Raw genomic sequence first — 72,089 nt, 5'->3', positions numbered from 1 at the left:
CACACCTCCTCCTGTCCAAATTAACCCAACTCTCTGTGCCCACCTCCATCTGTCGGTGGATCACCAACTTCCTGACAGACAGGCAGCAGATAGTGAGGCTGGGAAAATTCTCATCCAAAACTCGCACAATCAGTACTGGAGCCCCCCAGGGATGTGTGCTCTTCTCCCTGTACACCAACAACTGCACCGCTAAAGACCCCTTTGTCAAACTCCTTAAGTTTGCAGATGACACCACACTCATCCAGGATGGTGATGAGTCTGCTTACAGACAGGAAGTCCAAGAGCTGGCTGTCTGGTGCAGTCATAACAACCTGGAGCTGAACACGCTCAAAACAGTGGAGATGATTCTGGACTTCAGGAGAAACACCTCAGCATTATCCCCACTCACCATCATGAACAGCACTGTGACAACAGTGGAGTCATTCAGGTTCCTGGGCGCTACCATCTCACAGGACCTGAAGTGGGAGTTCCACATAGACTCCATTGTGAAGAAGGCCCAGCAGAGGTTGTACTTCCTTCGCCAGCTGAGGAAGTTCAACCTGCCACAGGAGCTACTGATGCAATTCTACTCCGCAGTCATCGAGTCCGTCCTCTGCACCTCTATAACTGTCTGGTTCGGCTCAGCTACAAAATCAGATATCAGAAGACTGCAGCGGATAGTTCGGACTGCTGGAAGAATCATAGGCACATCCCCCCCAGCTCTCCAAGAACTGCACTCGTCCAGAGTCAGTAAAAGGGCTAGCAAAATCATTCTAGACCCCTCACATCCAAGCCACTTCCTCTTCAAACCCTTGCCATCTGGCCGGCGCTACAGAGCACTGAGCACCAGGACAGACAGGCATAAGAAAAGTTTCTTTCCTCAGGCCATCTACCTCATGAACACCTAAATCTCTCCCCTAGAGAGTAAACCGTGCAATACATAATGCTATTTATATTTATATTTATAACTATTTATCACATCATATCTCTTACTCACACTCCCTTGCATTTGTATAGAACATACCTGTACATACATATAATGTCTAGTGACTATTTTTGTATATTGGGTACTTTATATTTTTCTATATTTTTTATCGGGGGGGGGGGGGGCGCAGGGGAGCGGTGGCGCGGTGGCGCAGTGGGTTAGACCAGGTCCTGCTCTCCAGTGAGTCTGGGGTTTGAGTCCCGCTTGGGGTGCCTTGCGACGGACTGGTGTCCCGTCCTGGGTGTGTCCCCCCCGGCCTTACGCCCTGTGTTGCTGGGTAAGCTCTGGTTCCCCGCAACCCCGTATGGGACAAGCGGTTCAGAAACTGTGTGTGTAAGGCCGGAGCACCCGAAGCGGGACTTGAACCCCAGACCCACCAGAGAGCAGGACCCAGTCCGCGCCACCAGAAATTCAAAATAATCACTGAAAAAGGTCCTTTATTGCCAGATAAATTTTACAAAATGAGTGTTCTGCACACATGCTGAATTTAATAACTTATACAATGTTTAGTAACAGTGTTAACCTTTGAGATAGTTCCAAGCAACTAATCTGCAAAAATATCTTTGATTACAGAAAGGTATTAGGTGTCTATTAAACAACATTATGCTCATCTATGAAATTGTTAAGGAATATACTTTGAAAAGTCTGAAAACTATGTCAAGATGTTTTCATTCAAAAACACACACACACACACACACATTTTCAGAACCGCTTGTCCCATACGGGGTCACGGGGAACCGGAGCCTACCCGGTAACACAGGGCGTAAGGCCGGAGGGGGAGGGGACACAAAACAAACAAAATTAAAAATCTTTCTTTTACAGAAGGGATTACCAAAATATTAAAAGTGTCTGGTATCACGGGCTGTTCAACTGTAACATAATTTGCTAATGTGAAGAATGAGCGCGAAATATAGGTTCTTGGGAAAAGTTAGCTTCTCCAAGTGTAGGCTTTCATTGGGTACTCAGTAGTGTCTCTTCAAGCATACTGCTGGTTCAATAAATGTTTGTCATAAGCAGCTTTCATATGCCATTTTTTTGTCCAAACCCACAAACCCCCGTGGCTACAGCATGTTTGGACTTAATGTCATTCCTTTGAATGATATTTTAACTGATGTGGAGACTCACATGTGAGTTTTTAATAACTGTGTTATATATATATACACTAGAGGGGAAAATTTCTTAAGATCCACCGCCTTACTGAATGGAAGTTCATTTTTTGTCACTCTCAAGTAAAAATCAAATAAAAACTTTGTAATTAAGCCTATTATATTAAAAATTTGAGTTACTTTACATGCAACGGTTCCTAATAACAAACGGGTGCTACTTTGCAACGCGCATCAAAACATTGCGCATCTACAGCAGTTCATCGGCTCGTGGGCGTGTGAGCCTGAGGTAGGACTAAGACTTCGTTCGTTTTAGTTGGACTGTTATGCCCACAACCTTACCCTGAATGTCTGCACTTTCCCGAAAGCAGAGCAGCAGGGTATAAAGAAGCTGCATCTGCACACCCTGGTTGCGAAATCTCAACTGAGAAACCTGTTTCTCCAGCATGCTCAAGTGAACCCACACCAAAGTACCCGTCCTTCCAAGTCACTCGTTTTCCTCAATCCCTTGTTTCCTCTCCTGACATCCATGGCTCACGACACTTGTATTGTTTCCTTGACTACGACATTGGATTCTCTCCAACACCAACGTTTGTGCATTGATTGACCCACACCTGCCCCCGACTATGAATCTCACCTGCTCTCTTGTGTACCACCAATAAATATCCCACTACTGGGTCCACACCTACCACAGTCTCCTGCCCGCTAAGTATGACACGGACAACATTGCTGTTAACAGTGGCTCATGTGTTACTGTATTTGGCTTTAATTTTTTGTTTTTACCCTTGCAACCACCCTTTGTGCCACCGGGGTGGCACAGCGAGTAGTGCTGCTGTCTCACAGTACTCAGGTGATCCAAGAGAACATGGGTTCAATCCCTGCTCAGTCTGTGTGGTGTTCACATGTTCTCCCTGTGTCTGGCTGGGTTTCCTCCAAGTGCTCTGGTTTCCTCCTACAGTCCAAAGACATGCTGTTCAGGTTCACCCATAGTGTGTGAGTGACAGAGAGAGTGTGCTCCACTGACATATGGTTGAGTGACATATTGTAAATAAAGTATTTAGCTGTGTAAGTCACCTTTGTGACTAAGCTGTGAAGTTGGTAAGACTACATAGAGTTCATTGGAAGTTGCTTTGGAGAAAAGCATCTGCTAAATGAAGAAATGACACCAAAGCATAAATGTGATAGTGATGCATAAAAGAAAAATGATTGCAGCTAAAACTAAAGTGGAAATAATAAATCAACCAGAAAAAAGTGACATGCCAACAAACATCAGAAAAGTGATCATTAAAGTTTCTTTAATGTTTTGATAGCCATGCACACACACACACACACACACACACACACACTCTCTCTCTCTCTTTCTCCTCCATCTCTCTCCATTATAAATACTGTAGATAGATTTATTATTATTATTATATTGTCAAAGATGTTTTAGTGTATCCGGAAGTGTTTCTTCAATGTTTTTTATGCATAGAAAGGTACACAGTATACAACAGTGAAACCCCATTATAATGCGACCGTTAGGGCCCATAAAATGTCATCGCAAAAAAAAAAAAACAGGGTCGTGCCGAATTGGGGTTCAAGAAAATCATAGTTCAAACTGACCAAATGTTGACCAAACATCCTATTTTCACTGTATTTCACTTGTTTTTTGCACCTTTACTTTCTGGAAAGTATATTAACATTGAATTAAAGAATTCAACAAATTAATGGTTGTTGTTACAGTAGAGGCGGAGCAGGTTTGGCTGAGGCCTACCCTCTGGTGCATTTGGGGTTCAAGCCCTGCTTGGGGTGCCTTGTGACAGACTGACGTCCCATCCTGGGTGTGTCGCATCCCCCTCCAGCTTTGTGCCCTGTGTAGCTCTGTTAGGCTCCAGTTCGCCACAACCCTGCTTGGGACAAGAGGTTTTGGACAGCGTGTGCGTGTGTTGCAGTAGAAATTGTGTGTGTGTGTGTTGCAGTTGGCTGTGCCTGGTATACCCCCAAAGGGAGGTGCCTGGGGGCATCCTTACCAGATGTCTGAACCACCTCAACAGGCTCCTCTCAATGTGGAGAAGTGGCAGCTCTACTCTGAGTTCCTCCTGGATGGCCAAACTCCTCACCCCGTCCTCATACCAAGCGCTTCACACTCGGCCACAAACCGTTCCAATGCATACTGCGTGATGGTACCAAAAAGACAACATAAACTGCAAAAAGCAGAGACATCCTCTTAAGGCCCCCACACAGAATACCCTCCTGGCCTCAGCTGCGCCTTGATATCCTGTCCATTAAAACCACAAACAGGAGTGCAGACAAAGCACAACCTTGGCGGAGTCACCCACACTGAACGAGCTTGACTTAATGCCGAACATGTAGACACAGCTCTCGCTCCGTGTGTACAGAGACCGAATGGCCCGCAGTAGTGGCCCCGGCACCCCATACTCCCGAAGCACCTCCCATAGAATTTCTCGGGGATCCCGGTCATAGGCCTTTTCCAAGTCAACAAAACAGATTTAGACTGGATTAGTGAACTCCCATTCCTCCTCAATTATCTGTGAGAGGGTAAAAAACTGGTCCATTGTTCCACGGCCAGAACAGAATCCTCATTGTTCCTCAATCTTCAGTCTGAGGTTCAACTATCGGCCGGAACCTCCTTTCCAGCACCTGGCATAGACTTTCCCAAGGATGCTGAGAAGTGTGATACCCTGATAGTTGGCACACACACTTCAGTCTCCTTTCTTGAAGATAGGGACCACCACCCCAGTTTGCCAATCCAAAGGCATTGTTCCCGAGGTCCATGCAACATTGCAGAGGAGTGTCAGCCATGACAGCCCCACAACATCAAGGGCCTTACAACATCAAGGGCCTTAAGTAGTTCCGGGCAAATCTTATCCATCCCAGGTGCTTTACCACTGTGGAGCTTTCCAGCTACCTCAGTGACTGTGACAAAGGAAAAGGACTGTCATACCCAGGAACCCTCTGGCCCTGACTCCTGTAAGGGAGGCATATCTCTCAAGTTTAAGAGTTCCTCAAAGTGCCTCTTTCACCTCCCAACAAAATCCGCATTTGAGGTCAGAGATTTTTTGCTGAGCACACCTTGGGCGAAGCTCCTCCGGCCCCTTCCTGAGTTTGACAGGAGATTTCAAATTTTAAAGACTGGAACCGTTATCTCTGTTCAGAGTAGTAGATAACAAGAATGCTGCATGACACACACACTGGCTGAAACTGCTTGTCGTGAGCAGAGTCACAGCGAGCTTTAGCCTAACTCAGCAACACAGGGTGCAAGGCTAGATGGGGAGGGGCACACCCAGGACAGAATGCCAGGCCATCACAAGGCACCCCAAGCAAGACTCAAACATCAGGCTTGCCAAAGAGCAGGACCCGACCAAGCCCGCTGCGCCACCACACCCTCCATGCAATGTAACATAATGAACAAGCTCAGGTTGAGAATGGGTGATATAACTCCATTTTGAACAACACAAACAGGCACAAACGCAGCAAATTTAATCAAATACAGTGCAAAGTCACTAACCTTTCCAGTCTGCGACTGAAATTTTTAAAAAGTTTTTTCTGGAAAGTGTTTATTTGTGCTTTGTCAGTCTTCAGGCTGTGGAGTAATACACAGTTTCGTTTCATTTCATTTCATTTTTATTCTCAATTCCTCCAAATGCTACCTGTTACAAGATGCAAAATCACTAATCTTTCTCATGTTGTAATTGTTTTTAAATGCTTTTTGTTGTGTTATTGGGCTGGGGGCGCAGGGGCGCGGGGGCACAGTGGGTTGGACCGGGTAGTGCTCTCCAGTGGGTCTGGGGTTCGAGTCTCGCTTGGGGTGCCTTGCAATGGACTGGTGTCCTGTCCTGGGTGTGTCCCCTCTGGCCTTATGCCCTGTGTTGCCGGGTAGGCTCCGGTTCCCTGCGACCCTGTATGGGACAAGCGGATCTGAAAGTGTGTGTGTTATTGTAAAATGCTTATGTATTTGTGCTTTTTTCCACCATTTAGGCTTCATAACAATACAGAGTTTTGTTTTATTACGCTTTTTTTTTTCTCATCTTGAACGTTATAAGATGTAAAGTTATGAACCATTCTCATGGTGTAAGATCAAGATCAGGGAGAGCTTAGTCCAAAAGAAGATCCAAGTTTTATGGTAGTATCACATGCCTCTTCAAACATGTATTCAAGTGTGTGTACATAGATGTCAGGTATCATCCTAGCTGGTTCTTCATCAGGTCAATGCATAACAGGGTGACCAGCTATACTGAAAAACTGTGTTGAGGGTCTGGGGTTCAAGTCCTGCCTAGGGTGCCCTGTGACAAACTGGCGTCCTGTCCTGGGTGTGTCCCCTCCCCCTTCGGCCTTGCGCCCCGTGTTACCAGATAGGCTCTGGCTCGCCATGACCCTGCTCAGGGCAAGCGATTGTTGATATTGGTTGCTCAGTTGGCTTTGATGGTTTCTTCTTTGACGCTTCATTCCATGTGGAGGGACAAATCCTCAGTTGAGGTAAAATCTGACAGCAGTGTGCTGTCTCTTGCAGGCATAACTTTGGTAATTATCCATACAATTAACCTTGATATCATGACCCACATTGGCTGTGGTCTACTACGTGTCCTGGTTCCCATTATCTGGTATTTTATATGTGTAATTGCTATAATACATCTCTGCAGACTACTACCTGTCTTTGAAATGGTTTTGAGCTTAATTTGTCTACCGTGAGATGAAAGACATATTTAGCGAATGCTTTTCTCCAAAGCAACTTAAAATTATTTACCCTTTTAAACAGGTAATTTCTCTGGAGTAGATTTAGGATAAGAACTATGCCATAGGAATTAAAAAAAATATGTGAAATAAACACAGCTGTACATTATTCTTCATCTTAAAGACTGACAAAAGACAAACACCAAAACATTTTCCAGCAAACCTATTTTAAAATACTTAAAACTTACACAAAGAGAAAGGTTAGTGACTGTGCATCTTTTACCATGCATTTTATAAGATGATGCTCACATTTAAAACCATACACATGGTTTTAAAACAATATTTAAAACATTGTATACCATCACAAAATTTCTGAAAGCTAAAAGAAAAAAAAAACAGTTACACATTTGTTTTTACAAGAAAGTAAAGCATTTCTCTTTAAGGAAAATATGTGTGGAAACTGATACAACAAAGCTCTTCTAATAGTGAGGAGTAAGCACTCCTACCTGAACATGGCTTCAACTACAATGTAAATTTGACTTATTTAATTAGCTCTGTTTTTTCTGAAACACGGGCAGGAGTGACAGATTACCCAAGTTACAATGTTTGTACTGTTACCCCACTCTCAGACAAGGGTGTCTGAGTAGGAGTGAACTGAAAAGTGATAAGGAGACCAGACGCGAGTTAGCATGTAACCGGTTCTGGTGGTGACTTTTATTTCTTTAACTTTTGACCCTTTGCCAGAACCAGAGGTTCCTTATCACTGCCAGCACCCTCTACAGGATCTGTTATTGAACAGCATCCACACTGGACAATTATGAAGTGTTCTGCAGCTGTTCGCTCAACACAAAAGAAAGAAAGAAAAAAAAATTGTTTTTGGGGGCCATCTCTTCCCTTTTTTTCCATTCCATTTTGAACCCACTACGCCCTCCCCTATTTTTTTTTATGTTCCATGTTATCTACTCCATTATTTCTTCAGTAAGCATGGTCATGACAGTAGGAACAGCATGGATGACTGAGCATAGGGCAGTGGTAAGGGGTGTGAAGTGTGCACCAAGCTGGAATATACCACAGTGACTTCACTTTCTGCTCTCCACGGTCTGTCTTCTTCTTCTTCTTGGTCCTTAGCTGGCGATTTGGGGGGCAGGTCGCCCTCCCAACCAATACGCTGCTAGGTGCTGCTGGATTCCGTATGTCATTCACGATACGCTTCCACTTCTGGCGATCGGTGGTGATAATTCTAGCCTCATTGATGGTCAGTCGCTGGTTCTTCAGGTCTTCTTCAACATGTTTAAGCCATGTTTTCTTTGGCGCTGCTCGTTGAACCCTCCGGTGGACAGGTCGCTCTCGCCAGAGGAGCTTGTGTGGCAGCTGATTGGTGTTCATTCTGCATACATGGCCAAACCATTGCAGTCTGCATGCTTGGATTTGCTCTTCGATAGAGGGTTGATTGTTGCTTTTTTTTCTGAATTATCTCATTACAATGGCGATCATGAAGAGAGAGACCCAGGATCTGTCTCAGGCATCACATTTGGAAGACTTTGAGCTTGTTGATGTCTGATTTGAGCAGAGTCCATGTTTCCGATCCGTATAGGAGGATTGGCAAGATCAGTGTTCGGAAGAGGCGAATTTTGGTCTTGGTGGAGATGTTAGCCTTCTTCCATAGGCACCATTTGAGCGAGGCGAACGCTGCTGTTGCCTGACCAATCCTGCTGTGGACTTCGGTGGTGGACTTTCTTCTTCTGCACCAATGATCCCAGGAATTTGAATTCTTGGACCTGCTCGATTTGGATTCCATCGAGGTGGACGTTGGCTTGTGATCCATCGGTGGTCATAACTTTGGTCTTGTCTGCATTGATTCTTAGACCGTAGGATTGGGCGATGCGGCCGATTTGGCACAGAATGTCGATGACCTGGGGCGTGGTGGCGCAGTGGGTTGGATCGGGTCCTGCTCTTCAATGGGTCTGCGGTCGGAGTCCCGCTTGGGGTGCCTTGCGATGGACTGGCGTCCCGTCCTGGGTGTGTCCCCTCCCCCTCCGGCCTTACGCCCTGTGTTACCGGGTAGGCTCCGGTTCCCCGTGACCCCGTATGGGACAAGCGGTTCTGAAAATGTGTGTGTGTGTGTGTGTGTGTCGATGACCTCTGCACCTGTGTCGACGAATATGGCACTGTCGTCCGCGAACATCAAGTCGGTCAGGAAGTTGTTTACGTCGTATTGAACTCCGCATCTGCCCTCGAATGCCTTCCTCATAATGGCATCAATCACGATATTGAAAAGCAGGGGAGAAGCGGCATCTCCCTGGCGGACTCCAGTCTGAATAGGAAATTCCTCGGATAGTTTGTTTCGGACCCGCACGCTACTGGTTGAGCCATTGTATGATGCTTGGAGAAGTTGGATGATCTTCAGTGGTACGTGCTTGTTCTCCAGCACCCTCCACAGGGCGGGCCAGTGAACACAGTCAAATGTGGATTTAAGGGCGATGAAGATGATGACAGTTCGCTTTCCACACCTGATCCTCTCCTCCACCATTTGACGAATAGCGAATACTTGATCGGTGCAGCCCCATTGTGGTCTGAATCCTCCTTGCTCTTCTCGACTGGTCTGTTCACGATGTTTCTGCAGCCTTGATTGTATGATCTTCATGAATACCTTGCCGATGATTGAAAGGAGGCTGATACCGTGGTAGTTCTTGCATTCCCGGCTATCTCCTTTCTTCAGGATTGGCACGATGATGGCTTTCTTCCATGCTGATGGGACACGTTCCGAGTGTCAGGAGAACGTGGAGCCATTGCAGTAGGCCGTCTCCCCGGCTTTGATCATTTCGGCAGTAACTTGGTCCATTCCAGGAGCTTTTCCATTCTTCAATGATCTTATCGCACTCTTCACTTCATTGACTGATGGCTCATCATCAAGGAATAGATTTTCCAGATGGTCGATGGGCGGTGGCTCTGGTGGTGGTCCCTGAGGCGGATCGTGGTTATACAGTTGTTGGAAGAACTCTTTCCACCGCTGCAGGCGTTCACCAGGGGATCTCACGAAGGATCTCACTGTTCCCTCTGATGATCTCTTTGATTACATTGAAACCCAGCAGTGGGCAGTCCGCACAACTTGGACTCACTAGCATGGGTACATGTATCGCTATTTTTCCATGTTTGCTGCTAATGATTTCCAGCAGGCTTTCAATCCAGCCTTCAAATGGTATAGTGGTCCCGTTGGCTGCGGTGACATGGAGCTGACTGCCAGCTAACAAGCTCTCAAGAGATTGGATTCTGACCTCTGGCAAAGCTTGCTCAACCCATGACCTTCCTACAATGCTAACCTGAGCCCCACTGTCTAACAGCATCTGAACTTTGACTCCATTTAAGTGACATGTTATCATACACTTACTGCTAATTAACTGGGTAACAAATTTCTCTTTGGTTCCAGGGCCTTGTCTTTGTGGTCTTTCTGCTGCTAGCATTTCCTTCTGGAGACAGTTTACCACAGCATGGGACACAGCAGTCACTGGTGCTCCCTCCCTAGTGACCTTCCCAAGTTTAACGCTTGACTTTTCTTCAGAAGGCAACCAACTGCCCTGTGACTCTCTTGGCCGCATCTTAAACAGTGAGTGCAACTGCTCTGATTCTGAGATATACACTGCTTGCCTTTCCCTTGGTTTCAGGTCCGACCAACTGTGCCTGATGAAGCTGCCAGGATGTGTTCTGGTGCTCTACTTACCAATGGAGTGACGACAGTCTCTAGACTCTTAGCGAAAGTAGACACATGTGAAGTCAGTTCCTGTATGGCAGCACAATTGGCTTTAACTTCTGCTCCAGTCTGGAGATCATCTTCCCCATTTCCATCATCCTGTTGTGCTGAACTAGCATTAGCTACTTCAAGCTTATTGGTCAGGCCAACCCGTTTTTGTCTCTCAGCCTCCTCACTAACTGACTATGTTATTTGCTCAAGAATGAAGTCATCTGTCACCTTTGGATTTGATAAAACAGATTTAAGGTCTCTCCTAACATAAGCACATTTTTCATTCAAGCCCTTGGAAAGGGAACAACAAAAAAACGCCTTGAACTAGCTTGCTGTCATATTGACACTCAGATCCACTTTGTTGTGAAGCGAACAACACTTTCTGCTTTACTCCCACCAGCCTATACATAAACTGCTGAGAGATTCCCTGTCTTGCTGTTTTGCATTGCTCAACTTCTGGAGCAGTTCAGTGCTACGTTTGTCTTTGAGATGAGCTCGTAAGAATCTCAGCTACAGTAAGGCCATCCTTGGTGCTAAGCATTTCTTTGAATGTGCCAGGTTTAATTATCTTAAGCACCATTCTAATGACCTCTGTCTCAGTGAATTTCTCCTCTAACCCCCCATCAATCTGTCTGCAAAGGTTGTTGTAACTCAAATCAGGATCAACATCAGAAATTTGACCACCATGTATCTTGAATTCTCTGCGGGGAAACCATGATACAACATCAGACAGTTTAATCACACCCGGTATCTTTTCAGTTACCTCTGCCAGTGGTGTCATTGGACCAGTCCCAGAGGGTGCTGCAATTCCTGATATTGATTGTACCTGTGAGCTTGTTGCAGGGGGCGAGCTCATTGGCCCTATGAATTCCATTTACTCAGTGTTCTCATTTCCATAGGACACCGAGTCTGTAGTTGGTGCTTGCAGTGCATCAATGAGGTCACGAAAGGCAAGCAAGCGGGCCATCCCTTGGTCCATCAGACTCCGCAGTTGTTCAGAGTTCCATCTCTGTTGCCTCCACTGTTGGCAAATCCTCTCCTACCTCGTCTTGACATGTGATTGCAAGTCTATACAGCACATTGGTGTTTGCCACACTGACCAGATGATGAAGTTGTCTCTGGATGTCCCGCCGTAGCTCAGGTAGTGCAGCCATGACTGAACACATGAAGTCCGTCGCTCAGCTCGCTGATCTCCGGAACTTGCTTTCAGATTCCAGCAGTTCTGTGATTATTGGCAGCCACTCACTAGGTGGCGCTGATCCCGGACGAGCCCGCAAATTATTACCCCACTCTCAGACAAGGGTGCCTGAGTGGGAGTGAACTGAAAAGTGATAAGGAGACCAGACGCTAGTTAGCATGTAACTGGTTCTGGTGGTGACTTTTATTTCTTTAACTTTTTACAGTTTCAACAAAGACAAGGCAAATCCAACAAACCAGTCATTAATTCGATAATCAACACCACACTTTTATTCAAGACAACTGACCTTTACCATTTTAACACTCCTCTTCACTGTGTGCAGTAGTTGCGCTGCTAAAATTGTTTTAAAAGTTGACACAAACCAACACATTGACCCACTAGGGCATTTACACTAACACCGAAATAATTTCTAGTTTTTTTTAACAAACTGAGACAAAGCAGCCCACTTATGTGACTGATAATCACATCACATATTAGCCTGCCGTAGCATTCCAATTGAGCAACATTAGCTTAAACTAATTTATAAAACAAATATACTGGACAACTGTTTATTTCCCAAAACTTAAAATATAATGTACAACATTCAATAAGTCACCTCATATGCATTTCACAAAATTTATGAGGTTTTAAACCGTTTTACTAACGTGAAAAGTGATAAGGAGACCAGACGCAAGTTAGTATGTAACTGGTTCTGGCGGTGACTTTTATTTCTTTAACTTTTGACCCTTTGCCAGAGGTTCCTTATCACTGCCAGCACCCTCTACAGGATCTATTATTGAACAGCATCCACACACAGTGGTCAATTATGAACTGTTCTGCAACAACTGAGCTCAACGCGAAAGAAAGAAAGAAAAAATTTTTTTTTCCATTCCATTTTGAACCCATTACAGTAACTAGTTCCAGAAACCGTAAATGGGCTGGTTCCCAGCAGCATGGTTCTGTAAAGGAGAAAGAGATGAGCACTGTTAAAAACCATGTTGGCCTTGCATCTACAGAAGAATGGTGCAATGCTATCTCTTTTTGCCTAATTCTGTTTGAGAGGAGGGGCTGGCAGCTCAGCAGGCTTGTCTGGGTGATACCTTTGCAGGCGATAGCTATACAGACTTTTTCTCCTCCTTTGGTACTTTGGTAGCACTACGGCCACTAAATATCACCACAGAGCTGAGGATGGGGTGTGTTACGAAGGAATATGAATGAACAGATAGGAGACTGATTCACCATTGTGTGTCCTGTGGATCACCTCAGCCAGAAACATAGAGATTTCTGTTATCTGTGTGGAAGAAAAGTGAGTCACACGGACAGAGTTGCATAGAATATCCATCCATCCATCCATCTTCCTCCGCTTATCCGGGACCGGGTCGCAGGGGCAGTAGTCTAAGCAGAGCCCCCCAGACTTCCCTCTCCCCGCAAACCTCCTCCAGCTCCTCTGGGGGAACCCCAAGGCGTTCCCAGGCCAGCTGGGAGACGTAGTCTCTCCAACGTGTCCTGGGTCTGCCCCGAGGCCTCCTCCCAGTGCATAGAATATATTCTCTTTAATGCGCAATACATGTTAATATGGGAAAGTCTCTGTACAGAGAATCTCTGTACAGAGGGTCTCTCTCAACAAAGCATACAGCAGTTACTTATACACCTGTTGCGCTGAGTCAATACACCCCCTTCGGTAACTTTCTCTTTCTCAAGCTCATTCTTTTCTGGGGATTTTCCAAGCATGTGAACCTTATTCTGTTTTCTGCACTTGACACAAACGCCTTATCTGTTTTGTCTTCAGCCTTATGTCACTGTGCCCTGTTTCAGTCTGTACTTACATATAAGAGCATCAACATAGCAGTTCTCTCACCCAGTTTATCTTTGTTAGTTCCGGCACCTTGATACAGCTTGCAACATTACATCTTTCAGTTATTTTCCATAAGCACCTACCCTACTGGACACTACATAGTTATATTTGCTTTTAGCACTAATGTCTAATATTAAATTTTCTCTCACACATGTGTTTTAGAAGTGTTTAGTTTTGTCCTCCTACAATGATGAGCACGACTTTTAAACTGGCATAGTTAATGCAAAAAATGGCTGGACCAGAGAATGTTGTTCATGCATCATAACTCCAGAAGCATCCCCATATACAACCTTTATTCAGCCATTACTCTGGTATTGTACTGCTCATTTGTGTATCTTATAATACACACACACACACATTTTCAGAACCGCTTGTCCCATACGGGGTCGCGGGGAACCGGAGCCTACCCGGCAACACAGGGCGTAAGGCCGGAGGGGGAGGGGACACACCCAGGACGGGATGCCAGTCCGTCGCAAGGCACCCCAAGCGGGACTCGAACCCCAGACCCACTGGAGAGCAGGACTGTGGTCCAACCCACTGCGCCACTGCACCCCCCTATCTTATAATATATTTAATTAAAAATTTTTTTGAAAAATTTAAAAAAAAATTGGTGTGGGTATCGGGATCTGTCTATCCTGTGCCTTATGCATCTACTTGAACGATGAACCTCGGTGCAGCAAGTGGTGGGGAACAAACTAGGTTTGCTTGAGACTTTCATGTTTGCAGCTATGTCTCCTTCTCTCATGTAATGCAATGTAATGTAATGCATAAATTGTACTTCTGCTGAGATGTACGTCGCTTTGGACAAAAGCATCTGCTAAATGAATAAATGTAGATGTAAATTTAAATATTCCATGTGTCAGAATAACAAAGTTTTGTGGCTCCAGCAAACAGCAGCTTGTTAGCTGCATGGCAGATGATACCACAGGTGTCTGTCATATCATCCCCCAGAATGGCCATTCTGTTCTTCACTTCGCCAATGAGGAAGGAACATTCAGCCTTCTTTCTATCTTTGTGGATAAGTGTAAAATCCACATTTAATCGGTGTGCAATGGAGGTGGCAATCTTGGCTCCACCAGCATCTGGAAAGACAATAAAGCAGTTCTTCCACTTGTTGATATTCTCCTTGATCCACTTTGGTATAAAATACAAATTGTCCACAAGGATGTCGAAAAAACCCTGTATCTGTGAGGTATGGAGGTCCATAGTCATGATGTAGTTAGAGCCAGATACTGAGAGCATGTTAGTCAACAACTTGGCTGAGATGAGGGCATGACTACCTACCGTTTCCTTTTTGTTTTGGCACATGTAGGGGAACCAAAGCATCACAGTGGTGGGACGAAATGTGGACGAAATGTGGACGAAATCTTGCAGGCATGGAACATGGCAAACAGCTCTGTCAGGTTGTCATTCTCTCTCTTTAGCCACTCTGCACAATGTACAGATCCTCTCCCCTTGCTACGGGCCTAGGAGACTGTGTACTGTGTGATGGCTCTCAGCCTTGGTGTGTGATAATGTGAATCTTGACCTTAGGTTTGAATTTTGCCTGGTGCAAGGCAGGCTCTTCGTGAGGTCAAGATCACTACAAAATGCATATACAGTAGATACTGAAATTCATTCCACCACATTGGAGCCAGGACAAGTTTCAGTCCTAGCTCCAATGTGGTGGAATGACTTACCCCTCTCATGCTCTCTCTGCATTTAAGAAGGGTGTCAAAACTCATCTCTCCCTCATCTCATAAGTGGACGGTAAACATGAAAGTATTAATGTTTAATAATTTTTTACAAACAATTTAGTTAACAATGGAAAAGCATTTATGCAGCTATTCACATAATGGCTGCTGGTTCATATGGCGGAATGTGACAAATTGACTGTACTCTAGAATGTGAAGGAAATTTTCTTTCTCCCTCTGGAATCAATCAGCTGCAGGATATTCGTAAAAAAAACACTCAGACACATAGACACTTTACAACATCAGCCAATGGGAGAGCTCCGGACAGCTGGATGTCTCCCCGACTGGTTTGCATTGCCTTCTTTTATTTGCAAGCTCATTTGTAGGAATATTATCAGAATTTATCTATCCTGCATTTTATGCACCTACTTGAGCAATGAACATTGGTGCACCAAGTGGAAAGCAACAAACTAGGTTTACTTAAGAATCACGTCTGCAGCTATGTCTCTTTCTCTAATATAATGCACAAATTGTATTTTCACTGAGATGTACCGTACGTCGATTTGGGGAAAAGCATCTGCTAAATGAATATATGTAAATGTAAATGTAGATCATCAAGAAGGCATGGCAACACTTTTGAAACTTCCCTTACGTCCAACGCAAAGTGATCTACTTTGAATTTGTTACCCTGTTTAAAGAAGTGTGTCTGGACACATCCTACAGGTCAACAAATTTTCTTTGCATCTCATTTACACATTGCCTTTTCTCCAAATCGACATACATCTCATAGAGAACAATCCACACTAGAAGAATCATGCACCTGCATCCAATCTTCTTCTGTTGATATAATACAGTCTTTGTATTGTTCTGTCAGACCGTTGCTGTTTAGAAAAGCGTCAAATAAATAAATACTGTCATGCCCACAGCAGCGCGATCAATCCTCCGCAGCTGCAGGGCATCAGGGCATGTGGGTATAAAGAGGCGTGACCAGACCAGAGCAGATTGTGGAACCTCCTTTGAGCAACTTTAACCAGCATCTTCCGCTCTGCCCTACTTTCACCTGCGGGTCCCTTACTTCATCCTGCTGTCCTCTTCTGATGACTCCCTTTGACTCCCTTACTGGTGCTCCAGTTCTCAACCCTGATTCTCCCCTACCCCTTTTTGAATGATGTTTGCAAAGTGCTTTGACCTTGCCCGTTCCTGACCACTCTCTTGGAAAGCCCTAGGCTTGCAATAAAGCACCAGATCTATGAAGGATCATAGTCACCCCGCACGGGCACTTTTCTCTTCTCTGCCATCTGCAAAGTGGCTCAGATCTATTCGAACCCACACTGCTAGGTATAGGAACAGCTATTACTCCACTGCTATAAGAGTATACAACACTAACCAATGTACCACCTTTAGTAAGTAGAGTTGGACTGTTCCTCCCAAGCACATTGATAAATTACACTGCCACTTTAAGCATTCTCGTTCTCTGGCTGTCAACTGGTATTATTGTTATTACTGTTACCATTATTTATTGCTATTGCTGTTGCACTACTCACTGTCATTGTGTCACTGTGTTTCCCCAGGGTGGGAGCGTCGAACCCAAGCGCGGAGCAGGGTAAGCTGGTTCAGGGGGCTATCCAGAAGACATGGTCAAGGAGGCAGGCAGGGGGTAACCGATGTGCGCATGTAGTCCAAAGGGAGAATACAAGAGGCGTAATTCAAAGACAGGCAAGGAGTCGAGGCAGACCAGGGAGTCAATCATGAGGAGCAGGATGAGTAGCAGGACGAGGAGCAATTACTAGGAGCGCGAGTGAGTCACAAGGGTGAAGCAAGGTTCCGCAGTTTCCTAAGGTCCGGGCTGCCCTTTTATGTGCCCAGAGTCTCATTAGCCGCCAGTGTTGCTTGTCACTGAGGTTGTGGGCGTGACACATTGTCATTGTTTTGTTTGTGCAGTATTTCTATTGTCTCTGTCTTTGTCCATAGTCTGTGGAGAAACATTCAGGAAGAATTTCATGATACTTGTATGTTGTACTTGTACCTATGACAATAAACTAAACTTAAACTTGAACTTGTACTTGAGTCCACCAAGTCCATCTCCTGGTTTCACAATGACAAATATAAATGTGATGCAAATGAAAACCCTATACTTTTTCAGTACAGCATGGTGACCCACCGCTGAAGGAATCCCAGAGAGGAGCTGGTTTCCGAGGAGAAGACTGATCCTGGGTCAAAGTTAAGGATGGCTCGTTCCACAGCATACAGGTCAAGTGGACAGAGTACACTGTCTAAAAAAACCAAGTCAGCCAGTAGGACAAAGTTTATTTTCCATGGGATAGTTGGTAATGCATATGGTTGTGTATTGTATTTTTTCATGTTCAGGCTGTCAGAGTCATGTGTTGTGTGTTGTATTTGCTGGCTGGAGTTGTAATCTACACAGAATGGTTTGAGACCGCACGTGACAATTTTGTATGAAATAATTAGGCAGTTCTTCTTGAGGTGGTTCCTTCCACCAGCCGCTCACTCGCTCTATGCACTGCCTCACTTCCAGAACAATCACGTGGCCCTGTTCCTAAGGATGAAAATGTAGCCCGTCGCCGCCACATTCAAACTCGCCACTTCCATACACTTCAGTGAAGGGGGGGAGACTTCCCTTTGACAAAGGTGTGTCAGGCATTCGTTCTCACAAACTGCAAAAGGGCCCGTGTCCTCGCGCTCATGTTGACACTTGAACTCTCTATGGGGTTTGCTACTTTTATGTCCTCCAGCCTACACATTCCATATCCTTAAACACCTGTTAAAATGTCTTTTCCACATTCACATTATAACTTCATGCAGCATGAAGGATCTGACCAAACACATTATCCAAAAAACCAAATCACATACTCCTGAATGAAAGTTACAATGTGCCAGTTACTGTGTGCTCATTCAAGCCCAAAAAAATCAAGCTCAAAATATATTATAGCGCAAAATAAAGGTAATAGCCTGTAGAATTAAATTCATTTTGTAGATGTGGGATGCTGCATTTGTGAGATACTGTGCCAAAAACTGGTGGTTTTGTCCATTTCTTGGTAAAAGTGTGTGTGTGAATTGTGCCCTGACACCAATCCCCAAAACTTCTTCAAACCCCCCATATTATACTTTAAAATAAAATAAATGACCTGTAGAATCAAATTTTTTTTTGTTTTTTGTAATTGTGGGATTCTGCATTTGTGAGATATCACACAAAACCTGTTGTGGTTCTGGATCAGTAGATGATTGCAGGGTGGAATGTATTTTACCCTCATTCAATCCCCAAAACTGCTTCAAACCCCACATAATGAGAGGAGACATTATTGTCATTGTATGCAATGCAATACAATGAAATTTTGTGTGACAGCCCATAGAACAACAGCAACAGAACCTGACTCGAACCCGAGGCCCACTGGAGAGCAGGACCCGGTCCAACCCACTGCACCACCGCGCTCCCTGAAAGGAAACCATTTCCCAGCTAAAAATCTAAAGTTTAAATTACAAGCATCACAATGAAAAAATACAACTTTACTAAGTAGTTTCAAAAGTTGAAGTCTAATTTACAAAAAAACAAAGTTATTTATCAATACTTAAACTAATATTGCTGACATGATTCCACTAATAGAAGCTGCTACAGGTGGATATAATTATTTCTATAAATCTGGCTCTGTACGTTCTTTTCAATACTAGATTACAAATAACAAACAGAAATTGTGATAATTTTGCCTCGTTTGAAGTTGTACTGCTAGATTTGAAGTTGAAAGCCAATATAATTTTGTTTCATATCTAGAATTCACCTGCGCGGTACTTCTCTTTTCTCAAGGAAATTAGTAACTTTATAACCGATTTAGTCATTATTCATGACAAAATTATCTTGATGGGTGATTTCAGTATTCATATAGACATGCTGTCTAATACACTCACTAATAGTTTATGTCACTCTTAAATTTTGTTGGTTTAACTAAGGTTGTTAATGGTCCTACTCATTACCATAACCACCATAACCATATGCTCAATCTCATCATAATTTACGACATATTCATAATATACAACAAATCTGATTTTGGATTGAGTGCAAATATTGATCAAATGGTTTTTAAGTACCCCTCCGTGAACAGCCACCTTACCGTGGTGGAGGGGTTTGAGTGCCTGAATGAGTCCAGGAGCTATGTTGCCTGGGGCTATATGCCCCTGGTAGGGTCTCCCATGGCAAACAGGTCCTGGATGACAGACGAGACAAAGTGCGGTTCAAAAGCCCCTTATGAAGAAAATAAAAGCAAGGCTTCCGTTTACCCCGCCCGGTATGGGGTCACCGGGGCCCCACCCTGGAGCCAGGCCTGGGGGGGGGGCTCACATGCGAGCGCCTGGCGGCCAGGTCTATGCCCACGGGGCCTGGCTGGGCTCAGCCCGAAGCCATGATGTGGAGCTGCTCTTCGGTGGACTCACCACCTGCCGGAGAGACCGTAAGGGGCCGGTGCATTGTGATTTGGGCGGTGGTCGGGGCCGAGCGCCCGGCCGACCCAAACCTCGGGCGCCAACTCTGGTTTTTGGGACTTGGAATGTCACCTCACTGGCGGGGAAGGAGCCTGAGCTGGTGCAGGAAGTTGAGAGATACCGTCTAGATATAGTCGGGCTCACTTCCACTCACAGCTGGGGTTCTGGAACCACTCTTCTCGACCAAGGGTGGACTCCCCACTATTCTGGCGTTGCCCAGGGTGAGAGGTGGCGGGCGGGTGTGGGCTTATTAATAGCCCCCCAGTTTAGCCGCCATGTGTTGGAGTCTACCCCGGTGAATGAGAGGGTCGTCTCCCTGCGCCTTCGGGTCAGGGAACGGTCTCTCACTGTCGTTTGTGCATATGCGCCTAGCAGCAGTATAGAGTACCTGGCCTTCCTGGAGTCCCTGGAGGGCGTGCTGGAAAGCGCTCCCACTGGGGACTCTGCCGTTCTACTGGGGGACTTTAATGCCCATGTGGGTAGCGACAGTGACACCCAGAGGGGCGTGATTGGGAGGAACGGCCTCCCTGATCTGAACCCGAGCGGTGAGTTGTTATTGGATTTCTGTGCTAGTCACGGTCTATCCATAATGAACACCATGTTCATGCATAAGGGTGTCCACCAGTGCACTTGGCACCAGGACACCCTAGGTCGGAGGTCGATGATCGACTTTGTCGTCGTTTCTTCTGCTCTTCGGCCATATGTCTTGGACACTCGGGTGAAGAGAGGGGCTGAGCTGTCAACTGATCACCACCTGGTGGTGAGTTGGATTCGATGGCGGGGGAAAAAGCTGGACAGACCTGGCAAGCCCAAACGCATAGTGAGGGTCTATTGGGAACGTTTGGCGGAGGCCCCTGTCAGAGAGGTCTTCAACTCCCACCTCCGACAGAGCATCAACCAGGTCCCGAGGGAGGTGGGGGACATTGAGTCTGAATGGACTATGTTCCACGCCTCCATTGTCGGGGCGGCGGTTCGGAGCTGCGGCCGTAAGGTCTCCTGCGTCTGTCGCGGCGGTAATCCCCGAACACGGTGGTGGACACCGGAGGTAAGGGATGCTGTCAAGCTAAAGAAGGAGTTCTATCAGGCCTGGCTGGCTCATGGGACTCCTGAAGCAGCTGACAGGTACCGATGCGCCAAACGGAGTGCGGCTCTGGCAGTCGTCGCGGCAAAAACTCGGGCTTGGGAGGAGTTTGGTGAGGCCATGGAGGAAGACTTTCGATCGGCCTCAAAGAGATTCTGGCAAACCGTCCGGCGACTCAGAGGGGGGAAGCGGTGTTCCACAAACACTGTTTACAGTGGAAGTGGTGCGCTGCTGACCTCAGCTGAGGATGTCCTCGGGCGGTGGAAGGAGTACTTTGAGGATTTCCTCAATCCCTCCAACACGCCTTCCGTAGAGGAAGCTGAGGCTGGGGACTTGGAGGGGGACTCGTCCATTACCCTGGCTGAAGTTGCTGAGGTAGTTAAAAAACTCCTCGGTGGCAAGGCTCCGGGGGTGGATGAGATCCACCCCGAGTTTCTCAAGTCTCTGAATGTTGTGGGGCTGTCTTGGCTGACACGCCTCTGCAGCATCACGTGGAGTTCGGGAACGGTGCCTCTGGACTGGCAGACTGGGGTGGTGGTCCCTCTTTTTAAGAAGGGGGACCGGAGATTGTGTTCCAACTACAGGGGGATCACACTCCTTAGCCTCCCTGGGAAAGTCTATGCCAGGGTACTGGAAAGGAGAATCCGACCGATAGTCGAACCTCGGATCCAGGAGGAGCAATGCGGTTTTCGCCCTGGCCGTGGAACACTGGACCAGCTCTATACCCTCACTAGGGTGCTGCAGGGTTCGTGGGAGTTTGCCTAACCAGTCCATATGTGTTTTGTGGACCTGGAGAAGGCATTCGACCGTGTCCCTCGTGGAATCCTGTGGGAGGTACTTCGGGATTATGGGGTTCGGGGCTCGCTGCTACGAGCTGTTCGTTCCCTGTATGACCGGAGCAGGAGCTTGGTTCGCATTGCCGGCAGTAAGTCAGACCTGTTCCCGGCGCATGTTGGACTCCGCCAGGGCTGCCCTTTGTCACCGATTCTGTTCATTATCTTTATGGACAGAATTTCTAGGCGCAGCCAGGGAACGGAGGGTGTCTGTTTTGGTGGCCGCGAGATCTCGTCTCTGCTTTTTGCGGACGATGTGGTCCTGTTGGCTTCATCAAGTCAAGACTTGCAGCGTGCACTGGGGAGGTTTGCAGCTGAGTGCGAAGCGGCGGGGATGAGAATCAGCACCTCCAAATCCAAGGCCATGGTTCTCAGTCGGAAAAAGGTGGATTGCCCCCTCTGGGTTAGGGGGGAGTTGCTCCCTCAAGTGGAGGAGTTTAAGTATCTCGGGGTCTTGTTCACGAGTGAGGGAAAAATGGAGCGGCAGGTTGACGGACGGATCGGTGCGGCGTCCGCAGTAATGCGGTCATTGTACCGGTCTGTTGTGGTGAAGAGGGAGCTGAGTCGTAAGGCGAAGCTCTCAATTTACCGGTCGATCTACGTTCCTACCCTCACCTATGGTCATGAACTCTGGATCATGACCGAAAGAATGAGATCGCGGATACAAGCGGCAGAAATGAGTTTCCTCCGCAGAGTGGCTGGGCGCACCCTTAGGGATAGGGTGAGGAGCTCAGTCACCCGGGAGGAGCTCGGAGTAGAGCCGCTGCTCCTCCGCATCGAGAGGAGCCAGTTGAGGTGGCTCGGGCATCTGTTCCGGATGCCTCCTGGACACCTCCTTGGGGAGGTGTTCCGGGCTTGTCCCACTGGGAGAAGGCCTCGGGGAAGACCCAGGACACATTGGAGAGACTATGTCTCCCAGCTGGCCTGGGAACACCTTGGGGTTTCCCCAGAGGAACTGGAGGAGGTGTGCGGAGAGAGGGAAGTCTGGAGGACTCTGCTCGGACTGCTGCCCCCGCGACCCAGCTCCGGATAGTGGAAGAAGATGGATGGATGGTTTTTAAGTATCAAGATTGCTTCTTGGCCTTTTGGCTCAGATCAAAGTGCACTACCGCTGATTTTAGCGTGGGCAGAATGGAACCAAATACAGGGCTGTGTGTTGCATGACCACAGCTTTCCTGGGGCAAAGCTCTACCCATATAGCCCAATGTGCAGGGTTTCGGGTGGCTTGACTGCCGTCCCCACAGGGTGATATGGAGTTTTTATTTGTAGTAGTGTTATTAGTTAGTCCGACTCTCCCACTGGTGTGGACAGCTCCCAGGACTCCACTCTTTCCTTCCAGTGGTGAAACTGGGAGGATTGCTTTCATTCAGGTTGTTGTCTTAGGACTGCTGGTCCTCACCATTGAGGATGTGGTCTGCATCCAACACAATGGACTATCGTTGTTCTTTGACCTCACACTGCTGACCGAGGGAGAGTACTGGAAGATTTTGAAGATGTGTAGACCAGCCAACTGGTCAGGGACTGTGTAGGTCCATGCTGCCATGAGGGGCATCTCCTCCCCAGTTGCCACCAGTGTGTGCCAGCTTGCGCTGGTGAGGTGTCGAACAGTGCAGCATCAGCGCAGCATGGCCTGAAGGCAGTACCATCATCGACGGGTGCTAGGAGTCAGACTGGAACAGTGGCAGAGACTGAGGTAAGGGATGGTTTTGCAGTTGGCAGGTCCTAATTGGCCGTCACTGCTGTAGTGCCTCCGGCCGAAGAGGATTTTCGCTCTCCTGGTGAGGAGGATATGACCTTGAACTTTTCACAGGTAACCAGGAAGAAGAAGAGACAAATCAGGGAGGCTGGACATGTCACCGATACTACACTGAGGGTAACTGTTTTGATGGGCACCCCACAAAAAAGCCAAGAAAATTACCCCCCCCTTCTCACTGGGACCAGATCATCCAGGTGTTTCGGTTATTGTCTCTTTTTTTCCTAATGTAATGCACAAATTGTGTTTACTATAAGATGTATGTTGCTTTGTAGAAAAGCATCTGCTAAATGAATACATATAAATGCAAATGTAATTGTTACTGATTTGTCCCGAGTGAGGTCCGCTCCTGGGTTCAGTTTTTCAGGCTCCAGTGAGGGGTCCCACCTGGGAGCTGGGGAGGAGGGGATTATTGTTTGGAAAGATTTTATTATATGTGATTTTAGTTGGATTTTATAGAATTTTAATATTTTTATGTTTAATCTTTTTAGAGTAATGTTGTTTGTTATTTACTGATAATGTTTTATTGTTGTATTTAATTTTATTTTTCTTTCTGGCCATCGGCGCTGCAAGATGTCAGAGTCTACCGCGGTGCAGATGTCGCATCAGACCATAGTAACTCCACCTAAGCTGGTCCTTTTCCAACCGAAAAGTGAGGAGGGTTGGGTGTTGGGCTAGCAACCTGACCCTGTAAAAACTACCACTGCTAAAGAAACAGCAAGGAAAAATATGAATAACAGAAGCAATCAGCAAGAAAATTAAGACTCACCCCAAGTTATGATGACGGAGCAAAATCAAAGCCGTACGGGAGTTTTGCTCCTGATGAAGAGTCGAATTCTGACGGTCAAAACCACAACAAAAATCGCAACATGGAATGTACAAATGTTGTGCCAAACCAGAAAATTTGCTCAGCTGATGAGATAATTTGCTACTTAGAAGTCAGATATCCTCGGCATTAGTGAAATCAGATGGACTGGGAACAGCGAATCCACCAGTGATGACAAGATCCTTTACTCAGGGCATGAAGAACAACACATATGGGGCGTGGGCTTTATGCTAAGCAAAAAAGCTACAGGTTCACTCATTGGCTGGAAACCAGTCAGCGACCGTGTGATCATAGCTCGCTTCCAGTCAAGCCACGCCACGCCAAGACAGCAATCATACAAATTTATGCACCAGCTGAAGACACAGATGAGGCAGAACGAGATGTGTTTTACAAACAGCTGCAGGATACAGTCAGTCAAACTCCCAAACATGATATCTTCATGGTTATCAGTGACTTTAATGAGCAAATCAGCACAGAAAGACAAGGCTGGGAACATGTGATTGGACCTTATGGTATAGGTGAGAGAATGACATTCAAGATACACAGTAAAAGATGTTATACCCCATTCATATTCTTCAACAGCTGCACACAAGGACCCAGTCCACCCACCACCGTAAAACCACAGAAAACAACACCCAGCATAGCCAACACGCATCTTTATGCCCCAAAACCAAGACACTTAACTGACCTAACCCACCCACCAAACCGAAACTAATCCTACCAACAAAATCCAAACCAATAAGCCAGATTTAACGCACCAACAAATAACCAAATTAAGCCTAAGTGACTAATACAAAACACCAAGCCACACCCACAAACAAAACACCTAAAGCAAGCCTAACCCAACAAACCAACCCACTAACAATAACCAACCACCAAACCACACCAAAAAATCCAAGCCTACAGATCATGGCACAACCACCAACAGAAACCAACCAAGCCTACACCCACCAACACAAAAACTAACCAACAAACTACACAGAACAGGTCTAACATGTCAACTCGGAACCATCTACCCACACCACCGGCCGTGGGGGCATGACAGTACCTCACCCGTTCGGATGATTCCAGCCGCCCTAGCCCAAGGATGCCCCTGAGGATGGATTCATTGACCATGGCCCCCAGCACATGATTCAGCAAAGCCTGGAACACTGAGGGCACACTGGACAGGCCAGATGGCATTACCAAATATTCATAATGTCCCTGTGTTGTGCTGAAGGCTGTTTTCCACTCATCCCCCTTCCTGTTATGGACGAGACTGTAAGCACCCTGAAGGTCTAATTTGGTGAAAATAGTCACTCCGTGGACCTGTTCTATGGTGGACGCGATCAAAGGCAGTGGGTGTGGATACTACACCGGGATGGCATTTCAGATCCCGATAATCAAAACATGGTCTCGGCCCTCCATCCTTCTTCCCGATGAAGAAGAAACCCATGGAAGCCAGGGACATTCAAGGTCGTATGATACCGGCAAGCAAGTGCCAGCGCCGTGTGCGTCCTACATGTAGCTGCTGCCCGCGAAAGGCGCACGCAAAGAGCGCTCGAGCATGCAGCACGTGTTTGGGCTTTGGCCACACAAAGCGGAGCGCACTTTTCCTATCTCTATTGAAACAGTCATGAGAGTCCAATGAAAAGTGGTCATGACTTTCAGTATGTACTGCGATCCATGTCACACATTAAAATCACGCACCGAACAGGACAAAAAGAAAGTCAAGAGCAGAATAAACAATTGTGAATAAACTCCTGGAGTCACAAAAGTGTTAAACACAGGGAGAATTAAAATCCAGTGAAATCCTGCTACAGTGTTGGCGCAGCCGTCTCTGCGTTTGAGAAGTGGTAAATTAATCATACTTAACGGAGGTAACAAAGTACACGCTCACACCATCGGTTTTCTTAAACCGGAAGAGAAGAACATTCATTTACAAACGTGCTTCATTAGAACACATCACGTATATGTATAAAGGTCATGTGATCGATACTTCACCAACATGAGAGCACACTGAATAGAACCTCCAACACCCCCACTTCCTCTCATTTTCTACAGGCCTATTTACAATATAACGCACAGTTACATCCCTGTATCAACAACATTCATTTCCCAAATATAAAGCTTTCAAACTTTTCTTTCTTATACTTTGTCATTAGTTCAGTCTTCACTTCTGCAACCATTTCTATTCTTGGACAGTACTCAATTGTTATTTTGCCATCACTGATTGCTGATCGAATAAAGCGGTACCTAACGTCAACGTGTTTACATCTTTGTAGACAAACAGGGTTTTTGGAAAGAGCAATTGCACCTTGGTTATCCTCAAAGATTTTTACCGGTGCATACTGACATCCACTTTCCAGTCCATTCATCAATTGTACAAGGTACAGACTTTCTTGTGTGGTCGCAGCCAGTGCCATATATTCCGCTTTGCATGTTGACAAAGCAACTGTAGGCTGCTTCTTTCACTTCCAGGAAATGAGGGGACCATTTTCAGTTAGACTAAAACAGTATCCAGTCGTACTTCGTCTGTCATTCGGCTCTGATGCCCAGTGAGCATCGCTGTATGCTGTAAGTTTCAGCTTCTCGTTACTCTTCTTGTACGTCAGTTCTTGGGTTTACTGTACCTTTCAAATACCTCATCACATGCTTCACTGTACACCAGTGTTGCTCATTTGGTTTTGACATAGATTGAGACAGTTTACTCACAACCCAACTAAGATCTGGTCTAGTACATGTCATTAGATAAATCAAACTACCTACTGCTTCACGATACTTTGTGTGGTTTACAAAGTTTCCATCACCGTTATACTCTAGCTTTTGTTCACATGGGGTCGACCTGGACTTACAATTTGACATGTTGAACCTTTCCAGTATTTTTAAGATGTACCCTTTTTGATTCATTTTCACAACTCCATCCATTTGCTCAAAATCAATGCCTAGGAAATGTTTCAATTTACCAAGGTCTTTCATCTTGAATTTAGCTGTCAGCATCCTTTTCACATCATTTAGTAACTCGTTGGTACTAGAAGCAATAATCAGATCATCAACCCAGATTATCAGCATCACTCTCTCTTTTTCAGTTTGTTTGCTGTAAACACAAGAGTCTGCAGGATTTTGCATAAAGTCATTTTCACTCAGGTAATCATGCAGTACCTTATTCCAGTTTCTACCTGACTGTTTCAGACCATACAATGACTTGTTCAGTTTACAGACAAGTTTTTCACCAGTATCCGATTTTACCTCAAAACCTTCTGGCTGTTCCACATAGATCTCACAATCAATTGGAGCATGTAAGTAAGCCGTCTTCACATCCATCTGATGTAGAACAAGGTCATACTGTGTTGCCATTTGCATCAAGACACGAACTGATGTGATATTTGCTGTCGGAGAAAAAGTTTCCTTATAGTCTCTTCCCATTACTTGACTATAACCCTTAGCAACATATCTAGCCTTGTACGTTTCATTGTTATCTGCATTGTTCTTAATTGCATAGACCCATCTGCCCCCCACTGCATGTTTGCCTTCGGGTAGAGCCATCAATGTAAAGGTTCCATTTTCTTTTAGAGAATCTTCTTCCATGGTTTTAATCCAGACCTGTGATTTGGTTGAACTCATGGCTTCCTTGAAGGTTTGTGGTACATTGCACATTCTGTAACAGTAGTCAATATTAGTAAGTATCTGATCATCATCTTCAATATCAGTTACATAATCAGATAGGTATTGGGGAGCTTTCCTTTTCCTTTTGGGGTTGCATCTATTCTGAATATTTTCAGTCTGATCATTATTTTGAAGATCTGTTTCGTCTCCAATCTCTTGAGACTTCCCTGAATTCTATTCAGTGATGTTTGTTGTTAGCTTAGATGGCAAACAACTTCCCCCACAAACATCCTCATCTGGTATTTGTGGGTCAGTTTGAGTTTGCTGCTCAACAGCACATTTCTTGAAGAATTTGACAAGCCTCTGTTTAAGGACTTTTCCAGTGTCTGTGTAATACACTAGGTATGAAGGGCTATTCTTGTCATACCCAACAAATATTCCTTTCTCACAACGTGAATCCAGCTTCTTTTTGTTGTGTTTATATGCATAGCACATTGATCAAAAAACTCTCATCTTTGAAAGATCCGATTTTCTTCCTGTCAGCATGTTGTATGTTCACCCTGTTATTAATGCATCTGTTGCGAATTACTACAGCATAAGTCCATAACTCTTTTAGTAATTTACTCTCAATGAGCATGCATCTGGCCATTTCAAACAATGTTCGCCAACTTCTTTCAGCAGTACCGTTTTGGTGGGGTGAATATGGTGCAGAGGTCTCATGTTTAATGCGATTTTTGCTTAGCAATGACCGAAAATCTGTTGCTGTGAATTCAGTGCCATTATCTGACCTAATGCACTTTACAGTATCATAAGGAGCAGTGTCTGCTAAGAATTTTTCAGTGGCCTTTACAGTGTCACTTTTAGCTTTCAGGAAGTAAACAAATATTGTGCCTAAGAAATCATCAACAAATACAAGTGCATACCTGTGACCGTCTTTAGCCTCTGGTTGAATAGGACCAGCCAAGTCTGTGTGTACAAGTTCAAGTGGGACTTTGGCACATGCATCGGGTTTTCTGTTCCTGCTTTGAAGAAATTTGCCTTGTGTGCAGACTTCACAGTTCAGTTTGGACCATTCCTTCCATGATATCTGGCAACTTGGAAACATCATCATAGTTGCAGTGGTCAAGGATTTCGTGCCAAGTTTGAATATCATAACAGCCGTTACAATAATTTTCTCCCTTATCTATAGTATTTAGATAGTACAGTCTATTATACTCTTTTATTTCAAATCTCGTGCCATCCTTGTGAATGAGCTCGTCATGCCCTTATCGAAAATGAACAGAAGTCCCGTTGGCAGTCGCTGCTTTAACAAAGAATATGTCTTGTGGATATGAAGGAATGTACAGTGCTTTCTTTAGCGTTGTGCTCACTTGCTTACCTTCACTGTCAATCAAACATATCTCTGCGTCACCTCTCTTCAGCGCAACGCCATTCGCTCTTCTCCCGTCCACAAGCTCAATGAAATGTTTGCCCGTTTGGAACGTATCGTCAAATTTCTTAAACTTTCCAATGTCAGTAATTATGTGTGATGTTGCTCCCGTGTCAACCATTAGCCCTTTTATGTTTCAGCCCGTCTAGTTGATAAGCACACATTTTCAGAACCGCTTGTCCCATACGGGGTCATGGGGAACCGGAGCCTACCCGGTAACACAGGGCGTAAGGCCGGAGGGGGAGGGGACACACCCAGGACGGGACGCCAGTCCGTCGCAAGGCACCCCAAGCGGGACTCGAACCCCAGACCCACCGAAGAGCAGGACCGTGGTCCAACCCACTGCGCCACCGCACCCCCTATAAGCACACATTTTGAAGACAAATGCATGTTTATCTGCGTCCTCTCATCTGTCGATTTATGTTATCGCTTCTCGGCCTTTTGGCTAAGTTCATTCTTGCCACAAGGTGCTGCTGTGTAGTTTAGAGAGGATAGGGGTGATCCTGGTGCATGTCCAGTAGGTGGCTTGTCCGCCACTGGCATGGGGTGAGCCTCTATCCTCTGGAAGGCTTTTATTTTCTTTTGGGTAGCCCAGCAATCCTAAAGCGTGTCTAGTGGGTGGCATGACCGCTGCTGTCACGGGGTGAGCTGGAGATTTTATTTTCCTCAATTTCTTCTTTTAGCCTTATGTTAGCTTAAATATGACACTTTCGCCAAGGATTTCATCTGCAAGGGAAGAACCTTTGATGGGTATGTCATTGAAGAATGCAGAGGGACCATTGGAGAGAGCAACGAATACTGGCAGAACTTCTTTTCCGCTAAATGGAATGCGGGCAGCAGATGGCGGACCGTTGAAAAACACAGCCCGTTTTTATTGGAGATCCCAGGAGGAAGATAGAGACTTCCATGATAGACTTACCTTTATAAAAGAGGTAATTTTGGGTCTCCTGGGCCTTACTGTGGAGGATGTTATCTGTATTCAACGGAATAACCCACTGCGGTTCTTCGATGTTACTTTGACAACAGAAGCTGGTTTTAAAAGGATGATTGAGAGTTGTAGGACTCTCGTTGATCATCCTGTATTGAAATTTTACGACGTTGAGAACCGTTGGGTTAACAACCAGCGCACAGTGACTGTGCATGTTTTTAACTCTTTTATTACGACGGAGTCTATACAAGAATTTTTACGGAAGTATGTTGAAGTCCTGCCTGGTCATAAAGATATGAGGGATGAGCTTGGCTTTTGGAACGGAAAAAGGCAGTTTCGGGTCCGTTTGCTCCCTGACCCACAAGGTTTTGATGGGTTTTGCCACCCACCCACTGTTTTTAATTTAGGCACAGGCAAGGGCTATTTATTTTATTCTAACCAGCCATCCTTTTGCCGAGTGTGTCAGGGGTTTGGGCACACGGGGGCTGATTGCACCAATATGCGGTGCAATAATTGTTTGGAGAAAGGCCATATGGCTAGAGATTGTAATGGTCCACGCAGGTGTAATGTCTGCGGGGCAGAAGATCATCTTGCCCGCACCTGCCATCTGAGGAAACCCACCTATGCCGACACCGTGTCGGGAAGCCGAGTGTCTGGTGGAAGGGAGGGAGAAATGTTGGCTCAACCTGATGTTGTTGAGGAGCAGGTGCATGCAGAGTTGGCGGTAGAGAAGGAACACGTGACGTTAGCGACCCCAAGGACCACGCCCACTAAAGCCCAGAGTACCCCAAAGGATACAAATAGGAAAAGGAGTAAAGGCCCTACTCCAAAGGAATACAAGAAGAGCAGAAAAGAGGAGGGGGTGAGCAGGAAAGAAGAAAAGCCAGCAGCAAAGATGGAGGAGGACCGAGATCAGTGTTTGCTGGTAGGGGATGGAAACCACATGGATTGGCCGGTTGTGACTGCACCCCCCTACAGTATGATGAGTTCCCCTCTTTATTCGGACCAGAATGAGGATATTAGTGAGCAGCCATATGTTGCTGTAGATTTCCAGAGTATGATAGAAATGTCGGGAGGGGAATGAATTTGTTTTTAATGAATTTTAGTAGGGTTTTACCGTTCTTATGGTTGGTTAATTATTTAATTTGCTCCCTTTTATGGCTGATTTTAGAATTTTAACCTTAAATGTCAGAGGATTGAAGAACGTTTTGAAAAGGGCAGCAATGTTTGATAGGCTTGCATCCTCTGCCTTCCAGCTATATTTTTTACAGGAAGTTCACCTTCGAGATCAGCGGGATGTGGCCATTTTCTCTTCAGGGTGGAGGAAAGGTAGATCATACTGGAGTGTGGGTGGCGTCCACTCAACAGGTGTAGGCATTCTTTTTGGAGAACGGAGTTTTGAGAATGTAAGCACGTTTACAGTTTTACAGGGTAGAGTATTGGGAGTGGACGCCACCTGGAGGGGACAACACATCCGTGCGATGTGTGTCGATGCTCCGGTAGAGGCCGCATCCCGCATATCTCTTTTGGAGGAGTTGACCCCCTTTTATGTCTGTAGAAGGCACTTAATAATCGGGGGAGATTTTAATATATATCTGGAAGGTAAAGAGGATGTCAGCATCAAGCATTTTTAGAATTTTATGCTCAGATTTAGTCTTTCTGATGGTTTTAAAGTATGCAACCCCAGTCATCCAGGCATTACCTGGTCTAATAGTAGAGGAGCACAAAGTCGCCTGGATTATATTTTGGCCTCCGACTCTGTTGTTTTTAAACAGGTCCACCTCTCTCCTCATTGGCCGACGGACCATTTGATGGTAGAGGCTACGGTTTCCATAGAGGCTCCGTTGCACGGTCCTGGGTACTGGAAACTGAATGTAGATGTTTTAAAGGAGAAAGAGTATAGGGACCTTTTTTATGAGCATTTTAAGGTATGGCAGGAGCTCTAATCTTTCTGTGGCTCGGTTTCGGATTGGTGGGAAGACACCAAAACGAAGGTGCGACCCATTACTAGGCAGTACTGTGTTCGTAGGAGAGCTCGATCTTGCAGAGCAATGCAGAAAGTGGAGAAAAAGTTGGAAAAGCTCTATGCCTACCATAACAATGGAAAGGACTTTAAAAGTGACAGAGAAGCGGAATTAAAGGCAAAATTAAGACGACTGTATGACCAGGAGGCTAGTGCACTCCTTACACGAGCCCGAGTAAGAGAATTGGAGGAAGGTGAAAAATTTTCCTCTATCTTCTTTAATAAAATGACAGGCTTTCAACATGATAGAGGTTTTATTTCTCTGCGTACCGGGCAAGGAGAACTAGTTAAGGATATGGCCGGGATGATTGGGGTTGCTACAGAATTTTATGACACTCTTTTTAAGGGAAGGGAAATTGTCACAGGGGATTCCTTTTTACAACATTTCCGGGCGACCCTTCCGGCTGAGTCCCGGGCTTGCCTGGAGGCACCCATCACTCTGGGGGAACTGTCTGACGTGCTCTCCAGAATGAACCGGAGGAAAGTCCCAGGCTTGGACGGACTGCCGGTGGAATTCTATTCCACATTTTGGGATGTCCTGGGTCCTGTCTTCCTTGAGGTTGTCAAAGAAGTGTTGACCCGAGGTAAGCTGACGGACAGCGTGAGGTCGGGGGTTCTATCCTTGTTGCATAAGAAAGGCGATAGAGCCGACCTGGGCAACTGGAGGCCCCTGACCATGCTGTGTGTTGATGTAAAGTTAATTGCTAAAATCCTGACCGAGCGTCTGAGGAAGGTGATGACTCTCCTGGTCCATGAAGACCAGACGTGTGGAGTTCCTGGGCGTTCGGCAATTTGGAATTTACACCTTATCAGAGATACGATCACCTGGGTGGAGGATTGAAATATTCCCCTAGCACTGGTCAGTTTGGACCAGGAGAAGGCGTTTGATCGTGTGGACCATACTTTTATGTTCGATGTTTTGGGCAGATTGGGATTGAGCCCCACCTTTCTCGGGTGGGTCAGAACACTTTATAATGATGTCGGTAGCCAGGTTATGATTAACGGCTCTCTTGGGGAGTGGTTGCCCCAGACGAGTGGGGTTAGACAGGGGTGTCCGCTGTCTCCTCTTCTCTATGTTTTGTATGTGGAGCCGTTGGCGGCGGCAATTCGGGCCCACCCGGGAATAGATGGGTTGCACATTCCAGGAGGTGGTGGCAGGACTGTTAAGTTGGCCCAATATGCAGATGACACAGTCCTGTTTGTGTGCTCTGACCGCTCGCTCGCCCAGGCATTGTGCCTGGACTCAGACGTTCGGTAGGGCCTCCGGTTTGGCACTCAACCTCGGGAAGACAGAGGTAAAGTACTCTGGATTCTGGGGAGCGCGAGAAGACACTTTTGGCGGCCTTTCGCTCTGTAGAGGTCCCCTCAGAGTGCTGGGTGTAAGTTTTCTCTCGAAAGGAGCAGCCCGGGTCAACTGGGAGGAGCGTCTTGCAATAGCTAGACAGAAGATGGGGTTGTGGAAGGCAAGGTCCCTGTCCTTCCTGGGTAAAACATTGATTTTGAAAGTTGATGTCCTCCCGACCTTACTTTACTTGGCTCATGTCTACCCCATGCCTCGCAATTTAAGGAAAGGATTCGTGAAAGATGTGTTCGGCTTGGTATGGGGTGGAAGGCATGAGTTTGTGAGGAGGGAGGTGATGTACCTAGGGAGGGACAGGGGCGGAAGGGGGGTTCCTGATTTCCCCCTAAAATTTGATTGCCTTTTTTTTGCGCAGCACTGTTCCCGTCTGGCAGCTCCCCTGGAGCACCCGCACCAACATTTTATTTGCCTCTGGCTGTCTTTCTCATTGCGCCATTTGGTGAATTCGTGGTCCAATGCTGGACCAAAGGCCGAGTCTCTGCCCGATCACTACAAACAGATGGTGAAATGGAGCAAGATCATTCTGAGAGACACTGACGCAAATACCCTCCTCAAGCACAGGGTGTTATATAATGCCTTGTTGGAGGGGAGGGGAACGCGAGTGATGTTAGGCCTTGGGGAAGATATTTGGGCCCGAATTCAGCCAAAAGGGCTTGACAATAGGCTGCAGGACTTAAACTGGCAGTGTCTTCACGATAGATTACCCGTGATGGAGAAACTTTACAGGTACGGGTTGACCGGACGTCCCAACTGCCCGCAACCCCAGTGTTTGGGTGCGGAAACGATTAAGCACGTTTTTTGGGATTGCGGTTATGCCGGGATGGTCTGGTCTTTGGTTGAGCCCTTGTGCAGAGAGTTAGACGGCGAGATAGCATTGACCTTTGATAATATCATGAAGGGACTGTCCCCCAAGGCAAATAAAGCAACCTCTGGTAGGATCTGGTTGATTGTGAGTTTGACAAAGAAAGAATTGTGGAATGCACGCATTAACCTTGTCCGAAAGGGGTTGAAAATGGGAGCTTATGGTGTCTTTTTGAAGATTCGAGCTGAACTTAAGTTCAGAATAAAGCGGGTGGCGCAGTGGGTTGGACCACGGTCCTGCTGTCCGGTGGGTCTGGGGTTTGAGTCTCGCTTGGGGTGCCTTGCGGCGGACTGGCGTCCCGTCCTGGGTGTGTCCCCTCCCCCTCTGGCCTTACGCCCTGTGTTGCCGGGTAGGCTCCGGTTCCCCGTGACCCCGTATGGGACGAGCGGTTCTGAAAATGTGTGTGTGTGGATTGCCTGGGGCTACCACGAGGCAAAAGACAGATGGAAAGACCTCGTGGATAAATGTGTTTGAAGCCCTGAGGATGGATGTTTGCTTTATGGAACTGCATTCTTTTAAAACATATTGTACTTTCTTGTATCTTACCCCTTTGTATATTTATTTTTGATATCTGTTTGTGTGGTTTTTTTCTTAGTTGTGCAGTATTTATTCACAGATTTTAGTGGTTTGGGTTTGTGCACCTTTAACTAATATTTTTAACTTATATAGGTTATTTGTATAAGTGTTACTCATAGATTTTAATGGCTTTGTTTTACTATGTGGTTTTGTGCACTGAGTTTTATATTGATTATTTATGTGTATGTCTGTTCTGTATTTATTTGTCTGGTTTTAGGGTTATGACCAAGTTTTATGCTGTATTTTATGTGTTTTGAAGGAAGCATGTATTAAGATGATGACTTCAGTTGAGCTGCTACTGGGGGACAGTCCTTCTGGGTGTGTTGGTGTGGGGAAGACATGGGTCAGTTGTATTTTTTGATGTCAGAAAGGGATTGTCATGGGAAAGACTTTGTCTTGATAATGTGTTTTATGTAATGGTTGCTTAGCAACTTTTGCTGACCAACTGTAGGAAAATGGTATTGGGTTTGTTGGATTGTGGATTTTAATGTGTTGTTTGGTTGTGTATTATTGATAACTTTACTAAATAAAGTTTAATTACAAATCTCTTCTTTTGCGTCTGCAAGATGCATCTTTGTGTGTTCAGCTTTTGCAACAGCTACACCACTGTGTTTGACTTTTACAACGTTCATTAGACATCTCCGGGCTTTATGTCCTTTTTTGACCGCAACTATAACACGTAATATCAATCAGGGTCTGCATTTCTCTCTCTCCCTCTAACTCTTATCTCAGAAGCTGCACCACTAGCTTTTATAACATTGTCGTCATTTGACCTAGCATATTTTTCAGTGTTTTCAAAACTTCCAAGCTTTGTCTTAAAATTCTGCAAAAGTCATATTTTCATCACTCCGTGTTACATGAACTGCGAATGGTTTAAACGATTCTGGCAAACCTTTAAGAATCATTGCAATCAACAGTCCATCACTGAGTGTTTCCTGAACATTCCTCAGAGCTGTAATGGCCGTTTCTGCCTGAATAATGTAATCTGTAACACTTTCATTTGCATTTTTTCTGAAGGGATGTTCTGTGTACAGGTTAATAATTCACGGCTTCCTTTTACCTGCATAGTAGCCCCTCCGTATCTGCAGCGCCTTTCTTCCGTCATCTGCGGCTTCTCTCATTACAAAGGAAAGACTTTTATCATCCAAAACCTGAATCAATTCCGCAGGCTTCTTCATTTTTATCAGTGTCGTCAATCTCGTCTTCGTCCGCACTTTCTCTATCGCTCGGTGTGGGGATTTTCAGTATGGTCTCTTTCAGTCCCAGCAAACGCAGGTGCCCAAAAACTTTGTCTCCCAAAGTTCGTAATTCTTTTCATCTCTGTTAAAACACAGTCTACTCAGTCTGTTACCAACTTCTCTCCTGGGTCCATAACCTGTTGGCGCATCCATCTCTGCATTAGCGAAGTGGTAAATTAATTATACTTAACGGAGATAACAAAGTACACGCTCACACCATCGGTTTGCTTAAACCGGAAGGGGAGAACATTTATTTACATATACATATGTGCTTCGTCAGAACATATCACGTAAAAAGGTCATGTGATCGATACTTCACCAACATGAGAGCAGACTGAATAGAACCTCCAACATACAGGAACGAAACACTGAAGAGTGACTGTTTCCAGACAATAATCGCGCTTCAGGTGGGAGCCCCGACTGGAGCCTGAAAAAGTGAGGGGTGGTGGAGAGTGGTTCCTCGCGTGCAAAACAAAACAGAGGTGAAAATAAAATAAAAATAAATACACACACATTTTCAGAACCGCTTGTCCCATACGGGGTCGCGGGGAACCGGAGCCTAACCCGGCAACTCAGGGCGTAAGTCTGGAGGGGGAGGGGACACAGCCAGGACGGGACGCCAGTCCGTCGCAAGGCACCCCAAGCGGGACTCGAACCCCAGACCCACCGGAGAGCAGGACAGCGGTCCAACCCACTACGCCACTGCACCCCCCCAAAAATCAATACATAAAAGTGAATAAATAAGGAAATCAATAATGAATTATAAGTTTAAAAAAAAAATGCTTACAGTACCTGGTATTCCCAGGTGGTCTCTCATCCAAGTACTACTAATCAGGCCCGACCCTGCTTAGCTTCCTAGATCGGACATATAGCAGGGTGGTATGACCGTAAGTGAGCACCAGTGCCGTGTGCGCCCTACTTGTAGCTGCTGCCCGCGAAAGGCTCACGCAAGGAGTTGGGCTTTGGCCGCACGAAGCGGAGCGCGCTGTTGCCTCTCTCGTGAACCACTCACGGGGAGTCCAATGAAAAGTGGTCATGATGACTTTCAGTATCTACTGCGGTCCATGTCACACATTAAAATCACACACCGAACAAGACAAAAAGAAAGTCAAGAGAAGAATAAACAGTTGTAAATAAACTCCTGGAGTCACAAAAGTGTTAAACACGGGGGAGAATTGAAATCCTGCTACAGAAAAGAAACACTGAGTGACTCTTTCCAGACAATTACTCGCGCTTCAGGTGGGAGCCCCGACTGGAGCCTGAAAAAGTTAGGGGTGGCGGAGAGCGGTTCCTCGCGTGCGAAATAAAACAGAGGGGAAAATAAAATAAAAATAAATAAGTAAATCAATAATGAAATTATAATTTAAAAAAAAAAAAGCTTACAGCACCTGGTATTCACAGGCGGTCCCCCATCCAAGTACTAACCATTGTAATGATGACGTATTGTAACGACCCGCGTTACTGATTTAATATAAATAGTTGCATTGTGGGAAATCTGTAAATAATGTCTGTAACCGCTGGGGCCACTTCGCGGGGAAATGGTGGGTTGACTGTGTCTGCCACTGTGGTTAGAGAATTGAGGAGTGCTAAAGCAGGTCGGCTGTAAGCGCAGGTCCTGCAGGAAAAGGGGTTCTCGGACCGAGAACATTATTTCTGTTGTGTTCGTGTTCGAATAAATCGTTCGTTATGAATGCTGCCTCCGCGTCCTTCTTAGCCCCATCCAAACCCACGGCGCTGCGCGCCACAGTATTATTGTGGAGCCTGAGGGGTTGTCCCCCCCCTCCTGAAGCCTTTCCGTCACTGTGTTTGTGGTGCGACTGGATCTGCAGTTGGAGACTGTGTGCAAGGACGCGGGTGTTTGTGCATTCATGATTCGGACTGTGGATGCAAAATGCGCGGTTCAACTTCAGAATAGGAAAGGACGCATAACAGGACTCTAGTACTGACAGCTGTACGGAGTTCTACACAACGTGGAAAAAAAAGTTCACAGGTTAATAATTGTATGTGAGTGTGTAATATATGTTAATAGTTAATAGCAAAATAACAAAAAAGACTGTGCTGAATTCAAGGGGAATACATGCATGCAGTGATATTTGATGATAATTTTCTTATGCATTGTGATATGCTGTCTTACTATGCAAATGTGCTAATGTAACCTACTTTAGCTAGTTCTCTTTCCAGTTATACGTGGTCACATTTCTGTTTTGATTCTCACATTACATTTACAATGGCTAGACGTATTGTTGCACTTGTAGATGAAGATGATGAAGGTGATTGTGTTCCACTTGGGCTGTTGCGGTGATGATTTGGTCACAATTCAGCGTCTTGCTACTCAGGTAAAAAAGTTACAGCAACAAATAGATACGCTGATACCTGCATTTAGTATGTCTATTGACTTACAACACAGCTTGCTACGGCAGTTTCAGATCCAGACCGACCGGCACGGGACCACGCATTGAAGGAGGCAGCAAAGGCACGCCTGGACACACGGGGATTACAATCTCTTCTGGTGGACAAACCGACACGGACCTGCCGAGGGAGAGCCGCCGGTTATAAAAACCTCCGGGCGCTGCAACAGAGACACGGGGGGGATGGGGTGTGGAGGATGGGGGTAAGACTGGGGTCCTTCTGTACCTGCCTGGCGACTTTCTGTATTGTCTCTCACTGTTGATGTGCTCTGTACTGTCTCTCACTGTACATTGCTGTCTGTACCACTCTGAATACTTGGGCCCAACTGTCACGTTCTCCGCATCTGGCACATCTGCGACACCTGCCGTTCCCTGATGGGAACGACTATAAAGAGGGAAGCCGAGGAAGCCCAGATGCGGAATCTTGTTTTGCCTCCTTGTTTCCCTGCGAACCGTATTACTGAGAGACCCATTCCGACTTCGACCCTTTGCCTAGCCCTTTCTACGACGTTTGCTGATCGCCCGACCCTCGCCTGCCCCTCGATTATGATTATGGATTCTGATTCGGCTTCCGTGCACATCGATCCGAACACTCTGCACTTGGGTCCGTCCGCGCTACGCGCAACCGTGACACCAACATTGTTTTACTTACTGACTGATATTTTCTTATTTTTAGTAGTCATTTGCTGTACCATAAGTTAACCGTGGTAACAATAAAGAAAGAAAAAACTGATACCACACAATTACAGAAATTTATCCGCAGCTGTTGTAGATCTATGGAGTTGTGGTTTAAAACATTGTTTTAAACTGAATGACCGCTGAAATACTGCTGCCATCAGTAAGTGTTTGTTAAATGCACTTACCAAAACAATATGGGATCCCCAAAAAGTTCTGTTCCACATTACACCAAGATTAGACATGAAGAGCCTGCAATTGAAATAAACTAAAAATGAACAGGAATTAGCCAAATAGAAAGTGTAACGCGGCATATTTTTTAGGCGTATTTAATTTAGTACCGAATTTATTCCGAGCCGGGGAATTAAGACTGATGTCATTACTTCTTAAAATCACTGCACTTTTCATTGCTTTATTGCACTTTTAGCACTTAACATTTTTGTCTGAACTTGTGTCCCAGGATTTTTATTTTTTAAAAAGCAAAATGCTGTGTTATCTGGAGGTCAAAAGTTAAAGCAGAACACCTAAATCCTGCAAATGGAAGTGCGCGCACACACGCCAGCGCTTGTCCCGAGCGGGGTCGCGGTGAGTCGGAGCCTAGCCCGGCGCAGGGCACCCCAGGCGGCACGCGAACCCCAGACCCGGCCAAATCCGATGCGCCACCGCACCCGCCAAATGGAAGCAGATTATTTGATTTAGGTTCCTTATGTTGCACCTCCATGATGTTTTAATCTATTTAAGCAAGCACATCGGAGAAATCCCAGGCTTCTATGTGTTGAGTGTTTGAAGGACTTGGGTACTACACCCAGCCCTCTAAGGGTCAACTTGTTTCATGAAATCAACCCGTTGTGCAAATTTCTGTTGTGACCATTTGTTATGGAAAGGAAAAATGATCAGATCCCAAATTTAAAAAGCCTGCCATACCTTAATTGCACTATTGAGCGGTAGTGCAAATAAAGCCTTCTTGTTCCCATGAGAACTTATGGTGACACCACTAGCGGACAAAAATGTTTTGTGGTAACGGAGGTGCAGACGCATCTAGTAGAAGCAGCAGTGCTGTTCTGCGGAATTAAGTGAATGTGTCGCACAGCTGCTGAATCTGTATTTAATTGGGAATTGCACGGTCGATATATAAAGTGAAGTTTTTTCCCTCTCCCAAGCTGTAGGAGGTTTCTGAAGTGTTATTTAGTAAAATGACTTTGCTTTCTTTGCAGACGTGAAATACTCACCCAGGAAGCACCATGAGCTGGAGTTTCCTCACCCAGCTGCTGGATGAGATCTCCTACCACTCCACATTTGTGGGGAAGACGTGGTTGACTGTGCTCATTGTGTTCTGCATCGTGCTCACTGCGGTGGGTGGGGAGTCCATCTACGACGATGAGCAGAGCATGTTCACATGCAACACGGGGCAGCCAGGTTGTGAGAATGTGTGCTATGATGCCTTTGCGCCCCTTTCGCATGTCAGGTTCTGGATCTTTCAGGTGATAATGGTCACCACTCCTACGATCATGTACCTTGGATTCACCATGCACAGAATTGCCCGCATGAACGATGACGAGCACCATCCTCGGGGGAAGAATTTAACCATCAACAGGCGTACTAATCGTGCATGTGAAGAGATGGAGGACAACGCTGAGGAAGATCCTATGATTTTGGAGACCAGTGAGGTTGATAAAGAGAAGAATAATCAGTGCTCCGCAAAGAAGCATGATGGCTGCCGTAGGATCCAGAGGGACGGCCTAATGAAGGTGTACGTATTGCAGTTGGTGGCACGTGTGGCGTTTGAGGTGGGCTTCCTGTTTGGCCAGTATATCCTGTATGGGTTTGAAGTGGTCCCCTCCTACATGTGCACGCGCAGTCCATGTCCCCACACTGTGGACTGCTTTGTCTCAAGGCCAACGGAGAAAACCATCTTCCTGCTCATCATGTATGCCGTCAGCGGGCTCTGCCTCCTCCTCACCCTACTGGAGATGCTGCACCTGGGTATAGGTGGAATTCGAGACTCGTTCCGTACTCGCACTGCCCGCAGACGGGCATCCTCCAGGCGACGAGCCTCACTCTGCCGCCCCATGGCCTCAGCCCTTCCTGGCTACAGCCCAGCAGTGAAGAAGGGTCCAGCAGGGAAGATGGCCAGCGACCTTAAGACAGATTTCCATGACAACCTTGTGGGCTCTGGCCATAATAATTTTGGGAACGAGTCATCTTCCCGTGAGCTCAAGCGCATCTGTCACCACCTGAAGTTGGGCCAGCAGCACCTAGGCCTGGCCTATCTGAATGAAGAGAGCAGCCCATCTCACAGCAGCGGCCCAGAGGCAAACCGTACTGCAGTGGAGCAGAACCGACTGAACTTTGCACAGGCAAAGCAAAAAGCAGCCTGTGATAAAGGTTGGCAATTTCTCATAGAAGCTGTTTGTTGTTACCTGATGTTCCTCTGTCACCATTTCATTTCACGTGCTTAGTCTGAATGAATTACTCAAGTCTTTAGAAGGTACATTACTTACACACACACACACACACACACACACACATTTTCAGAACCGCTTGTCCCACACAGGGTCGCGGGGAACCAGAGCCCACCCAGGAACACAGGGCGCAAGGCTGGAGGGGGCACACCCAGGACGGGACGCCAGTCTGTCGCAAGGCACCCCAAGCAGGACTCGAACCCCAAACCCACCGGACAGCAGGACTGTGGTCCAACCCACTGCACCACCACACCCCCTGTCGAAGGTACATTAAGTTGTAGTAATTTATATGCAGTGCATGGGTATAGCATACCTGAATGCGCACTGGTTATGTTAACTCCCCCTCCTCCTAGGAATCAGAGTCTGAATCTCCTGTCATGCTACGCTGTCTGCTGATGCCATCTACCAAACTCGTTCCATGGAAGGAGAAGCACATACTACAGAAGAGCTGCACGGGCATGTCACGGACTAGTTACTGAACCAGTTACGCTCCCCGGGACATTAGTAGTTGCGTTAGTTTTATAAAGGAGGATAATTAGGTTAATCAGAATCAGAATCAGAACGAGCTTTATTGCCAAGTATGTTCGCACATACAAGGAATTTGTCTTGGTGACAGGAACTTCCACAGCACAGACAGAATGACAGTGACAAGACAGGTGAGAAGACAGAGTATGTGAACAAGGGATAAAAATATTTAGAAATATAGAGTACCCAAGTGTTTTACAGTAGTAGTGTGGGCTTGCAGTGCCAGTAATGTTTAGAAAAATAAAGATGTTATTGTATTTTTGGAGGGGGGTGCGGTGGCGCAGTGGGTTGGACCGCAGTCCTACTCTCCGGTGGGTCTGGGGTTCGAGTCCCGCTTGGGGTGCCTTGCGGCGGACTGGCGGACTGGCGTCCTGTCCTGGGTGTGTCCCCTTCCCCCTCCGGCCTTACGCCCTGTGTTGCCGGGTAGGCTCCGGTTCCCCGTGACCCCGTAAGGGACTAGCGGTTCTGAAAATGTGTGTGTGTGTGTGTGTGTGTGTGTGTGTGTGTATTTTTGGAGTTCCTTTTTGATATCTCTGAGATTATGTATCAGACATGAAGCCAAAAAAGACTTGAGTGAAATACATGCCGCCTTAATGCCTTTGTTCGTTGGCCAGATACAATTTGTTTTGAAGAAAAAAGTACTTAAATACTTTTTTTGTCAATGACTTTGATTGTTCAATAAAGACACGAAAATGTAAAATGGAATGTTGTTTGCTAAATGACTAAATGAAAGACCCTTCAAGAGTCCCAGCAGACTTCCTGGCTGGGTATTGGGATTTATGTGTGCTCATGTTTGCACTTTTGTGTGTGTGTGTGTGTGGCGCCACAGGCTTCCAGACTAATTAGACAGACTAATTCACTCAACAGCCCCGGTTCTCAATGGTCCAGCAACTGCAGGACTCCAGCACCCTGGAGTCACAGGTCCTGTCCTCCAGCTACCAGCCACACAACCTCTTACATGTGTCCAGCACCGACGCGGTACACACCAGCAGTCTGAATCAGGTGTACTCTGGTTCACCTGTCTGACAGGCTCTTTATTTACACTGCTCTTTTTATAAGTACTCAGTTTTTAAGCTATTAATAAAAGGTCCAGCACCAGCTGTTCATTTGAGTTTTCACTTGAACTTCTATGGTCACGATAATCATTGCAGCGTTACAAGAGGCAGTGCACTGATCTGAGTCCAGGCAGCGTTGCGTCCATTGTCCCTGTGAAAAAAGAGTTGGGCACCTGCCGATAACGTTGCCTTGTTTTAGCAGCCCAGTTGCCTGCTCCAGGATCCACCTCAGGCCGACCTTCAGTTGCCTTACCACAGCCAGGAGTTCCCAGAGGACAGTGATGAAGGCAGCAGGAGGGCCTACAGATCATTGTTTGACGGCATACTGTCTCGGCACACTTCAGAGCACAGCATGCAACAGTTGTTTCCTTCCAGTTTCATACTTTATACTCTTTCCTTGGGAAGTTTTACTACCAAGGGGAACAGTATCTATGATAATTGTGCCTTTCAATTCCCACTGCAACCAAAAGAGCCAGTTATCATATTGTCATACCCTTTCAAAGTGCACGGATTCTTACTGTATAAATTGAGGATAAGTGCCTTGATCAAGGCAAGCAACCTTTACCTGCTACCCTTAATGTCTGCGAAATATTCTATAACCTGTTTCTCTCATACAGATAGATGTGTGTGGTGTGAATTTGCCGCTGCTTGATTTCTCCAGATGTTCCTACTGCAGCAAGGGCTTTAAGAAGTTGAGCCACCTGAAACAGTGCGTGTTCTTACACACGGGGGAAAAACCCTACAATGATCCAGTGAAAATTGCCTATGCGAACAAATGGGTAAATCCTTGTGAAGAGCCTGATGTTGAAAGTTGGTTTGTAATAAATCCTTTATTTAACAGATTATTTACTTGTTAATTATAATAATAATTATTATTATTATTTTAAAATTATTTAACCTTAATAAGGGTTAATAAAGGGTTAGTCTGCTTTGAGAGCAGAATTTGATGAATGGAGACTGCTGCATAAAGTCTCTCATTAAATGTCTCACCTGGGCAAATAATGATATGGTTTACGAAGTTGAAAGTACAACGGAAACCAGAATTTCAGTGTCACCTTTCCACAGTCAGGAGGTAGTGTTGTGTTTAAGGAGCCAGACTTTTTATCATAAAATTTCCAGTTCAGGACTCAGGTGCAGCACTATTTACAATACCCTTTTAGTACAGGCCTCCCCTTAACCGCTCTGCCTCACCTTCAGCCCTGGAGGAGAATGCGGAGGATGAGGAGGCCACTAGAGGGGTTTCTTCTAATAATTTATCACCAGATAGAATCTAATCCTGTCAAACATTGCTGCTCTTTTCAAGGCATTCTTCAGTCCTCTGACGTTTAAGGTTAAAATTTTAAAATCAGTCATAAAAGGGGCAAATTAAATAATTAACCAACCATAAGAACAATAAAAAACTCTACTAAAATTCATTAAAAATAAATTTAAAACAAAATCATTCCCCTCCCGACATTTCTATCATACTCTGGAAGTCTACAGCAACATATGGCTGCTCACTGATATCATCATTCTGGTCTGAATAAAGAGGGGAACTCATCATACTGTACGGGGGTGCAGCCACAACCGGCCAATCCCTGTGGCTCCCATCCCCTATCAGCAAACATCGGTCTCGGTCCTCCTCCATCTTTGCTGCTGGCTTTTCCTCTTTCCTGCTCACCCCCTCCTCTTTTCTGCTCTTCTTGTATACCTTTGGAGTATGGCCTTTACTCCTTTTCCTATTTGTATCCTTTGGGGCACCCTGGGCTTTGGTGGGCGTAGTCCTTGGGGTCACAAACATCAGGTGTTCCTTCTCTACTGCCAACTCTGCATGCACCTGCTCCTCAGCAACATCAGGTTGAGCCAACACTTCTTCCTCCCTTCCGCTAGACACCCGGCTCCCCGACACGGCGTCAGCATAGGTGGGTTTCCTCTGAGAGCAGGTGCAGGCAAGATGATCTTCTGCCCCGCAGATATTACACCTGTATGGACCATTACAATCTCTAGCCATATGACCTTTCTCCAGACAGTTATTGCACCGCATATTGGTGCACTCAGCCCCCGTATGCCCAAACCCCTGACACACTCGGCAGAAGGGTGGCTGGTTAGAATAAAATAAATAGCCCTTGCTTGTGCCCAAATTAAAAGTAGCGGGTGGGTGGCGAAACCCATCAAAACCTTGTGGATCAGGGAGCAAACGGACCCAAAACTGTCTTTTCCCATTCCAGAAATGAAGTTCATCCCTCATGTCTTTGTGACCCGGCAAAACTTCAACATACCTTTGTAAAAATTCTCGTATCGACTCCGCTGTAATAAAAGGGTGAAAAACATGCACAGTCACTATGCGCTGGTTGTTAACCCAGCGGTTCTCAACATCATAAAATTTCAATGCAGAATGATCGGCGACAGTTCTGCAACTCTTAATCATCCTTTTAAAACAAAGTTCTCTGGTTAAAGTGATATCAAAGAACCTCAGCGGGTTATTCCGTTGAATGCAAATAACATCCTCCACAGTAAGACCAAGGAGACACAAAATGACCTGTTTTATAAAGGTAAGTCGGTCGTGGAAGTCTCTATCTTCCTCCTGGGATCTCCAATAAAAATGGGCTGTGTTTTTCAACGGTCCTCCATCTGCTGCCTGCATTCCATTCGGCGGAAAAGAAGTTCTGCCGATGTCCATTGTTTTCGCCAATGGTCCAGCTGTATTCTTCAGTGGTGTGCCCATTGAAAGTTCCTCCCTTGCAGATAGAGTCCTTCTTGGCGAAAGCTTCACATGTAAACTAACATAAAACTAATAAAGGGATTTAGGAAACAAAAAACTCCAGCACACCCCGTGATAGCAGCAGTCGCTAGGCTACCCAAAGGAAAATAAAAGCCTTCTAGAGGATAACCTCTAAGCTATGCAGCAGCACCTCGTGGCAAGAAAGCAAAAAAAAACAATCTTAGCCAAAAAGAACAGAAAAGATTTTTTTTTCTTCCAAACTCTATTTAATAAAGTTATCAATAATACACACAACAAAAACAATACATTAAAAATCCACAATCAAACACAAAGATCAACAGCAAACAACAATCTTAACAAAAACAATACCAAGCAGTCCCATAACAGTGGGGAGTTCCCCCAGGTCACTCTAAGTGCCCCTTCCCCACCCAATGGTTAGGGGGTCACCCCTCGAACTCCCCAGAATCCCCCCCATGGCAAAGTACGCGTAAGCAATACCACACCCAATCAGAAGAGAACACACGACTATGTACAGAAATAGACACTAATACCAACTATTTACGTTGAACTATATCAGTCCGTACTTTCCCCAGTGCTCTTCTCTTACAACTATACCATGGAGGTGTAGCCTGGAATTCTGGACCCCCGCTACAACATTCCACGACTCCCCACTTTAATAAATTAATTTGCCTTCATTCATTTAGGTGATGATCTTCTGCAAAGCAACTTATTACATTTAACAACTTAGTTATTTACTCATCTATACAGCTTGACAGTTTTACTAAATAGCTAAAATCCTTACCTAGCGTCTGAGGAAGGTTACGGCGCTCCTGGTCCATGAAGACCAGACATGCGGGGTTCTCGGCCATCTTATCCGAGACGTGATCGCCTGGGTGGAGGACAGGAGGGTCCCCATCTTGCTGGTCAGCCTGGACCGGGAGAAGGCGTTCGATCGGGTGGACCACAACTTCCTCTTTAACATCTTGGGCAGACTAGGTTTTTTGCCCCATTTTCCTTGGGTGGGTTCGAATACTCTACAATGGGGTTGGCAGCCAAGTCTCCATCAATGGCTCTCTCGAGGAGTGGTGCCCCAGCTGAGTGGGGTAAGACAGGGCTGCCCGCTGTCTCCCCTTCTCTACGTTCTGTACCTGGAGCCGCTGGTGGCAGCAATTCGGGCCTACCCAGGAATAGATGGGCCGCTCATTCCGCGAGGTGGTGGAAAGACTGTTACGTTAGCTCAGTACGCGGACGATACCGTTTTGTTTGCGTGCTCCGACCGGTGACGCGCCCAAGTGCTGCAGCTGACTCAGACGTTTGGGAGGGCCTCGGGTTCGGCGCTCAACCTCGGGAAGACAGAGGTGAAGTACTTTGGATTTTGGAGAGCGAGAAAAGATACCTTTGGTGGTCTCTTGCTTTGCAGGGGTCCCCTCAGAGTGCTGGGTGTGAGTTTTCTTTCAGGAGGAGCAGGCGAGGTCAACTGGAAGGAGCACCTTGCGATAGGCAGAAGATGGGGCTATGGAAGGTGAGGTCCCTGTCCTTCCTGGGTAAGGTGTCGATTTTGAAGGGCGGTGTCCTCCCGACCTTACTTTACTTAGCTCACATCTACTCCATGCCTCGCAACTTATGGAAAGAGTTTGTTAAAGATGTGTTTGGCTTGGTATGGAGTGAGAAATATGAGTATATGAGGAGGGAAGTGATGTACCTAGGGAAGGACAGAAGAGGGGTCCCTGACTTCCCTCTGAAATTTGATTGCCTTTTTTTTTTTTTGCGCAGCACTGCTTCCGTCTAGCAGCTCCCCTGGAACACCCACACCAGCATTTTGTTCGCCTCTGGCTGTCCTTCCCTTTGCGGCATTTGGTGAATTCGTGGTCCAATGTTGGACCCAAGGCCGAGTCTCTGCCAGACCACTACAAGCAGATGGTGAAATGGAGTAAGATCATTCTGGCAGACGCTGATGCTAGCACCCTCCTTAAGCATAAAGTGTTATATAATGCTTTGCTGGACAGGAGGGGAACGCGAGTGATGTTGGGCCTTGGGGATGACCTTTGGGCCCAAATTCAGCCAAAGGGGCTCAACAATAGACTGCAAGATCTCAACTGGCAGTGCGTTCACGAAAGATTGCCTGTGATGGAAAAACTTTATAGGCACGGGTTGACCGGACATCCTGAATGCCCACGACCCTAGCCGTTCAGGTGCAGAAACGATTAAACGTTTTTGGGATTGTGGTTATGCCAGGACAGTCTGGTCACTGGTCGAGCCCTTGTGCAGGGAGTTAGACGGCAAGATGGCGTTAACTTCTGATGACATTATAAAGGGACTGTCCCCCAAAGTAAGCAAAGCAGCCTCTGGTAGGATATGGTTGATTGTAAGTTTGACAAAGAGAGAATTGTGGAATGCACGCATTAACCTTGTCCGAAAGGGGTTGAAAATAGGAGCCTATGCTGTTTTTTTGAAAACTCGAGCTGAACTGAAGTTCAGGATAAAGCGGGATGTGATGCCTGAGGCTACAACGAGGCAAAGGACAGATGGAAAGGCCTCATGGAAGAACGTTCTTGAAGCTGTGAAGATGGGCATCTGCTTTATGGAATTTCATCCCTTCAAAATATATTGCACTTTCTTGTATCTTACCCCCTTGTATATTTATATTTCTTTCTTGTATTTATTCTTGTTTATACGTGGATTTTATGCGTATAGTACTTAGTTCACTGAATTTTAGGAGCCTTTGTTTTTATTTGGTTACCCTGTGCACTTTTAACTGGTTTTTGATATTGATGACATGGTAATCTAGAAGAAGTATCTCATATGTTTTGGAGATGCATGTATGTGATATATGATGTTTCAGGTCAGGCTGCTATTGGGGGACAGTCCTTTCATGGGTGTGTTGGTGTGTGGAAGATGTAGGTCAGTTGTACATTTTGTAGGCAGGAAGGGGATTGTTTTCTTTTTATGAGTTTTGAATGTATGTTATTGGAAAGAGACTTTATGTTATTGTATCGTGACAATGTATTTTATGTAATGATCTCTTAGTAAGTTTTGTTCACCAACTGTAGGAAATGTAGTTGTGTTTAATTTGTTTAGTTGTAAACTTATTGACATTTGTTTTTAACTGTGCATGATATAACTTTATTTTAATAAAGTTGAAGTTAAAAAACAAAAAACACTGACACAGTACACATTTTTTATTTGCGTGGTTCATTTAATTTTTCTTTATTATTTATTATATTTATTATGCTTTATTTCTTTATTGGGGGGATGCGGTGGCGCAGTGGGTTGGACCACAGTCCTGCTGTCCAGTGGGTCTGGGGTTCGAGTCCTGCTTGGGGTGCCTTGCGACGGACTGGCGTCCCGTCCTGGGTGTGTTCCCTCCCCCTCTGGCCTTGCGCCCCTGTGTTCCCGGGTAGGCTCCGGTTCCCCGTGACCCCGTATGGGACAAGCGGTTCTGAAAATGTGTGTGTGTGTGTGTATTTCTTTATTATTTTTTCTCTTCGTTATTTCTCGTGGAGCGGGAGTGCGCGGTCATGTGAGCTTGAGCCGCACGTTCATAAAACGGTGTCATTCGATGGCTTGACCTTCGTTGGGAAGAAAGTGAGCGCAGCACGAGTGAAACGAATTGAAGCGAGCAGAAAAATGCAGCATACGGTCAAACTGGGCCAAGAGAGCAGCTACTTTGCCACTGGTTGCTGCACTTGTACGACTACTTTAGTTCGCTTTTATTGCCCATTCATATACGAGAGGTACTTTACAAATGAAACGCAATTACTGCACATAACGGAGGTCTCTGCAGCGGAAAGCTTGAGAGGTGTTAAGCAGGTTGACTTAAGGTGTGGGTCCTTCTCAGCCTTTTGGCTAAGATCAAATGCAGTACCGAGGTTCTGTCACCAAGGGCTTTCCACATGATTTTCAACCTGCCCTTGGGTTGCGCCAGGGGATGAAGCCATCACAGACGTGAGGTCGGCGATGGAAATGAAGACGACGACAACTACAGCCAAGAAGAAGACGATGACTGCCTCGGCGGAGAAGACAACGACAAGGACAAAGACGACCGCTGGGGGGCAGGCGAGGCCGTCTCCTTCAGGGAGAGCAGCATAATGCTGCTTTCCCTGAGGAGTCGCCCATCCAGAAGAGCTCACCAGAAGAAGAGAGAGATTATCAGGGGTGTCGGACCCCCTCGTCGAGGGAGCTGCAACGCCGATGGCGGCAGGAGGAGGATTGGTGGTGGAGGTGGTGGCAGCGGCGAATCTGAACATCACAGCGGAGCCGACAAAGGAGGAGACGATAACTGCAAGGGTGGAAGCGACGACGGCCTAGAGAAGAGTAAGGGCCTAGCCCTGAGACTTGGGCAACAGCAGTCGAGAGAGACTGAAGGGCAGACAGGGAGCCGCACCCAATCACGTGGTAAGAGCTACCTGATTCGCAAGACTCAGTAAAATAATTGGTTAGCAATCATACATTTTACGGTACCAGTTTACTGAAGATTAGAAACGCAACAATTTACAAGCATTTAATCAGAGAAAAACAGAACTAAGTAGCCATATGTCATCGTCATCAGAAAGGATATGGCTCATACCGAAACAGGCTGGTGACAATGTGAAAGACTTCTAACATTTTTCAGAATGTCAGTATGACTCCTTTAAACTTTGAAGTAGACATTGGAAAAAGAGCTGAGAGCAACAACAGCTGTCGCAAAGATAATAATGATAAAGTAACAATAAAAAAGTGAGATCTAATCATGAATAGATACATCTACTCCACCGAAAAGTGTCTGCAGAGTGACAGAGGTGCCTCTTATGACAGTATGGTTAACTGCAATATGTGCTCTCCCATGCTGCAGTGCTGTTTTCTGCACAACCCCCCTGTTCAGGGGATGAGGACAAGAAGACCCAACAGGCAAGGAAATGAGCACGTTGGTCACTGGTGGTCCAATAAACAGATTCCAGACCCTTAACTTTATATCTCACTTCAAAACAGAGGTCCCACCCTTCCCATCATTGAACAACTGGAGAACATTTATCAGGCACAAATATCAAAAACAAAAATGTAAACATATATAAGGCTTTCTGGATAAAGAACGCACACAAAAAAAAAAAAAAAATTTATACTATTCTTAATTCTGAATAATCTTATTCTAATATTCTATACTATTCTTAAACTTTTCCACAAAAGAAGAAATTGAACATTTAACTGAACAACTGAACAGATAAAGCCTGCAATTAAGGAAGGGTTTATTTCAAAGGCCGGGCTGCAATGGTCACGTGTCTCATCGTTGAGAACGTCTGGTGTGGTGTCTCCCGCAGATCCCTCAGCCCCTTGGCATGTGTCGTATGATCTGGACCAGCACAGGGAAGGGGACCGACTTTGAGAACCGTCAGGGACTTGCGACACCGTTTCAGACACCCCAAATGGTCACTTAAAATGGGGGGAGGGTTTCTCGGAACAGCCCCATTTTTTTCCCTACCCCACTTCTTCGCCATTCCACTCAGGACTCAGGCCATATGACGTAAACCCCACATTAACTTCTAGCCCCATAGTACCAAAACCGGCCCCTGCCCTCCTACAGAGGTTAGGGGTCTGTCACTTTGTTCTCCAGTACAGCCACTATCTGCTGCAGTTTCAAGGCGAGCTGTTTATTCTGGGCTGCAGGGTCCTCGTCTAAGGAGGTGATGATCTGGAATCAAGGTAAGAAGAGATTCCGTTACCTACTTGAACGATGAACATCGGCGCAGCAAGTGGTAGGTAATAAACTAGGTTTGCTTGAGACTTTCATGTCTGCAGCTGTGCCTCCTTCTCAATGTAATGCATAAATTGTACTTTTGCTGAGATGTACGTCGCTTTGGAGAAAAGCGTCTGCTAAATGAATAAATGTAAATGTTAGAGAAGACGTGCAGCGTCGTGTTCAATCTCAGATCCTTGTGTTCATATGTGTCTGACAGGAAAGGAAGAGCGAGTCACATACCACATCATAGTACTTGTCTGCATACTGGTATAGCTGATGCAGAGCCACCTGGGTGCTGAGTTTGCCTGTGTGAGACTGCGAGACAAAGAACAACTTGAAGTAAGGAACTTCTAGGACTGACCAAAACCAGCCGAAGCAGCCATATCTACACCCCCTTTGAAGGTAAGATCTTCTGGCTCCTCACTGTGTCCACATAAGACATAACATCACAACCTCACAGAAGTATCTATTCTGCACTTACGTGAGCGATGAACATCGGTGCATCAAGTGGATAGTAACAAACTAGGTTTACTTAATTACATGTCTACAGCCATGTCTCCTTCTCTTAATGTAACACACAAATTGTATTGTTGCTGAGATGTATGTCACTTTGGATAAAAGCGTCTGCTAAATGAATAAATGTAAATGTAAGTACAAGGGCAACAGTGGAAGACTCACTCACCCGTGACACCTTCGCTAAGTGGGTGTTCATATGCTGGTTGCTGACGGGCACCATCTCCCTGATGCCCTTGTAGTAACTATGGACAAATACAAGCCGAGACAGGTCATCTTGATTAAAGGCAAAGGGATTTTTGCAGATGGTAGGAAATGGTGAGATTACCAAGTGGTAGCCCTGACAGTACTTACTCCTCCACCATCTTCTTGTATGTGGAGATTTCCTTTGCATAGAGTAATTTGTGATTCGGGGAATCCTGTAAGGAATAAAGCCAAAGGAAAGTGGTTAGAGAGGGATCATGGGCTGGAGAAAAAAATGAAGTCCTGGCTCTTGGATCCTTCGCCTGGCTTAACATCAACAAAGGCGTAACATCGAAGCGCTCCCAGGCTCACCCGGCTCAACTTGTGCTCGCTCTTGGTGCAGGCGTCCATGAAGGTCTGGGCAATAACAAACAAGGAGGCGTCCACCACTTCGTTCACATGAACGTCGAAGATGAAGTGGGGGTTCCTCAGGATGTTCACCCAGAACCTCAAAGGCAAGCTGTGGAGACACAAGCCTTTTCAAGAAACACACACTAGCACTCACACTCATTCCATGCAAATATAACTGTGGCCTCATCTTTAACCCTGTTTCTGGATGTTATTCCTGTTCTTAGCTCTCAGATGTCCCAATGAATACTCCCACAGTTAATCAGTTAGAGTCTGGCTGCAATTCACTTTGCCTTATCAACTGAGTACCGAGGCACACGATACAGGGATCATACAAATGCATTATTGTGTTGCAGATTAATTTTAAAAGTGCAGAAAATAGACACTTCTTCCCCCACATTTATTTAAGAGTTGAGGCATCTGAGCCAAATAAGTTTGGAATTCATTTCTGATTTAGTGCCCAGAGAGATGTTCCAAACAAATGAACAAAAAGAAGTGGATTTAATAAATTAGCAGGGGACATAATTATCCTGTCTGTTCAGCATGTAATAGTACACAAATTCATCAGTAAGCCAAAAGTGTTGTAATTACACTGTTCATCACTCATTCTCACAATACCAACACTTCCAGTCTATGCCCTCAAAAGAGCCTGTCAATCAAAGATAAATATATATGACGCAGATGGTTTACTGCGGTATAAATTCCACATCAACGTATCCAGTGTGTGCGGAGCTCTCAGTAGAAATTTTAAACGAAAAATACAGTGTCAAGCACGCACATGCGCACACATGCACACACGCACACACACTGTCTGAAGCTGCTCGTCCCGAGCGGGGTTACGGCGAGCCGGAGTCTAATCCGACAATGGAGGGCGCAGGGCTGGAAGAGGAGGAGACACACCCAGGACGGGACGCCAGTCTGTCGCAAGAAACCCCAAGCAGTACTTGAACCCCAGACCCACCACAGAGCAGGCACGGGCCAAACCCCCCGCAGCCCCACGCCCCTGCGCCTCCTCTCACCGTGAAGCATTTGTCTCTGAAAACTGACAGCTCCAGCACTGCTTTCTCAGGAATTCTCTCTGCCAGAGACGGCAAGAGCACTCTACCTGCTGGTCTTCCACATGTCAATGGTCTGGTCATCCACGTTGTCGTGCTTCTGTGCCTGTTCGTCCAGGAAGTCAAAAGAGTACTTGACTGCTGGGGGCCCAACGGATGAACAGAGGACACTGCGGAAGAAGTCGTCCACAAACCGTTGCAGAGTGCCCTGAAACAAACACATTTGCGCATATGTAAGCAAGCCCAGGTGAGGAGGAGCCGTTTTCAAACGCATAGCAATCCTGTTATTTCTGTCATGAAATCTGATAAATATATTGTAACGACCTGCGTTACAGTTTTGAGGGGGAAATACGCTTGTTGTAATTGGTTAGCGTTTGGTGACGCGCGGGGGATATAAGGGGGTGATTGCATCTGCCAGGGGAGAAAGAGGAGCGAGCTTGGGGGTGCTAAGCAGGGTGGGAAGGCTGGCGAGACGCGCAGGTCCTGGAGGAAACGGGGTCCCTGGTGCCGGTGTTCAATAAAATGTTCGAGATGAACGGTACCTCTGCGTCCTTCTTCGCCCCAACCAAGCCCACGGCGCTGCGTACCACAATATGATATCCAAATACTAATCCAAATATTTCACTTTGCATTCCAAATACAGATTTAATTATTAGAACGATCTTTTACATATTCAGGGCTAGAATATAGAAGTATGATTGGATTCTTAGCAATGCACAACCAAATTGCTGCATATTAATGTATTGTAGGCTTCACCAGCCCAGCGTATTTAGCATTCTAACTGCAGCAGGCTATTAACAAACCAACCTTGACAGACAGCAACCGCATCAAATAAAGCTCTGTGATGGCTTTGGTCATTGACTTGTCCTTCATGTTGCCCCTCTTGGATTTGACCTCATCCACCTCCTCTGCTGGCCGCACCAGGTGGAACACCTTGTCGTCTTCACGCAGAGCATTTCCTGGAGGAGGGTTGTCAGCAAGACCATGGGAACACTACAGAAGGCCAGAAGTAGTACAGGAGCACCACTCACTCTCTTCATGACTGTCCTGGTGCTGGTCATAAGACTGCAGAGGATGCAGGACCCTAGACAGGACGAGAGTGGCGTTGTCTCGCACCTGAAACACAAGAACTATGTTCAGCCCGAGCTGGATACAGTCTGACAGATTTCAGGTCTGGAGCAGACACGACACAGACATTTAGTCACCACGTAGGGGGCAAGCCGTGACTCAACCTGTACCGTTAGAATCGATGCGTCCATTTCTTAAGATGTAACTCACGCTATAGTGGGCCAAAGTGTTCATGCGCTTCCATCTGCCCTCCTTTTGCGATGTCAAGTCAAGGTCCGACAGAATCCGCCCAGCAGATTCTACGGAGCAGAAAGACTATTTCAACATTCATTTTATATCCCAATCATATGCAGACTGGTGCAATCCAAGCAAGGAAACCCTCGCCTATAAAACAGAATTAATGTCATACCTACTTCAGTAATAAACAATTCATGTCATGAATCGTTATATTATGCAACTGTGCTCCAGCTCAGCTGGTCCTTACTGAGAGTGACGCTTTCCACCTTGGGCCTCTGAGAATAGGGCACATTTTTATACACTTGCTCAAGGATCTTCTCCTTCACTTGGGAGATGGTGTCACAGTTGACTACCTTGACCAAAGTGACACCTGGCTCCTCCCCGTGAACAAGGACCTGCAGAGTCTAAGGCGAAAAGGGCGGTTAGCACTTGGCCTTCTGTGCATGCATCCAGTTCCCACACTGTAGATTTAACGTGCATCTTCAAAAACTGTCCTAGATCACAAGGATTCTGCTGATCACGAAAGTGTCCACCGGTATTGTCTTCTTCCCATTTCTTGGAGTTCATTTTAGCACCACAGATAATCCTTTCAAAATGAAGCATTCATACCTCAAGTGACCGCCGACGTGTGATCGGGTTCAGCCTACATAATACTCACCAGCGTACAGTACTCCACGTCGTCCCCCAGCAGGTCAGTGTCATTCAGCGTGTACTTGGCCTTTTTCATGACAGCATCCACTGGGCCTTTCTCCACTTGGTGTTTGACGGCTTTGAACAGCTTGTACAAAGGCTCTCCTGCCGAGTCCTGCCCGCACAAGAATTCACCATCAAGCTTCTTTCAGAACAAAACCGTTCCCTGTCACTAAAGCAAAAACCTTCATTTTGTTCAAACAAAGATCTGAACCAGTAGAAAATAAGATTAATCCACAGAGTGGAATCAAATGAGATTAATTTTGTGTCACAAAAGATGATACCTTCAAGAACTGATAGAGACAGATAGACATCCAGTTGCACAGCATTTTCCCCACCACCGTCTCTGACCTACAGGTAAGGGGCAGAGAAATTACTTTTTTTAAAGTGGGCAGGGGAGGATCACATTATTAAAAAAAAAAAAAAAAAAAGGGCCGTTCTGAGACACCTTAAAGATACGCTGGTCTTATACACCTCACCTGTGCAGCATGAGCTTGGGGTTCTTGCTCCGGGCATATTGTTCCATGAGTTCTAACAGGAGTGTCCTCATGATGTCTGTGTAGTAGTCCAACTTGCTGTGAAGCGCCACCGTCAGCAGGGAGGCAAAGTAGCCCTTTGACCGGGCATTGAAGTCAGGATGCCCCTCTAAGGTGCGGATGAACTGACAAAGGCACGATCTGCTATGCACCTCATATATCATTCTAAATTATGTGCTATACAAGCTGGAAAACACATAAAATCCATTAACTTTTATGCTGTGAAAGCCAGTCTGATGATTGTGATCACACACAGGCTGAAATCACTTATCCCAAGAGGGGTCGTGGCAACACAGGGCGCAAGGCTGGAGGGGGAGGGGACACACCCAGGACGGGACGCCAGTCCATCGCAAGGCACCCCGAGCCCCCTCTCTTTCAAACACAGGGGAAACGTATGAACTCCACACAGACATTTGAATTTGAACTCACACATAAACCCACAGCCCAGGAGTCACCCACTGAATGACAAGAGCACACTCGAACCCCAGACCCGCCAGAGAGCGGGACCCAGCCAAGCCGCTGTGCCACTGCACTCCCCAGTGATGATTGTGAGGATTGTATTAATTTCACATTAAAAAAGAACTGGAGCAGCAAAGAACAGATGGGAAAAGACACAAATATGCAGTTTTTAGGCACTTGTGACAATAAGGAAAGGTTTTGGGAGCTGCACTGATGTTAGGACCTACACTGAGAAGGAAAGGCTTGCTATTCAGCAGGTTGAGGAACTGGTTGAGGGCCTGCATCACTGTGGCCCTCCTCGCCTCAGGAATGTCCATCTTGCCAGTGATCATCACGTCATTGGCGCTGTCATTGAAAGGCAGGAAGAAAACGCGGTCTGTGTAGGTCTTGTAGTCCAGGAAGGGGATACAGGGTTCACTGAGGTCACCGGTGTGGTCCTCCATTTCAATCATGAGCTCTGAAAAGGGTTAGGAATAAAACTTTACATGCGCTATACAGGGGATTGTGCAACTGTAGATTAAAGGGCTCTTGCAAGTGGTAAGAGCCAGAGTAAAGACTGCAGATGAGCAGATTATTAGTTATGGAAAAGACCTGTGAACTCCTTCTTGCAGTGGTCACGAACCCTCCCCTCCAGGTTCTCGAGCTGCTGCCTTAGTTTCTCATATCCTCTCTCAGCTCGCTGGCTCCTCCTCCTGTGCACACACATGGAAATGATCAAATTACAAAAGTGCCTCGAAAGAGGAAGCGATAAAATTCATACACTGAGTAATGGTGTTATGTAACTACCTACCCACTTAGGACAAAAAGTAAAACTATCCACACTGTGGCTGTTTTCAGTTTTATTTATTTATTCATTTTTTAAGGGGGTGCGGTGGTGCAGTGGCGCAGTGGGTTGGACCGGGTCCTGCTCTCCCGTGAGTCTGGGGTTCGAGTCCCGCTTGGGGTGCCTTGCGACGGACTGGCGTCCCATCCTGGGTGTGTCCCCTCCCCCTCCGGCCTTACGCCCTGTGTTGCCGGGTAGGCTCTGGCTCCCCGCGACCCCGTATGGTACAAGCGGTTCAGAAAATGTGTGTGAAATGTATTCATTTTTTTAAAGAAAACTCAGGATGTGTGATAACTTATGTTCTCTTCGTTGACATACGAGCAGCAATGTTCCACATTTGGAATTTATGCGCCGAGGTTTAAAACGAAGTCACTTACCTGTAGCGGGACACTGAGGCTATGATTATCCCCACCATCGGGGCAATCACTGCAGGAATTATGATGGCCAGGGGAGATGTCCAGGATGCCTCAGTCTTGCTCTCATACTCCACTGAGCCTACAATCCGCTGCCCATGGCCGAACTTAATCCGAAGGAAGCAGAAACAATAGAGTTGGAAAGCTGGAGCAGAATTAAACCATAGGCATTCAGGCAACTCCACTAAAGCTGTAGTTTTATTTAGCAACTTCAGTAAAGCTGAGTAGCCTTTTCTCCTCTTCAAGCTTCAATTCAGGAATCTTTCTCTGCACAGCACAGTGCCTTACCTTAAGTTCCAGCAAATCTGCCTTTGTGTCTCTCTTGGGCCTCTTGAAGCAAGATGTTGGTTGGGTCCAGTCCAAGAAGAGCATGTCATTCTGTAAGATGCTGACCCCACAAGAGACGTCTCCCACAAAGGCTTCTGCTTCTTGGGCTGTCATTGCTTTGGCGAAACCTTTACCCTTGGGCGCGAGAGACAAGAAGATGGCTTGGCCACACTGTTCTGTGTTAACTGCAAAAGCTCTAATACTGAGAATTTATTGTATTTCAGAAGTACTGTATCAACTGGGTTTTATCAAGAAAACTGGGGACATTACATCACCTATAACCGTTGCTTTTCTCAACTGTAATTTTACATGTTAAAACAGACAACAAAAACAGTATGGAAACGTTTGGTGGGTATAAAACAATTCTGCAGGAGCTACTCCTAAATAATGCCAACAGAAGATTATATTTACAGTTACAGATATGATGCTGTTCTCTGAAACAATCCTTTTCTGGTTCTCTTCAAACGTAGGATCCGGGTGGTAGTCAAAAGGCTTGAGCTCAAGCTCAATGTTGTCCATGACGATGTAGGTCCTGAGAGACGCTATCCCATCGGTCACGTTCACCGTCGGGGAGGAGAACTGCATTACTGTGTCATTTTCGCCTTTTACCTCCACTTCAGACTGCAAGGGAAGGATCAGACTGAGAGAGACACCAGAGTAGAGTCCATGGCTCCTACCTGACCCACAACAAATGTATACACACACATTAAAATACTGGTGGAATGCTGGTGCTATAGGTGCTCCATTACTTAAAACCCCTACTGTTCCAAAAAGCAGAGAAGACAGGCACTGCACACTGGGAGTGGTCTTCTGGTAAGAAGCCTTTCATCGGACACAAACCTTCAGTGGACTGGTGACGCCTGACTGCTCGCTGGAGGGCATCACTTTCACGGCAGCGTTCTGGACGAGGTCAAGCCCGGTGCCGACGATAAAAATTATCCGGCCCCCACTGAAATTAGCACAACACTAATGTCACCCTAAATCTGTACAATATGATCAATAAACACCAGCTTTCTTCTCAAGGATTTGACACGTATACGAATATACCGCGTGCATGTTTAACTCCGTAGGTAAGGATAGGAAGTCGAACCCAAAGCAACCATTGTCTCATATGGAGCTGGCACAAAGCAAGGAGATGAGCTAAGGTGAGAAAATGCCAACAATGCCTGTTTGCAAAAGTGCAGGTGACCGGGTGCTCTGCTGTACCTGGTGGACACGGAGTACTTCTCTTCCTGGTGCACGCAGGGCCCTCCGGCCACTCTGATGCTCTCTATGTCCTCTTTCACGATACCCAGGTTGGAGCCTTTGACGGTCACTGAAATCCCCCCAGGGGGGTGTGGCGGCACAGTGGGTTGGACAGCAGTCCTGCTCTCCGGTGGGTCTGGGGTTCGAGTCCTGCTTGGGGTGCCTTGCGGCGGACTGGCGTCCCGTCCTGGGTCTGTCCCCTTCCCCCTCCGGCCTTACGCCCTGTGTTGCCGGGTAGGCTCCGGTTCCCCGTGACCCCGTAAGGGACAAGCGGTTCTGAAAATGCGTGTGTGTGTGTGTGTGTGTGTGAAATCCCCCCTTTCAGAGGCCCATACCGAGGTATGATCTGAAAAAAGAGCATTTCCTCTTCAGATACATACTTACAATGTACAGACAGGTTATCTGCATTTTGTAACGATTAGAGAGCCCGTGGGGGGGGGGAAATGTTTGCCAGAGTTTATCCCTTCTTGTTATTACTTTCGGTAGAAAAACGATAAGGTAAATTGGTGTATTTGTGAGATGTTTGTTTTGTACGTGCATTTTTCGTGAGGGAAAAAGTCATTCATTCTAATAAAACCATTACCATCCTGCTCCAAAGGGACAGGTGTGTCACTAATAGAAATAACTAGATTACTTTTGCCTTGGTAGAAGTAAGCCAATGCCAGCATTAGGATTGCCAAAAGTATTTTTTTTTTTTTTTTTTTTTTTGTTAACAAATCGGATATAGAATAGTATTCATGGTAGGAGATTAGACACCAAGTGAACTGTTAGACATGAGATCTGGCAGTTTTTAGCTATGACCAAAAGGAAATTTATTAATTTGCTTGGATAGATAAAAGGACAGGAGGTAATAAATGTGCTATTTTTTGTATGATACAGAGAAAACATGGTGCAGCGTCTCCAGAAACTCACATCAGTGATTTCAGGGTTGGGACAGTCCCTCCTCCGCTCACCACTCGGACACCTTTTCCGATACTCGCAGGACTTGGTTTTATCGCACCACACACAACTGTAGATGGGGTCTGCACTCTTGCACAGGCTGCAGTCCTCACGGCCCACTGCACAGTTGTATAGCGTCACTGCAGGTGAGGGGTGGACACCACCATCAGCACACCGCACACGACACCAATTTCCATTCATTTTTTGACGACTTCCATGCGCAAGGTCACTTAACTGAACAGTCAGTTATAAGAATCAGTTCAACTCATTGTTTTTACCATCCCCTGTGCGCACGGCTGCGGTCCGAACAGTCCACGTCTGACTGTCAGGCCTACCGTTTAGTTTGCTGTTAATCTTCTTATGTGTCTTTCTGTCCTTGATGTAGAAGAGCACGTCAACTGTTCGCGCTTCGTCATACGCAAACTGGTCCCGGGAACGAAGAAAAAGCAACATTAACATTCGGTGCTTGCAAACTGCAAAAATTCCGAGAGGTCTTGATATTACGATGATCTATTATCCAGGCATCAACGCTTACATTACCATTTAGACATTTACACGCAGGCCAGCTGGTAGCATACTGGTTAGCGCTGCTGTTTTTGGACCCAAAGGTTGCAGGTTTGAATCCCACCTGTAGTACCCCAGTGAAAGGTACTTACCCTGAGTAAAGAGCAGTAGTTACTTAAACATTTACCATTATAGTTATTTAAATGTTAGTCATAAACACCATTTAGCTGCTTACACTGATTGTACCCATTGATACAGTTGGGCAGTTTTACTGGAACAATTAAGTAGCTTGCTCACAGGTTCTACAACAGCAGGAGGTGAGATTTGAACCTGGGTCTTTAAGGCTCAGCTATGAGCCCTGCACATCTGCTGCTAGCACATTGGGCATCCACATGTGACTGAAAGTCTTCCATCAGAAATAGTTCACCACTGTGTGAGTAAACAATTCTTTAACTGACAGATATTGAAAAACAGGAGAGCCAAGCAGCACCCAAGCACATTAACCCAAAACATCTGCTGTGTTCATAAGGGGCTGCTACAATATCAAACTACTTTGGTACAACCTTTTTTGCCACAAAAGCCACCGAGTGAGCAGGAGGCCAGGCCCTGAGGGACAGCTGGTGCACTTACTGGCAACTCAGCTCCGCTCCCTCCTCTTTCCCTCCCATACAGGCAAGAGAAGGAAGGTGTTCTGGGGCACGTTGTGCAGTACAATACATCCCTGGCTGCAGGACACTGTTCGCGAAGGAAAAGCTGCAACAGCTGGGACTCACACACTTGGTGGTTGCTTTGCGCTTTCATCTATGCATGTCGAACCCTTATCCAGACACCTAGGAGGTGAGCTCGGAAGCTGCTCCACAGGCTACTCCGTGGTATTCCACAGCGCTAGTGTGGCCCTCTGCCCCCTGTCAGCATAGCGCAAGCGAAGGTGCGGGCAACAGAGCCGCTCAGAACACCAAGGCAATGAAATTCAGTCCAACACTGACCTTGTATCCCTTTAAATTGTAGTCTGAATCTTTTATAGTGACCATTTCCTCAGTGGGCACCATCAGCTCGGTGCCAATCTTGAATTCTCTGCCCTGGAAGAGATAAGGTAGACAAACAGTGTAACCCAGAATCCACTATAACCTTCAAGGCAATCTCTACTTTAAAAAAAAAAAAAAAAAGGCAACGATAAATTATTTTATTACTTATCACAGTCAACAGGTAGATATGAAGAAAAATCTTTCACCTTATAAACACAGAGGTTTTTTCCAGTGAACTCGATGGAGGTTTCGTAACCCACAGGAATGAGAGACAGAGTTGGATTCTCAAATACTGGGCACTTACCTCCCTGCGAATGTCAAACACGGGGCATTTTTTCATTTTTAAGACACCTGGCACAAGGCAGACAGGAATAGGTGAGACGTGCTGCTGCTGCCTCATTTCTTACTTCTTTATGTTTGATAATGTGATCACCCACGGAGTCATCGCTGTCATCGCAGATGAATTCCTGAGTGTTCCACTGGCAGCTCCACTCGCTGTCCACACACGACATGCACCTGTTAGCAAACGCAAACAACCAAGGCACCAGGGTGAGAACATTAATACTGTCTTGACTGATCTTCTCCTTCCCAAAACCTGTAGCATTAACAGAGACCAGTCATCCGGATTTACATTTTCATTTATTCATTTAACTGACGCTTTTCTCCGAAGCAACTTACAACGGTACGGTACTTACAGCTATTTACAATTTATACAGCTGGGTAATTTTATTGGAGCAATTACCTTGCTCAAGGGTATTACAGGAGTGTAACAGGTGAGATCTGAACCGGTACTGAACCTTTGGATCCAAAGGCAGCAGCTCTAAAGTCAACGCTATCAGCTGCCCCGTAAAATGGATACAGGGATGGATGGATGAACGAACGGGTGGCACAATGAGTAGCACTGCTTTCTCACAGTGCCTGGGTGGTGCGAGAGGGTGTGAGTTCAATCCCCACTCAGCCTGTGTGGAGTTTGCATGTTCTCCTTGTGTCTGCATGGGTTTCCTCCCACAGTCCAAAGACATGCTGTTCAGGTTCCTCCATAGTGTGTGAGTGACAGAAGAAGAGAGAGTGTGTTTCACTGATGTATGGATGAGTGAGCCCTTGTAAGTAGCGTACCTAGCAGTGTAAGTCACTTTGGTGTCCAAAGTGTGTGGACTTGTAACACTACCTAGAGTTCAGTGGCAGTTGCTCTGGAGACAAGTGTCTGCTAAGTAAATATAATGGATGGATATATATATATATATATAGATGTTTGTAGATATTCCAAGAATCCCCTCAAGAACAATTCTTGCCCATGCAGTCAAAGTGAAAGACAAAAGCAGAGACTGATTTCGAAGAAGTGCCTTAGGCAGGCACATCATGACATTATGCTGTAATGGGCACCCGCCCCACCCTGACGCCGCCACTCACGGTGTGTTCTCCGCCTGCCTCGCGGCTGCGCTGCAGTTATAAAAGGTGAAGTAGCTGGACGCCAACTCCACCTCGTCATTCACAAAGATCTTCGCGGCCACTTGGACAAAATCTGAAGGCACACGGGTTAGCAAAGGGTTACGTCGCCTGCCGGCAAGACCTCTCCGGGAAAGGTGTTTAAAAGCTACAATGACTTTGCTCACCGTTGCACCATGGCACACAGCTGGGAAACTCACCTTTATTTTTGGGAGTGACAAGAATCTCGGTGACTTTCGGCAGATCACAAGTGACCTTTGAGTCGCCCATTTTCGCTTCACTTTCAAAATTGCCAAAAATGCATTTCAGACTGTCATCCCCTCCAATGCTGGGGAGAGAAGCCACGTTGATGTCAACCCGCAAATAAAGCACACAGATCAAGGACCTCTGACATGCACACACTATGTGATCCAAGATCAAACTGAATATGGAGACAATATTGAAATAAAAGACATTACACACTGTAAACAGCGCTATTCTGAACAGCTCTACAAACAGTGTCATAGCACAGTTAGTCAATAAAACATCCAAGTTCGTGGGAGTAAAGTTTACATTAACATAACTATTAAATAGCTCAAAAATCATCTGAACAGCCGGAACTGCGGAATTTATGAATTTCAACGTAAAATGAATCAAGTTAAATGATTAGCAACACTTTTAATTGTGAATCTCCCGGAAGTGTTTGCATATTTCTTACAAAAGAGGAAACATATCAACAACCTAAAACGGGGAAAACTGTACTTTACAAACCTCCAGTTAATGTAAACTCAGGTATGTATACAAGTAACCACATCCTAAAAAACTGCAGTCGCCGTAACCTTCGACTTTATTTTAAAGTGTTAGAAAGATGGTGTGTGTGTGTGTGTGTGTGTGTGTGTGTCTCTCCCATGTGCACTGGATGAACGACATGATGCAAATTCTAAAACTGGAAATGATAAGATACTCATTGTGGGGTTCTTCTGCAGAATTTTCCAGTATCTGGCAATGTCTCTTCTCCTATGTTGAAAACATGCCCTTTGGTAAAATCTGGGCAAGGGTCTAAAGTGTATGTTCCTTGGCGTAGGAGATACAGGCAAAGTCAACCTCTCATACCTTCTGCATCTTCTTGCAGCTCAGATTTGGTGGCTGGAAAGATGTTATTTCCACACACTGGTTCTGAGGACTCCACAGCCAGTGCTTCTCCTCTTCTGCCTTCCTGCAGTCAGACTTCCTGGTGCACCTGCAGCAGAAAGGATACCCATGAGCCACTGCTCCAGCCCACTCTGTACGAACCACTTCCAAAGCCTTCCGTCTACACAGCTCCAACAGTGTGGATTCCAAGACCTTCTCAATATTGCTTTTAACTATGAGGTGAAGATGTAAGTAGACAGACAGAATCTTTGGCAGGGAACCTTTGGAATTTAACAACTCTGCCCAACTACTTGTCCAGGCCATGGTGACATCTTGTCTGGATACTGCAACTCTCTCCTGTCTGGCCTTCCTGCTACTGCCACCAAACCTCTACAGCTGATACAAAATGCTGCTGCGCGAGTTGTGTTTGTCTTGCCGAAGCGTTCCCATGTATCTCCTCTACTCGTTTCTCTGCACTGGCTTCCTATAGCTGCCCACATCAAATTCAAGACCCTGGTTATTGACTACAAATGCATCAATAGAACTGCTCCCAGGTATCTACAAGACTTGATCATCTGCTACACGCCAACCAGACTTCTACGCTCTTCCACATCTGCCAGCTTGGTGCTCCCACGCGCGAAAGGTAAAGCGAGGTGGTTCTCAGTTCTGGCTCCGTTGTGGTGGAATGACCTCCCCCTCTCGCTCAGAACTGCTGAATCTCTGCCCACATTTAAAAAGGGTCTTAAAACTCATCTCTTCCAGACTCACTTCACCCATGATGTCTTAAGTTCATGTAAGGCATAATTGTTCATGATCATGCTCGGATCAATCCTTTACAGAGCCACTGCAATGTAACATAAATGTTTATATGCATCTCAAAAAAAAAAGAAAGGTGACTAGAAATCGGCAATATTCTGGTAAAGTTTTATGCAGCTACTTATGTGATGAAGGCCGGTGCATATGGTGAAAGAAACAAACTGTACTTAAGAGTCAATGTTCATCAGTCTTTTAATAGACGTCGTCACACATTTTACATGACCATATCCTTATTGAGGGGGCGTGGTGGTGCAGTGGGTTTGACCGGGTCATGCTCTCCGGCGGGTCTGGGGTTCGAGTCCCACTTGGGGTGCCTTGCGGCGGGTGTGTGTCTCCCGCCCTCCAGCCATATGCCCTGTGCTACTGGGTTAGGCTCTGGCTCCCTGCAACCCCGCATGGGATAAGTGGTTTCAGATGATGTGTACAATGTGATGATATCTTTATTGAACAAACAGTTGAAAAAAATCAGTCACTGATGGAAATAAAAAAAAAAGTGAAAAATATTTTGTATCGAGTGGAACATCCTTTATTGGCAATAAGTTCAAACATTATACCTTTACAACAGTAGGGAAGAATTCTGGCCCATTGCACTACAGGAAATGTTTGAGTTCATCTATATTTTTGGCCTGCATGAGCAGCCTGCTTGAGATCACACCACAGCATTTCAGAGGGATTGAGGTCAGGACTCTCTTCTGATCATTGTAAAATATGGAACTGCTTCTGTCCGAGCCAATCCGTTACTGATTTACTCCTGCGTTTCGGATCACAGCCATGACCAAACTTCTTTTGTGTTTCAGATCAGGGGTTTTCAATCTTTTTTAATCCCGAGGACCCCCAAATATGATGATTCTGTGCAAGGGACCCCCTTGCCTAAATTATAAAGGCAACTATATATTTTTATGTGTAAAGACTTTTATATAATGTAAAGACATATTACAATTCACATTACAATAAATGCACATCTGAAATGCTGTTTCAGTAATTTTCTTTTATTTGGCAACTCGCTGCAGCCAAAAGTCTCTTTCACTCTCTCTCACTCATACACACAGCCTGAAACAGCTTGCCCAAAATGGGGTCGTGGCAAACCAGAGCCTAACCCAGCAACACAGGGTGCAAGGCTGGAGGGGAAAGGGACACTGCCAGGATGGGACTCCAGTCAGTTGGAAGGCACCCCAAGCGGGACTCAAACCCCAGACCCACCAGAGAGCGAGACCCAGCCAAACACGCTGCACCACCACATCCTCCAGCAGGGAATGCATTTATTGTAAATAGTTGCATTATGGGGAAAATGTGAATAAAGAGTGCAACCCTTGGGGGGACTTGAGGGGATAATAAAGGGGTGTCTCTGTTTGCCAATGAGGGGAGGGGAGCAAAAACAAACGAACCAAACCAACCTGGTGGCGCTAAGCAGGCTGGGACAGTCCTTTTGTGGATGTTGGTGTGGGGAAGACATGGGTCAGTTATATTCTTTGAAGCCAGAAAGGGGATTGTTATGGGAAAGACTTTGTCTTGACAATGTATTTTATGTAATGGTTGCTTTGTGATTTTGTTGACCAACTGTAGGAAAACAGTGTTGGATTTGTTTGATTGTGGATTTTAATGAATTGTTTTGGTTGTATGTATTATTGATAACTTTATTAAATAAAGTTTGAAAAAAAAAAAAGCAGGCTGGGAAGGCAGGCTTGAGGTGCAGGTTTTTTTTTAGTGTGTTAAAGGTTCTGCCATGCGTTTTTTTCTTTTCTCTCATATTTGTTGGACTTATTGATCTTATTGTTTTATTTAATTTTATTTTTGGCATGGCAGTTTTTCAGGATTTATTTATTGAATAAAGATTTTAATTATCAGAAATGATGAATGGAGATATTAGTTCCTGTCGCTTTGGACAGTGTGTGGAGTCAGACACCTTTGGGTAAGCTGGTGACCCATTCTGATCCGTAAGAAAAAGAAAAAAAAATAAATAAAATGAGGTGCAGGTTCTTGAGGAAATGGGGCCCTCGGATCGCGAGCATCATTTCCCCATATGCCGGTGTTCTAGTAAAACGTTCTTCCTGAACGCTGCCTGCGCGTCCTTTTTCGCCCCATCCGAACCCAGAGCGCCGCGCGCCACAGTACTCGTTGGCCTGCACTTGTTGTAAAAGCTGCAAAGCAATATTGTTGGCCATGTCACCTATGCATCTGCTCACTGCGTTATTGTCTGACACAAGCACGCACTCTACTTTTCGTGCTGCTCCCTCTCCCAATAACTCCCTGACAATGTCTTTAGTAGCTGGTAACAATAAGGCTTCGCCAGTCGTGCGCAGCTTCTTAGCACGCGCCACGTGCGCAAAAGTGCAAAATGTAAAGAGCGCAAAGCATTTTGGGATAAACACGTTACAAGGAATCACTCATAAATCACAAAACTATAGGTAGATTACGTAAAAAATTATATTACTGTAATATTTTTTTCTGTCAAGTTTTCCGCGGACCCCCTAACTCCCTCTTCCGGACCCCAGTTTGAAAACCCCTTTTTTTTAGATCACAGGATTGGCTACTGATGTGGGTATGCAGTGTTTGGCTTTCTCTAAAAATAATACTGTATACAGTTACCAGAAAAGGTCAGATTTGTTTCACCTGTCCACATAATGTTGTTCCAGCTGTGAACACCCGGCTGACAGCAAAGGTGAGATGGGCAGTAATGTCTTTCTGGAGAGCACTGCTTTCTTCCATGGTAACCTCCCACAAACACAGCTCTTGTTCAGTATTTTTCTTATGTAGGCTTGATCAGGCTATTGTATTTCAACTGAATTGTGCTGTGAAGAGCAGGTACTAAAAACCGTGTGTATTTTTTTTTTTTTTACGGCAGGGCAGGCCAAACTCACACCTCAGTCGACTGGAACACCCAATGCATTGACCGCAGACTCCAATTACCCTCTTTTCAGCATGTCATTACCCTAGAAGTTCACATACTTTTTCCATCAATGACTTTGATCAAACCATTTATTCAATTAAAATATGGATACGTGAAATGTGGCGTGTTGTTAAATAGGACTGTCTGCATTTATTATGCCTTAGACAAAGGAGCCATTCATGCAGAAAGCAGTAGGAGCAAACTGTTGTGTAGAAAGTAGTGAATATCTCACTGCTAACTGGGTGTGAACTGAGTGCTTACCTGCCCTCCAAGGCACACCAGCCACAGTAGGGATCCTTGAGGTCCATGCAAGACTTGCAGTCCTTCATCATATCACATTCCTCCACTGGTACCATTGAGATCTGACACAGAGTCAAGGATATCCAGCATCAAGCGTCTTACACAGAGTACAAATACAGTCCACTTCCCAAGACGGTACCTTTTTTCCTGTGGTGACGTACAGATGCCTGTGGTTTCTGTCGAATAGCAGGTGTTTGTTCACTGCCTCACCAGAGCTGGGTCCAGGGACAGTTCGGTACACCTCTGGTGTGCTGGACAGGTGTACCTGGAAGTTTACCTGTGTTCTAGTTTCACACCATTTTCTTTCCTATGAAAATGAGTTTGACCACACTGGTACCTGGGACTGCTCTCAGATACCGTACACCCTCTGCTGCTGTACTCACGTGGTACACCTTCCCATTGCTGGTTCCCAGAAAGGCCACCGTGTGCTCAGCCTCCACAGCAACGGCGACAGCCATGAGCAGGTCTCTGGTGGTGTGGACAGCTTGGGCAGCCAGCGCAAAGCCTGGTGTGCTGGCCAGCGGTGAAGGCAGGAAATCGGCACTACATTTGTACTTTGTCAGCGTGTCTTGCTGATGGGCACAGAGAGAGAAGTCTTTAACGTCAGCTTCCTCATACAATCACTTTGTCAAGTGTGCAAGAGGGGATACTCAGGTTTTCACTTTTAGAAAATTCTAATAAAGACAATAAACCTTAAGGTGAGCTATCCCATTTCACTGTTCCGACTTTACAGAACCTCAAGACACTTCTGAAAACATTGCTAATGTCATGTTTGAAACGGAGCGCTACTTACACGGACTGATACTGAACATAATAGATTTGTTGAGGTTGTGTACGGAGAATCAACAGCTACTTTGTTTCCAATTTTCCCATTTTTTGTATAGCAGGCACTGATGATTTCCATAATTCGTTGGTTGATATATCTCAGGGGGTACATGCAGAGCCCCGAACGGGGCTTGTCTTCATCGGTGCTGGACACTACGAACAGAATCTTGTCCTGCGACCGCACTTGGCCGTACTGACTGGATGCGCTCAGGTTTCGGGCCAGTTCCTCCCCAGGGGAGGAGACAAAGGCGGCCTGTGCCTTGTTGTACATGTTGTTGGGGCCACAGCTGAGCTGCAGTTCCATGTAGGAATAGTAATGGTGATCATCCTCACAAAGGCGGGAGATGAAGGTATAGTTTTTGTTATGTAGCCCCCTTCTTGTGCGGGTGAAGAGGAAGTAGATGAAGCCACTTTCCTTGAATGAGTAGCGAAAATTGTGCCTGTACTTCTTGACAAATGGGGTGACCTGAACAGCAGGAGCCTCAACAATGTCCTCAAACACATCCCAATTGCCAAAGTCCTGCAGGATGCGGGTGCTGATAAGCTTCATGTTGCCCTGGCTTCCGTAGCCTTTCCCCACGACAAACACATCAAATGTATCATTCTCTTTGGTGAAGGTTGACATCACTCCTACTACAGACACCGTCTCCTCACTGCTGACCACATAAGCCTTTTCACCCTTGCTGTCGTTACAGTAGATCAGGTGGTCAATGCTGCCGAGTTTCCGCAGGGAGCAGATGCCCTTGAAGAGGCTTCCACACACGATGAGCGAGCCGTTAGACGGGTGCACTAGCAACAGCTTGTTGGTGTTGTCTGTCATCTTGGCATCGTGGCAGGACTGGATGGGGGGTGTGAAGTGGCGGCTGTCCCTCTTGGGACCAGTCTCTACTTTCTTCTCCTGCTTGAGCAAGGAGTCCAATTGGTAGATGGCATTGATGGCTCCCACATAGATGCGGCCTGTGAGGGGGTCCTGCACCACGTTATTGATGAGGGTGCTGGATGTGAACTCCTGGATGGATTCCGCACAGCAGACTATGGAGAGAGACAGCAGCAGAACTGCCAGAGTCCACCACGCCATTTCTGAAAGAGGACATTAAGTGCGAGACTGTTAGTCATCTCTCTATACAGTGAGACAAACGTGTAGACATGAACACATGCTTCACTGTCAGCTCTACACACTTTCACAAAATAGCAGGATCCGGTCTTTCGTTTTCACAATACATCTGTCATCAATATATACCTGCTCACTGAACATCTGGCAATGATTTGCTTCACACAAATTTGTTAGAGCAGGCAGCAATTTTGTACTCCAATCTATTAAATGTACAGTTAATGCCTATAATTTCTACAGTTTTGCCACAAGTTTTCTGGTAAGAGCAGTCATTCCGAGTCCCACTCTCTCCACCAGCAGAAAGGAAAACTAAGGAGCAACGCCCAGGTCCTCATAAGTAATAAGTATAGATTTTTTTTTCTTTTTTTTTTTTTTAATTAAGTTTAGCTTATGTTACTTGAACACAAGCACTGCAATACCGCAACAGTCGATCATCTGGTAACCGCGACGCCACTAAGTGACGGACGGGCGGGTAGCGGATTATTATACAGCGTGCATACGCTGGACAAAGGGATGATTCACGTCCCGGGCGGGACGGCACGAGATTTCATAATATTTTCGGGCCGCGGGGCAACTGAAACCGCGGGTAACGGGGATCACTGTATATGAGTACACGTAGTATCAGAATAAGTGCAGCAAGCGGACACCGAAAAGATGTAAAATATACATACATACATACATACTGTGTATATATATATATTACTATCAGCAATTAGCTACTGTTTCCCTGAGGGGAACCTACTGTTGCTTATTGGATAACCTCTCCACGCCACGGGGCACTGCTCTGACTGCTGAGTCTGAAAAGTACAGAGAAGCCCACTGTGTAGAATTCGGACCCAAACAGCTACACCGCTTCGCAGCAGGAGGAATAGTGGTTAGAAGTAACACATAGATTGATTGAAGCAATTTTAAGAAGAGAGCCGCTCTAATCCTGCTGCTGGAATTTCCACAATTTTAAGGAACACACGTTTTTCAGTGCAAACGTCTTTTTTTTCCTTTTTAAATAACGTACCACAGTCTAGCACACACTGCAGCGGCCCGACGCCGGACTCACGCGCTGGGATTTGAGGAATGTGAACGCAGCGGCTGTGTGTGCTTCACAAACTCTAGCGGATCTGCAGCGTTCACGGTGCGTAGGAGAGGCAGCGCGACCTCTCGGAGTGCAACGTTAATCCGACAGCTGGTGCGCAGCTACAGCTCCCTCTGCTGGGGGAACAGACCCACATTGGACGGGTTCTCTGCTGACATGCTCTGTGGTGCAGGTTGCATATGTGTATATTTTGGTGCTTGAAATGTAAACATCACCATATCAAACAAAGTGATTCTCCTATTAAAGGTTCTTTCATTTATTTATGTAGCAGACACTTTTCTCCAAAAGCGACTTCCACTTACCTCTATGTAGTGTTATCAGCCCACACACCTTATTCACCAAGGTGTGAAAAATTCTGATAAAGCTGCAC

The 72,089-nt window shown here is 46.0% G+C and overlaps 2 protein-coding genes across 2 annotated transcripts; one reads left to right on the top strand and one right to left on the bottom strand.

Moving 5' to 3' along the window:
* Positions 1-40,494: 40,494 nt before the first annotated feature.
* On the top strand, positions 40,495-41,821 carry LOC108930121 (gap junction gamma-1 protein-like; the record flags this gene model as incomplete). The annotated part of the gene is made up of 2 exons (XM_018745195.1): positions 40,495-41,638; positions 41,808-41,821. Coding segments are annotated over exons 1-2 (1,158 nt in total), but the record flags the coding sequence as incomplete, so codon positions are not given.
* A 9,363-nt stretch (positions 41,822-51,184) lies between these two features.
* On the bottom strand, positions 51,185-71,070 carry LOC114912124 (plexin-B2-like). The gene is made up of 33 exons (XM_029257470.1): positions 71,049-71,070; positions 69,487-70,598; positions 69,077-69,265; positions 68,833-68,958; positions 68,655-68,755; positions 64,673-64,799; positions 63,781-63,937; positions 63,545-63,656; positions 62,542-62,650; positions 62,096-62,188; positions 60,941-61,028; positions 60,579-60,745; positions 59,944-60,012; positions 59,628-59,815; positions 59,262-59,370; positions 58,833-59,042; positions 58,383-58,556; positions 58,059-58,201; positions 57,450-57,550; positions 57,086-57,315; positions 56,343-56,524; positions 56,148-56,214; positions 55,832-55,978; positions 55,421-55,577; positions 55,147-55,235; positions 54,900-54,984; positions 54,676-54,827; positions 53,919-54,076; positions 52,778-52,925; positions 52,577-52,641; positions 52,392-52,467; positions 51,950-52,024; positions 51,185-51,661 (listed from the first exon to the last, which is right to left on the bottom strand). Exons 1-33 carry the CDS (start codon positions 71,062-71,064, stop codon positions 51,557-51,559), a joined length of 5,127 nt encoding a protein of 1,708 aa, XP_029113303.1. The 5' UTR covers positions 71,065-71,070; the 3' UTR covers positions 51,185-51,556.
* Positions 71,071-72,089: the final 1,019 nt, after the last annotated feature.

Source organism: Scleropages formosus, chromosome 13 (genome assembly GCF_900964775.1).
Source record: "Scleropages formosus chromosome 13, fSclFor1.1, whole genome shotgun sequence".
NCBI classification, from domain to species: Eukaryota; Metazoa; Chordata; class Actinopteri; order Osteoglossiformes; family Osteoglossidae; genus Scleropages; species Scleropages formosus.
Note: the sequence above shows the minus strand (reverse complement) of the source record. Positions and strands in the feature narration are given on the sequence as shown.

What these genes read in the sequence shown, in the direction of transcription:
- LOC114912124 (XM_029257470.1), bottom strand. An exon ending in CACACACACACGCATTTTCA is followed by an intron (nt 59,816 to 59,943) that starts GAACCGCTTGTC and finishes ACCCCAAGCAGG; the next exon opens with ACTCGAACCCCAGACCCACC. An exon ending in ACGTGGAGTACTGTACGCTG is followed by an intron (nt 55,578 to 55,831) that starts GTGAGTATTATG and finishes TTTTCGCCTTAG; the next exon opens with ACTCTGCAGGTCCTTGTTCA.